The sequence below is a fragment of the Phodopus roborovskii genome, unplaced genomic scaffold (assembly GCF_943737965.1).
Source record: "Phodopus roborovskii unplaced genomic scaffold, PHOROB, whole genome shotgun sequence".
NCBI lineage: Eukaryota > Metazoa > Chordata > Mammalia > Rodentia > Cricetidae > Phodopus > Phodopus roborovskii.
In genome coordinates this window covers 34,301,925-34,374,013 of record NW_026126433.1, presented here as the reverse complement: position 1 = coordinate 34,374,013, position 72,089 = coordinate 34,301,925, and the positions used below count along the sequence as shown (strand labels likewise).

Here is a 72,089-nt window from a genome sequence, read left to right as displayed (position 1 = left end):
GAGGGCAGGGCTAGTATTTACCGCTCAGTCTTCACCAACTCTTCCAAAGAAATGATGTGTTTTCCAGACTTCCCCTTTCCTGATGATTTTCCCAACTTTATGCATAACAGCAAGCTCCAAGAATACATCACTTCATTTGCCAAAGAAAAAAACCTTGTAAAATACATACGATTTGAGGTAAGATGCTGTCAGCAAAGCAGTGTCAGTCATAGCAATGAGAACTCCATGGCTGTTGCTCAATTCCCAAACCCCACCCCCAACCCAGGATCTCTTTCTTTTCTTTTTTAATGAGCCCAAAATTTTATTTATTCATTTCTTGCACTTGAAGTACTCTTCGATAATATCCTTGGCCTGAGATTCTTTGCCATAGTCCTTAACCACTACACAACTGCAGCCAATCACTTTCTGTGGCTTCCCCTCTCGATCTCTTTTACAGAGGCCTACCCAGTCCCCTAGTATCTTGTCATCAACCTTAATTAGGTTGATCTGGTGTTCATCACAAACTTGACATACATGGGCTAATCACAATTGGATCAAGCACACAGAGATGGGCTTGGCGCTGGTCTAAGGCTTTGGCAGCTTCGCATATGGCACGTGCTAGCCCATCGTGGATGAGAGCGGTCTTCAGTACCTCTTGAAGTGCAGTATTGATGTCCATTACACCTCCAGCAGCCATGCCTTCCTCAGCCATGGCAATGGTTTACGGGTGAGGCCGAGTCCTGTACACACCGGAGCCTCTGCCTCCGCTCAACCCGGCAGCGGCAAGGGGAAAAGCCAGGATCTCTTTCTTTAACCAATATTTTTAACAGTTTGGTTTCCCTAATTGTAGATTTGTGAGCACTATTTTCCTCATGAATCTGTCAGAAATATGCAAAACATTATTATATACACTTCTTACATCAAAATGGCAACAACTGAAAATCAGTGACAAAAAAATAAATAAATGCAAGATATCAATAGGTTTTAAACTCCCTTTTCAAATAAGCCATGTGACAAAAAGAAATAAATGGAAAAACAAAAACAATTTAGAACTGGGTATTAGTTAGACCTTTTGTGCAAGGCATATAATGCCATACTTTGTATGCAATAAACAATTAATTTTTTTTTTTAGAAACAAGGCAAAGAAGAACACACACACAATATTGACACATACATATACAATCTAATGTTTCCACTTCTTCTAAGGGACTTTTGAATTCCTTAGGATGTACCTTACTAATTAAATGATTTTATTAAGACCAATATACTATTAGCATATTAAAGAAGGCTTTCTCTCTGCATTCCTTAGACATTTGTAACCAGTATAAATAAATGTCCCGATTTCTCAGTTACTGGCAAATGGGAAGTTACCACTGAAAAGAATGGTAAAAAAGAAACAGCTGTCTTTGATGCTGTAATGATTTGTTCTGGGCATCATGTATATCCCCATCTACCCAAAGACTCCTTTCCAGGTAAGGCTGAAGTGGAGGAAGTTGTCTACATATCTGTCAAGAAAAAAACATATTAGTGATGTCTATTTTAGTGTGCTTTCTAACATAAGTAATGGGACATTGCACAAGAAAGAGATTTGGCTCATAACTACAGGCACTGGCAAGTGTAAGCAGCATGGTGCTAGCAACAAGCCCCACCCCCTGCAGCTAAGGATTAGGAAGTGAGAAGTGCAGCTAGGGAGATTAAACGGCCAGGCTTGCTCTTGTTAGAACAAAAAGTTACTACTGTCATGTAGCTAAACTTGTTCCACCATCCTTTCCAAGGGTGAAGTCCTCAATGACCAGCTTACTTCCCAGTTGTCACTACTACACTGGGGACCAAGCTGGCAGCACATGTTTGGGGATACACTTAAGTCATCCCCAAACTGCAGCAATGTTCTTTTTAACTAAACTACAAACAGGACTATTAAAATGTATTTCTGTTGCATGTAATATATTAGGATTATTAAATTTTCTTACTATGTGACCACTAAAGTTGTTTTATTTTAATAGGAATCAAATTGGTTCATACGTTTCTCCCTTTTCACTCAGGACTGGACCGTTTTAAAGGCAAATGCTTCCACAGCAGGGACTATAAAGAGCCAGAGATGTGGAAGGGAAAACGAATCCTGGTGATTGGCTTGGGGAACTCAGGCTGTGACATTGCTGCAGAACTCAGCCACATAGCTCAACAGGTACCATATCCCACGCACACCACAGACAATCTTTGTCATTATCCTTGGAAAACTGCCATGGAATGGGATGGCATGAGAAAACCAAGTGATATTTCATATACCTCAGCTTCCTAGGAAACATGTGGGATTTGAAACAGCTATATAAGTGTCACTAGTGATGTTTCCCACCCAAGAAGCTTCTTGAGACATTTGGTACCTCCTGTGGATTTGATCAATCCCTCTATAATTAGAGTCGACTCAAAGCTATGACTGAAACTTTTAGATAAGTTGTTCAATACTTCTGGATTTCTGGTCTCCTCATCAATAAAACATATAAAAACTGAACCAGTGTAGAAATGAGATTGTTACAGAGTTAAAACCTGATTCAGTTAATGTTGACAGAGAGCTGCATATTCACTCATCCATGCATGCATTCATTCTGTAGTTATTTCTTGTTCCAGGCACTGGCATAAGTATTGGAAAAAGAATGTCGAATAAAACAAACATAACCGTCACTCTTGAACTCCACTATAATAATTAAGTAAATGTGTACATTATCATTGTGGAAAATGCTAGCAAAGAAAGCAAAGCACATTGTTTGATGAATAAGGGTGACCTACTTCACACATGGAGGGAAAGACCCCTGGAGATGACAACATGCAAGCAGAGAACCAGAAGTTGAGAAAGGCATTGCATCAGAAAATGTCTCCAGGCAGAAGGCCTTGAAATAAGAAACTTGGTATCTCAAAAACTGATGAAAGGCCTCTTGGCTGCATCTCAGTGGGTTTGGAAAAGAAGGATGCAAATGAAAATTGAAAGAAAGATAGACAGAGAATGATGAAGAGCCTTTTAAAATGTGACTTTTAACAGATGTCATCTTCTCACTTGGTAGTTTTTTTCCAGAAGCTCAAAGGCAGGAATCTTATTTCCTGATGTTTTGCCTGATGTCATATACCCCCAATATAGGTCTCTGATAGGGCCCCTGCACATCCCCAGCATATTTCTAGTTTTACTTCATGATAGTACAGTCAAGATATATGAAGATCATGTCAGGACAAATGGCATTAAAAAAAATCTATTCCTATTCCTATGCCTCTGTACCACACACTGGGGGCATGGAAAGACACTGGGGACATGGAAAGAAATTAACCACTTGACCTTCCTTCTCAAAAGTTCATAAAAATCTAGCCCCCACCCCACACACAGTCTTAATAGCTAATCAGAATGCATGACAACAGTATAAGAGTTAGGGCTGGAATGAAGGGTAAAAAGATGATTCTGTCACTAAATGTCTAAAAGACTGTAGAATCTGAGGCACCACAGAGGAGATGGTACTGAACTGTATTAGAAACTAACAGAAGAGGAAGGACAGGGCACTTCCTAATCACATGATATATGAAGTACTATGAGCCATATGGCACAGGTTGTTGTGCTGAATTGACCCTCATGCAACTCTGAAGTGTTAGATGCTATTTCTTTCTGGTTTAGAAGAAGTGAAACAAGACTAATGAAGCTAAAGTAGTCTTCCCTGTGTCACACCATTTAGAGGTCGAAGGGCCACGATTTATGCCTGTGGTGTCCTGATCACAAATTGCTTGCCTTATTTTATGCCAGTGTCTATTTTGGGGACAAGGGTTGCTTCTTTGTAGATGTCAGTAGTTGTTTAAGCACTGAGAGAAATATGACTGGAATTCACATTGATGGTCTCCTGTGCCAAGGAAGACATGATTGAAATAAGTTGGTTCCTGTCAGCAGTGACAGGATAGCAGAATTTTAGAAGTAGAAAAGAGCTGAGGAAGCTTGACCGAAAGTGCTCTTGGAGTCAGTGTCTCCCAGGAAGGACAGCTAGCTTCATTTCGCCTTATGCTCAAGCTTTGATGGGTCTGTGAACCAAACTGAAATAAGGGTCGGAGCCAACATGGGCCAATCAGTGAATTCTGAAAACCCAGAGAGGAAATAAGACCTGAGTGAAACCCATTTCTTTAGTCAACACAACTCTTTAGGAGGACTGACAGCTGAGGGATTCCTACTTCCTCCTGGCAAAAGAAAACAACAACAAAACAAGCAAACAAAAACCCAAGAAAAAGAGTGACATGCCCATCTCTATAGGGAGATGTAGAAGGAATCTTACAATATGTACTACACTTATGACATTTAGCATTTGTGTTTTGAAGGTCGTCATCAGCTCCAGAAGTGGATCTTGGGTGATGAGCCGGGTCTGGAATGATGGCTACCCCTGGGACATGATGGTGATCACTCGATTTCAAACTTTCCTCAAGAACAACTTACCCACAGCCATCTCTGATTGGTGGTACATGAGGCAGATGAATGCAAGATTCAAGCACGAAAACTATGGCTTGATCCCTTTAAATGGGTAATGTGGACTAAAGCATGATGTGCCAGCCAACATTTATTTCAGTGTCAACAGCCCTTGATGTGTGTTGTAACCTCAAAACAATCAAAAAGTATTCATGAAGTAATCATATCTCAGGTATCAAAGGATAAAGGACTGCAAATATTGGGTACTATTTCCACACATCCTTCTTACCAGATTTGTACTTCTAGAAAGTTAGGTAATGCCGAAGCAATTAGTTCCCATAGTAACAGGAATAAAAATGTTTTAAGCACTTCGTGTATTACCAGAGTCTCACCTATTCTCTTTGGGGCTCTGGCATATATTAAGACACGTACCCTCACAACTATGAAGAGGGCTCTGTTTGTTCTGCTTCTCAGAGAACAAAACTGAAATACAATAGAATTAATGTTATCAAACTCCCATATCCAGGAAGTAGAAGCAACCTTCAGTATAAACCCACACTTATTGATTCCAGGGCCTTTATTCTTTATCCACTTACTCTGTGACCTCACACTTAATGACAAAGTGGAGGCTAACAAAATAACTTTCCTCTGTTATACTCTTTTCTCAACCCCTTCAAAGAATGATGTCACTGAACCAGTTCTACATGAGTCTAGCATTCCCATTTCCTCCTTAATTTTTTTCTACAACTCCCTCAAGCCCACTACATAAGAAATAACTTCAATTTTCAATACAAATCTCAAACGTCTTACAAATTCATTAATTCAACAAATAGAAATGAAGTTTTTACTGTGTTGGGTCTCAAGTTAAGTGTTTGTGGATACATCAGGATACATTAGGCAGATTCCTGTCCTAATAGCATACGCCTTTAGTAGCCATAAACATGCTTGGTAGAAAGCTGTATGACTAAGTGTTTTATGGAGAATACAGTGTGTGGGGGGGGGGTGGAAAATGCCTTAAAGATAGTTTTCAATGGGGCTCTTGAATTAGATTCAAACTCTAAGTTAAATTTTATGACTTTTCTTGAAGGGTGAATGTAGATGCAGAAGGCATGAAGACTGAGGGCTGAGTTCTGCAACCAGGTGGGGAAGAAACAGCAACAAGGAACTCTGAGAGACAGTAGTCATGTTAGGAAAGGAAATAAGGAAATATGATGATCTTTGAAGACTGTTTCAGGAGGGATGACACAATCAACTAAGTCAAGAGTTACTAATAAGTTCAGGAAAATAATTGAGCATGGGCCACTAGGTCCATCAGATTTATTCTGACAGCCTTGGCAAATGTTGTCTCAATGAGGCTGAGGTGCTTAGTGGCTGATGGCAATGAGTTTAATGCAAGTGGCAGATAAGAAGTGCAGTTGAGTCTAGCACTTTCCTAGCCAGTTTCTTCTCCTGTCTTGGCCATACATAACAAAGCCTTTCCGTTCCGTGCCATTCAAGTTCATTGTCAACTTCAGAATAATATGTATGCACAGAGATTTTACTCATCAAAACTAAGGGTCTCTTTTTTAGCTCCCCAGGGACCAGTGCTTCAAACTGCCCTTCCTTCTCTTTACCTTATCTAAGTTCCCAGGAGCACCTCCTTTGACCTGAGCATTTCACCACATTATGAAAACCCAGGTGTAGCCTTCTCATGTTTTCCTTTTACCCTAAGTCTCTCTTACCGTGGCCAGTTTGAAAAATGGAAATAGAAGTTAAGACTGTTAGTGCTTCATCTGTGCTACGGACTACAGAATTCCTCGTGTTACACAGATCTCTCTGTGACATCTGATTGATGCCGTTGTCATTCCAGAAGAGAAGAGTGAGCCATGGGGAATTTAAGAGGACTGAACCTTCTTAATGTCACGGAAAATAGGAAGCCGTGGAAGGCTTCAGATACCAGGGACCTTACTTTAGAACTTTTCTTCACCTAGGCTTTGCTAGTACTCCTCTCACCTCCTACATGGCCTCATACCACTTTTATTCTCCTCGTGCATTAGTGACATTCTACAGCTTAGGGAAAACTCTTTGATGGTTTTCTCCCTTCCTCACAGAGACTAGCAGGACATGTTATTTTTCCAATGACCAGTCTCTTCCATCCATACAGAACCCTCAGGAAAGAGCCCGTGTTCAATGACGAGCTCCCAGCCCGCATCCTGTGTGGTACTGTGTCCATCAAGCCTAATGTGAAGGAGTTCACAGAGACATCTGCTGTATTTGAAGATGGGACTGTGTTTGAGGCCATTGACTGTGTCATCTTCGCAACAGGCTACAGTTATGCCTACCCCTTCCTGGATGACTCCATCATCAAAAGCAGAAATAATGAAGTCACCTTGTACAAAGGCATCTTCCCTCCTCAACTGGAGAAACCAACCATGGCAGTGATTGGCCTTGTCCAGTCCCTAGGTGCTGCCATCCCCACAACTGACCTTCAGGCACGCTGGGCTGCACAAGTAATAAAGGGTAAGTTGGCCAAAAATCCTTCAATGGATGCTAATGAGAGTATATTATAAAATCCAAGCAATAAGCATAATTAAAAGAATCTGTAACTCTATTTCCACTGATGGTGTACTCTATAAACAATTTGAAATACATGTTGCTAGGTTATCATATGCAATAGTATGATGTTATTAGGAGATTTTTGTTACTTATGATTCTTGGCAGCTGACAATTACTTGAGATCATTCAGTAGACAAGAACTCCAAGAGTTCTTGGTCCTAATGTTATTAAATTGGATTACTTGACAGGGTTATAGGGAAAGTTAGTTCCAGGCTAATCTCCAGCCAGCCTCAGATATCTACAGCCAGGGAGAGCACACACACTGGAAAGGCAGCAGGTCTTCTGACTGTTTTCCTCTCTGCAGTGTGTTAATTAAGGACAAGCAGTGGTTGATTAGAGGCAGGAAGTACAAGATGTGAGGGAGGTTTAATCTCTAAGATACAAAAGTACATATTACTCATATTTTCAAAAGGAAAAGGAAACAATAGACTTGATTAGGGTAAGGCAAGGAAGGCAGCCAGCATCCTCTGGTAGCAGAGCTGAGATCAGAGTCACAGTAATGTGAAGGGGTATAGCTGTGGGTAGCCACAGATCATAAGAATAAGTAGAGCTATTATTAAAACAAAATAGATGTCTAAATATATTGAGCAAAGCGTAGTTGAACCTTAAGTTATAAAACTTCTCCATGACTAAGTTTAGCAAAGTGGGCCACAGCTACTTCTTCTAGTACTGCCTTGACTTGTCAAAGCTTAGAGAGGGTCTACATGCCACTGTACACCCTGTGCCACCAGGCTGCCACCCATATCAGTGTGTTCCTACTCGGCAGTGACCTCTCTGAATCTCCTTCACCTCTACCTTCTCAGGAAGAGACTGGAGGTGACCTCAGGGGACACAGTGGCTCCAGCAAAGTAGCAGCAGCCACTCAGCCCTCAGATTCCACCTCAAGAGGACTGAACTTACAGGAAGGCCACTAGCTCTCTGTGAGGACAAGAGTTGTAACTTTGGCTCTTTGGAAAGAAAATAAGGGGAAAAGTAAAACAAAAGGGAGAATTGGGGAGATGGCTCAGGTGACATGGGTGCTTGATGCCAGGATTGAAAAACCTGGGCTCCATTCTGGGACCCACATGGTAGATGGATAAAGCTGACATCCACAAGTTGTCCTCTGACTACCACCACACACCCATACACCCACACCCACACCCACACACACACCAGGGTACAGGGGCATGTATACATACACAGACAGAAAATAAATAAATAAATTGCAACAATAATCTTGAAAGAGGAAAGCAAAATGGACAATTGACAGGAAATTGATGAAAAAGGCAAATGTAGTGAGGTAGTCCTTCTGTAGCACTGACCACGCCCATTGGGGGTGGAGCGATGGGCGGAGGTGACCTGAGGAAGGAGGTCCGAGTCACGCCAGGAAGGGGTTTTGCCCCCAGGCGGCAGGCAAATGCTTAGATTTACAAGAAATGGGCTATTGAGCAAACAACTTAGTTTGGGAGAATTAGAGCAACAGATAAGGGCTGGGGATTGAGTTCAGGGATGAGCACAAAGCCCTAGTTTGGTTCCCAGCATCTAGAAAAGAAAAATCAGAACCGCAGGGCAGAGAGGCCAACTACAAACAACCTGATGGTGGAAGTGAGCAGACTTCTGAACACATGTCCAACCTCCCTGTCTCTGCACCTGTACCTGGACAAGACAGAGTCCAAGAACTATAATGAGGCCATATTGACAAAAACTTTCTGATGGCACTGTAAGGATTGCAAAAATGGAAAGTTAACAAATCACTGCAAAGGGTGAGCAATCATTTTTTGAGATAATTTCTAATCTCATTTAAAAGTGATTCCAAAATTGCCAAAGAAATTATCCTAAAATGTATTGGTCTATGTGTCAGAGACACATAATTACTTATATGAGCCTAAAATCCTGAGGTGGCTTCAGATTGCATCTTGTCACCTGGCACTCCCCATATCCTGGGTGAACATGGCTAGTCCATACCTCAACCATATTTAACAACTCTTGTTTCTACACCAAAAGGTCAGGATGTTATTAAGTTCTCTACTTGATCTGCTGAAATCTCCTTCTCTAGCAAAGAAAGGCTGAATTCCCTAGGGAGAATTTTTTTTCTTTGAGTCTTGGGGGGAAAAAAATCAGACCAGAGAGACGGCTCTACCTGTAAGTACTTATCGTGAAAGCATGGCAACCTGAGTTCAGAACCCCAACACCTATGTAAAAATTTCAGGTATGCATGCCTATAACCCTGTACTGGGGACAGTGGACAGATACAGGAGGGGTCCTGTGACTTGTTAGCCAGCTTGTGTAGCCAATTGGTGAGATCCATGTCCAAAGGCAGACCATATCTCAAAAAGTAAGGTAGAGAGCTGAAAAGAAGGGCACTTGAGGTTGGCCTTACTGATCATGCTGTCTTTGTCTTTCTCTATCTCTGTATGTCTCTCTTCTCTCTGTGTCTCTGGCTCTATCTCTATATCTTACACACAACACACACATACACACATGTGCAAAAAGGCACACACACATACTCCATACACACACACAAAGCCCTGAGAAATAATTGCAATTTACCTGCACTAGACTATAATTTGTAGGAAATATCTTTTAAAATATGAAAGTTTAGAATATAACCTTCAATAAATAATAAACAACTGGTATCTTTAAGAACCAAGATACAATGATACTTATATAATAGATTTTTGTTATTGTGACAAGTGTTCAAAAAAGAGTAGGAATCATTAATCAGTCTGAAAACAATTGCCAATTAATTATTCATTTGCTCAAGATTTTGTTTTGCTAGACAGTAAAAAGTCAAAATAAAAGCAGAGTCAGGAAAATGCCTCAGTGGTAAAAGTGCTTCCATCAAAAGCCTGATGAGTTGGATTTGATTCCTAGAACTTAGAAGAGGAAGTGGCTCCTGCAAATTGTTCTGTTATCTCCACACCTGTGCCATGGCATGAATACATAGGCAAATACACACAAATAATTAACACTTTTAAAACGGAAAATGTGTGCTTCATAATTCACTCAAAGTGAAAAGCACTGGGGTACTCCTGTGCAGGATTCATCTACCGACATTTTGCCCTTCCTTCTTTTTCAGGAACTTGCATTTTGCCTTCTGTAAAAGACATGATGGATGATATTGATGAGAAAATGGGGAAAAAACTCAAATGGTAAGAGTTTTATGTTGTAGATTACATTGTAGATCTATTATAATATAGATCTAGGATTTGCATAGAAAATATCAGGATTTTTCTGTGTTTGAAATTGATTTTGTCTTGAATGATTCTCTATGAAGTTAGCAGGGTAAAAACTATGAACCATGTTCTTCCATCCAAGAATCATTCCTGGAGAACTTCTCATCTGCCATTGCATTTGGGTCCTACTAAGGGCAAGGTACAGAATGACAGTAAGACTAAGGATACTCAATGTGTTGTTCCCTTTATCCCTGTCTTCTGAGTGCATCCTAGAAAGTACACATACATGCAGAAGTGATGAACTCAAAGTAACTGGTGAAACATGTCAAAGCAGGACTCTGTTCTTTAGCCCAGAAATCTTCCACAAGGTAGATGATACTTCAAGTAGATGTTTTAAATGAAAATGACTCAACAACATGAGAATTAACCTAAAAAACTGGGCTCCATCCCTGGTCTGTCACTAATTAGCTCAGGGGCTGTGAATGAATAACTTCACTTGAGCAAGAGACAATGACCCATTTGCTGAAAGGGACACAAATGTTCCAATGCTCTGTAGTGTTAGGGGATTTATTTCCAAACGAAATATAAAATATTTCCCTATATAACACAAAAGAATAAGGACTGTCCCTGATAGGAAGATGTAAGTTGATTTCTTCTTCTTGCTTCTGCAAAGCCTGGGTATCACATGAGTCTCTCCTTTCTATCTTTAGGTTTGGCAACAGTGAGACTATCCAGACAGATTATGTTGTTTACATGGATGAACTGGCCTCCTTTATTGGAGCAAAGCCCAATATCCTACATCTGTTTCTCAAGGATCCCAGATTGGCCTTGGAAGTGTTCTTTGGCCCCTGCAGCCCCTACCAGTTCCGCTTGGAAGGCCCAGGGAAATGGTCAGGAGCCAGGAATGCCATCCTAACCCAATGGGACCGGTCACTGAAGCCTCTGAAGACACGCGTCGTTGGCATTCAGAAGTCTTGCTTATACTTCCGTTTGCTCAAGCTCCTTAGTCTTCCTATTCTGCTCATTGCTCTCTTTCTTTGTGTTGATCTGATCGCGATTCCCTCTATAATTTCTGGTAGTCACTGACAATAACCATGCAGAAACTTTGCTATTGAAAAACTAAGATTTCATGCCTCTCCCTTTCCTGTTCAAGATCAATTGGTAGGATAGGGAGGCATATTAATTAGTAAGAAGGACAGTGTTTGCTCTGGCCTTATAAACAAGTCCAGTTCAGAATCATGTCTTCAGGGGCATAAGTCTATTCTCTTTAAGTTCCACTACACTTCATAATGAGAACTGTCTTTGTTAAACTTGAATCATTTTCTGAAACAGTTGGAAGCGGTTCCTTTTCCCTTTTAAAGAAAGCTTGAAAGATGTACTTCAAATACAAACAGTGAATAAAATCCATCATGCAGAATATGATCTTCTCAGGATGACTCTCTAATTATTTGTGAGGCTGGGGGAGAACTCAGCTATTACATTCCAGTTTTATTTTATTCCTAATGTTCCAGACAATATCTCTTGCTCCCTAGCTAAAAACACAGTATAGAAATCTGACCCACATTAGAGGTTAGCTCAAATTAGCTCATTTCACTAATAGGGAAATTAGTAAAACAAGGAAAAAAACTCTCCAATATAGAACAAATAAATAATCACAACAATAAGCAATATATGCCTTTGAGTTGCGACAAAAGGTGTTTTTAAACACGGGATTTCTTAGTGCTGTGACTTGAATATGGTAAGTATTCCCTTGGGGGCCCCCAAGGTGTAGTGCTGAGAGGTGATGGAAACTTCCAGAGGTGGAGTCCAGCAGGAGATCCTTGAGTCATTCCGGGGAGCAGGCCCTTGATGTCTTTATAAGCCATTGATTTCTTCTCTCTGATCTTGGCTTGGTATGCAGTTACATTAGCTAGTCCTCTCGTGTGCTCCCACTGTTCTGTTTACCACAGTGTGACACAAACAGGCACTCAGCCTACACCAGTGTCTCAACTGTGACCTGCCTCAGTCCTTTCATCACAGCAACAAAAATCTGAGACAACTTTTATTTGGGAATAATGAAGCGAAGATCAGGAAATGACTGTCATTCGAAGGGCATCTCATACACACAGATTCCCAAGGGAAAGCCTTCAAAACTCAGAAAGATGAGGAATTCAACAGAATGCTCCAAAAATCACTGACAAATAACAGAAGAAATAAAAATGTATCTTGAAAGAAACAAAACAAAAAATATGCAAATACAGCAATAACAGTCTTATGATAAATCTATGATCAGAGGAAAGATATGATTAAAAAATTTAAAGCTAAGAATGGTGACTCGTGCCTATAAATCTAGCCGGGGCGGGGTGGGGGGGCGAGGGGGACTGAGTCAGGAGAATTGCACATTTGACCCTGACTCAGAAACAACAAGAATCAATGTCACACCTAATGGAGCTAGGAAAAAGATTAAACTTAAGATGGTCAGAGCAGAAATGAGTGAGACTCAACCAGAAAAATCAACAAAGACTTGGGTTTTTGTTTTGTTTTTAAGATAAATTAGGTTAGGTCTAGCTATTCAGCTAGACAAACCAGGATGAAAGAGATAGTAAGGAAATAATATATTAAAATAAGATCAGAACCAAAAGAAAATATTAAAGGTAATGGCATGTGTTGAAGAGATTGCTACAAATAATTACATATCAGCACATGGGATAATCTGGAAGAAATGGATAAATACCACAGAAACATACTTCCTTCCATGACTAAATTGTGAAGAAATTGACAAAAAAGACAAAACAAAACAAAACAAAACAACAACCAAAACCCACAAATAACAAGTATGGAACTTAAGCCAGTGATGAAAGAAAGTCCAGGACCAAATGGCCTGCCTCACTGCTGAATTCATTTGAGATATCAATGCCAATTTTTCTCTGACTGTTTTAGAAACATCAAAAGAAATGTTTCCAAACTCACTCATTTTACAGGGATAGAGGTACACTAGTAATAAAGCCAAACAAGCCGTTGCCAAAAAAAAAAAAAAAAAAAAAAAAAAAAAAAAGGCCAATATCATTGATCAACACAGATGCAAAATTCTTCAACAAAATATTAAGTATTAGCAAAGTGAATTCAAGAACACATTAGGCATCTAGGGATAGTGGTGCATTCCTGCATACCTTTCATCTCAACACTTTGGAGGTGGGAACTAGATTACTGTGACTTCAAGGCCACCCTAGATTACATTAGCAAGACCCTGGTTTTGTTCTTGTCGTTGTTGTTTAAAGAATAGAATCATGGTGCAAAAGACATGTCTCAGCAGTTAAAAGCAATAACTGCTCTTGCAGAGGACCTGGGTTCAATTTCCAGAAACTACATGGTAGCTCACAACAGCCTGTCACTCCAGTTCCAAGGAATCTAATGCCTTCTTCTGGCCTCCACATATATGTGGTACATATACATACACACAGGCAAAACACTCATGATAGATAGATAGATAGATAGATAGATAGATAGATAGATAGATAGATGGTAAATATATAGGTGTTTTGAAAAGAGTAGAATTTATGGACCAGTGAGATGGCTCAATGGGTAATGATGCTTGCCACCAAGGCTTTTGGCCAGAGTTTGTGCCTTATAATGTGCCCTATAATATAACTCCTCCAAGCCATCCCCTGACCTATGCATGCGTTCCACAGCACAGGTGTACATGTATACACACAAAACAGATGCAAAACTAAAAACTTTAACTAAAAATATGTTTTACCCCTATGATGTAGGGAATGTTCAACATATGTAAATCAGAAACTAAGATACATCACATTGATGGATGGGAGTACAAAAATCATGCAGTCATGTCAGATATAAAAATACATTTAACAAGTTCAACTTTTTTCTCAATAAAACCTCAGTATGTTAGGTAGGGGAGGAAACACCTCAACACAACAAAGACCACAGATGACAAGCCACAACTAACATGCTCAATGGTGAGACACAAGTCTTTCATCACAGGTCAGGGGCAAAGATGTCTACCCTCAGTTCTTTTCAGCATACCAGTAGATGTCATCGCTAGAACCACTAGACAAGGAAGTGGAAAAGAATGCTAACACAATAGGAAGACAAGCAATTGTCTCTATTTGTGGAGCACAGGATTTGAGGACACATAGAAAACCCTGAAGGCTCCACCAAAACCCAGCAAGAAGTGATAAAAACAGTAAAGTTTAAGAATACAAAATAACATGGAAAAAAAAATCAGTAATAGCTCTTTATGCTAAAAAAAAAAAAAGGGGTTCATAAAAGAAATCAGGGCTTTGGGGTATCAAACTGAGAAACATTGGCAAAGAAAATGAAACCATTAAAGTTATGAGACAACCTGAAGAATGGGAAAAAAAACTGCAATCCATCCATCCAATAGAGAGCTAATATTCAAAGTATAATGGCAAGAAAGAAAATGACCTGTTTAAAGATGGGGAGGGCTCTTACATAGACATTTCTCAAGATGAGACATCTAAATGGCCAATACGCATGCCACATAAATTAAAAATGAAAAAAAATCTCAGGATCACAAATCATAAAGGAAAAATGCATAAAAATCATGTCACCTCACACCTCACACTTTAAAAAGAGGGAAAACAACATTTTGGAGAAGATGTAGTGAAATGGGAGCGGCTGTCCACTGATGGGCAAAATAAGAGATTAAATTCAAAGTGCTTCGCCACAAAAGATGCATAAATACAGTGATGTGTCCATCAGTTTGATCATGCTACATTACATATGTATGTCAAGCCACCTCCACTGTGACCCATAAATGCAGACAATTATGATTCATAGGTCGCAAGAGAAAGAAGGAGCAAGAGAAGGAGGGAGGAAGAAATAAAACAATTCAATTAATGCAACAACCAGAATTACCCACCTGGAAACAGGGAAGGAATTGGAGGCAGACTCTACAAAAGGAAAGAGAAGCTGAAAGACAAATGTCCAAATGGGGTAGCAGAGGATGCTGGATAGCACCCACAGCTGTGTGAACAGATCCTAGGGCTCCAGCTGTGCTAAGCCAGAGTCTTAGTACAAATATGCCTGATCCTAAGCACAGCTGCTTAAAGGGAACAGTGTAACTTCTGACCTTTCATATGTGTATCATGCTTGTGCTCCAAGAAGTACTGTGACTCTATTAGTACTCACACTTTATGCTTAAAAGTAATTATCATCTATATGAAAAAAATCCATCTGCTGTTCTTTAATATTTTCAAATACACCATTTATTTCTCCCTAATTTTGTCTATCGCAAAGTGTCTTTAACAACAAAATGTTGGAGGTAGCTCAAGCATCTAAAAAAGAGAAATTAAAAATATCCTCTGTATCTCACACAGCTCCAGAGTACCACCCTCTGTCCTCTGGGTGATTTGTGGTTTTGCCACTGTTGTGTCCTAGGTCAGAAGGAGACCCCTGGGGACCACAGCATGTACTTTAAAAATGATAACAGTACTTTTAATTGATGCATGAAAACATTGGTGAAGCCTTTTTTGAACTGGCCTTGTGCTAGGTGAGAGACACTTTCTGCACTTCTCTGGCTGTCCACCAGTGGTCTGAACATTCAGCTCCCTTGGGTTAGCACAATAGTAATAGAGGAAATTCTAACCACCCCTTCTTACTCTGAGCTACCCCATAATAGTCAAGATGCCTGCTGTATACTGTTGTACCAGCTGAATTCAAAACTCCTTTCCACAGACTGAGTTACCAGGTTACTATTAATGAGGCCCTAAACATAAAAGGCTATGCAGAAAGGTAAGTTGATCTTGGACATTGAGAGGGATTAAGCTGTGATATTACTTCCCCCATGAAAATGTACAGCCTCCTATTGGTTATGTAATCGTGTGGGTATTTGGTAGGTTTAAGCTTCAGTTCTGTATTGAATCTGTGACACAGGTGTGCAGAGAGTCCAAATGGTCCCTCACACTTGGAAGTTACTATTTCCCTTTCAGTTTCTGTAATCTTTGGAATCGTTTGCTGTTACTGCATATCCAGGCACATTCATATCTCCTCTGCTTTCACACTAATATTAACCAAGGATCTATAATTTATTGCCACTAAGAATTCCTTATAAGGGTTGAAATACCTCTTTCCCTAGAGAGAAAACATTTCAACAGCTCATATTAATGACTGATGCTCTAATTCTTGAGGCCATGAAACTTTTTTTGTGGGTTCCAAGGCTAATACCACATACAGAGGGTTAGCTTAATCCATAGCTGTTATCTAAGGGAAAGACATGCTAGTGGAACTTAAAGATGTAAGTGTCTATGTCACAGCATTCTAGCCAGAAACACCTTGAAGGAAAGACAGCTCCTGAATGTAAAAAAACAAACCAAAACAAAAACACTGCTAAGAACCAAGCATGGTCCCAGAGAACCAGAGTCCCTCTGAAATGGCCTGAGCATTAGGATAGGACTCAAACTCAAGTAGAAGTTAAGTCAGAGAGAATCAGTACTATTGTAAGAATGGAGTCCTCGAAGAAATATGCTGAGTTGCACTAGACCAGAGCTTTACCAGAAGGGAATTCATCAGGAATAAATGTGAGCTTGGGAAGCCAGTAAGAGCCAGCAGGCATGGAGAAGCAATCAGCCTGATACCAAATGAAAGAAAGACAAAGGGGAGAAAAACATTATAGACTGCCAAGCAATTGAAGATGGATTTGACAAGGTCATAGAAGGAACTCTCAATCTAAAACTACACATTAGAGAGTCCTGGGGTACAAGGTATATATTTGCTTAGTACCCCTGACAAACCCAGCCATTGTCTGGCAGCACATAGAACAAAGGTGACCTCAGTTTAGGAGGCTTCAGGGAGCTTTGGTCCTTGGCTCATTACACTTAGTAGCTGTATGTTCTCAAGGTCACGAATGGGTCAATCCAGTGTGATCTATCAAATTCTTAGTAAGGGTAGAGATGCAAGGTTAGAATCAGATACCAAATTACCAAAGGAGGAGGCCTTCTGTGCCCCGCCTCTGGTAGGTACACATATCCCACTTCTGTGTGCACCAGATCAGTATTTAGGGGAAGCAAAACAAAAGGATTGCAATTCCTCTGAGTGAAAGAATGACCAGTGATTGTAGCCATCTGTTCTCAAGCTTGTGTAAACTATGAGAGGCCCTGAACTAAAAATGACAGGTCCAGGTGTTCCCCCAACCTCTTCTTCCTCAGTCTTCATCCCATTCAGCATCCAATACATAGACAATAGTTGGTGATTTAATATGCTTAATCCTCAGCCTCTGTTCTGCTGTACATAGCTCTCCTATGCCAATTCCTAACTCCAAAATTATTATCATATTTTCCAGCCTAAAGTTTTAGTAAAATTAACCTTAAAGAAGTCATGGTTTCTGCTTTGAATTCATATTGTGCTCCTGTTCTAGTACTAGAGGACTTGAGAGTTAATTAGGTAGAAATTATTCCTGCACTAAGGTTATATACTGTTGGAGGAAAGTAGTTGATATGCAAAAATAAATTAATAGAGAAGAAAATACCATGTCAACACCACAGAATTTAAAAAGGAAGAAAAAACGGAGTATATATTAAATCTAGCTATCACTATTCAGATCCCCAGCCATAGACAGTCTATAGAGGGCACCAGGTCCTTGTACTCACAGACAAACACTGAAGGAACCAGGAATAAATATCTGTTTTCCACCCAGAAATCTGGGAGTGGATGTTGTTAATAACTTAGTAATCTTAGCTGTCTGTAGAACCTGACCTCACCCAAATCCCCAAGAATGTTTATCCCAGACCTCCCCTCCCTGGACAAGTACCTTTAGCTCTCAGTCAATAGAACCCATCCTTAGGAGGAATGTCGCATGTACTTTATAGCCTAGGGACCTCTAAACTATCTCAGGCAGAGACCACACCAGATCCTAAACCGTTAAGCTGTAGAACCCATCTTCATGATCACATGTACTTTGAGTTGAGTTTTGATGTAATTATGTCTCTTTGTATACCAGGGATATTATACCAGGAAGCTTTTGTTTAAAAAACAAAATTGTACTGTATATGCTTAAAATAAACCGCCTGGTGTCAGACTCTAGAAGCTTGAGCCAGCACTAAAAATCTTAGCTGAACCAAGTTTTCCTTTTTGCCTCTTGAGTTTCATTTTCCCACTGGGGATTCTTGTAGGCACCCCAACACCTGGAGTCTCTCCCACATTTACCTCTCTGAAGTGAACCTTTAGCTACATCACTCCTGGTTAAAGTTATTCTCTGCTATGCCTTTCTCTGCTTAAATCTTATAGGAGGTACCACCCAATATGGCTTAACCTGTTTTTCCAGTCTCTCTTGTAACTGTGTTACAGATCAACAATATGGTTTACAGATTGGTTCATGAATAAATCCATCTCTGTGTGTATCTTTATGATTGTCTGCCTGTCTAGAATCCAGGCATCTTTCAAACCTGCTTTATGGCTACATTATTTCCTCCCAGGCCAGACTTTGTGCTTCCTGTGTTCCTCGGGAACAAGTTAAGCTCTGTCTCTGATTATGACTCTCCCTCCTGTTGAGCAGGTTGAGGAAGATCTCAAAGAGAACCACAGTCCCCTTATAACCACTGTCCCAGGTGGGATTACCACAGTGTCATCAGACGCTCACTAGGAGAAGCTCAAATTGGTTTACCCAGAGATTCAAGGGTCTCAGCACTATTGACTGCTTGACAGAGCTTAGTATTTTCAGTTACCTTGTAATGCCAAAGCATGGAGAAGTTAAGATGTATTTTGACTTTCAGCAAACTTGGTCATGAAACTACAGGAAATAAGAAATTCTTAAATCTGGACCATGGTTTCTGTAGTCTAAAAGCCTGGTAAGAAAGTGATCGTCTTTTCTTGAGTGAGTACTTCACAGTCAAGAACAGATGGTGACCCTACATGAATCTCTGTTTCTGAGTTTACAAGGCTCAAGGAACTCAGCACTGGTTACAAAATGAAGGACTTGACCAATCATGTCTCCACATATCACACACTGTGTCTATTTGCTTGCACTATTTCTAGCACCTACTTCAGAATTGTGATCCTGTCAGAAGAGAGAATTTCATTATAAGAATAGCATATGGAAAAGTGTTGACAGAGCATCAGAGAACCTCAGTAGTAAAGACAGGCCAGAATATCATAGAGGTGTGAATTGTGCTTCCACAGAACAATTGAGACCAAATGGAGCAGGTTGAGATGGGAGCTTGACTACCAGAAACTATACAGAAGAGCCAGGAGTGGTAGCACATGCTCATAATCCCAGCTCTGAAGAGGCAAAACAAGGCAGACTCTGAGGCTCCTGAGATTTGCTAGCTGGCCAGCCTGAACAACTTAGGGAGTTCCAGACCATTAGGAGATCTATCTGGGACAGCAGCTGACAAACAATATCCAAGGTTCTCTGGCCTACATATGCACATATGTGAGCACATGATGTGTGTACATTCACAGAGAGAGAGAGAGAGAGAGAGAGATTGAGAGAGAAGAAGGAGGAGGAGGAGGAGAAGCAGAAGGAGAAGAAGAAGAAGAAGAAGAAGAAGAAGAAGAAGAAGAAGAAGAAGAAGAAGAAGAAGAAGAAGAAGAAGAAGAAGGAAGAGAGAGAAACTGAGACACTCACAAAGAAACAGATTGGAAATATTAAAATGAAAGGTCCTTAGGGGGAACTTGCAGAGCTGGAGCCTCAATTCTGAGAAGTGTGCCAGGTGGTTTGTGTTGGTGTCTCTGAGGCAACTTGATGAGACTGGTTCTATGGGTTAGGGGGAACAACTGAAACCATAACCAAATCTACCTAAAGCATCAACAAGGTAGTTAGGATGATGGCATTTATTGCAGAAATGCTCATAGAAACTAGAAGGAGAAAGTTCCTTCCTTCACAGCTTTGAGACAACCCCCCCCCAGACAAGGAGTCAGCTGGCAAATAAAAATAAGCATTACTGCTTTGTTTCTTAAAGCATAGAATAAAATAACAGACTTGAAGTTGAAAGACAATATCTAAACCTGCAAGCATTCTCTAAACCCATCTCAAATGCTACCACCTCCACAAAGGCTATTTTACCTTCATATATTTATTTTTGTGTGGTGGACATGGCGTATACATGCTACAGAACACTTGTGGATGTCAGAGAATAATTTTCAGGACTCGGCTCTCTCAGTGGATACTAGGAAACCAACTTGGGTCAGAAAACTAGATGGTATAAACTACTGATAAATGCAGACACAAAATCGTCAGTAAAATGCTAGCAAACTACCCTATCCACAACAGAAAGGGCAGTAGTCCAAATTAGATGCCAACCAACAGATGAATGGATTTTTAAAAATCTCTAAATCATAACAACCCACAAAAACACAAATATAACCAAGGCAATTTTAAGATTACACTGAAGCTGGGCATTGTTAGTGCACACCTTTAATCCCAGGCAGAGGCGAAGGAGGATTTCTGTGAGTTCAAGGCCAGCCTAATCTACAGATTGAGTTCCAGGACAGGCTCCAACCTGTCTCAAAATTAAAAAAAAAAAAAGAAAGAAAGAAAAGAAAAAGAAAAAAAGAAAAGACTACACTAAAGGCATACATAGATACCAGAAATTAGCCCATACCTGTACAGTAAATTAACCTTTGACATAAGTACCATAGACACTTAGCACATGGGTAAAGGATAACATCTTCAACAAATGGTGTTGGAAAAGCTGAATAGCCATATGCCAAAAAAGAAAGAAAGAAATTGACACTTTACCACATAGGATATGCCAAAAGTATATGCAAACTGCATCAATGACTTGAGCACCAGACACGATATTACTTTTAAAAATAGAGGAAATACTTCTTGATATTGTTCTTGGCAGTGATATTTTATTTAATATATTTTTAATTAAAATCATTACATCATTTTCCTTTTCCCTTTCTTCCCTCCAACTCTTTCCATCCAGGTCTTCTCCCTCCAATCCTCCCATGTTCCCCCATCTCCCTCTCAAATTGAAGGTCTATTTATCATTATTATTGTTACACACACACACACATACACACACACACACACACACAAATATACAAATACAACCTGCTGAGTCCATTTCTGTTGTTTGTATGTACATGATTTCAAGGCTAGCCAGTTTGTACTGAGTAACCAATTAGGGGCATTGTCCCTAGAAGAGATGAATTTTCCCTCTATCAGCAGTCATTAGTTGCCTGTAGTTCTTAGTCTAGGGGTGAGATATCATGAGATTTTCCCCATTTCATGATAGCATGTCTACTGATATTACCAATGTCCAGGTCTTGTTTAGGTAAACTGGTAGTAATTTTTGTAACAAGGGACACAAAAGCAAAAGGACACTGGTGTAATGTTACAACAAAAGCTTTCATATAGCAAAGGTAATAATTAACAGAGTAGAGACACAGTCCACAGAATGGGAGAAAATATTTGCAACATACATGCAAGGACAATGCAATATAGTAATATCATGGAGGGAAGCTGAACAACCCGGTAGCAAACCATCAACCAATCTAATTCAAACCCAGCTAAAGAAATCTGAAACAAATTAAAAAAAACAAACCAAAAAAACATATGTACCTGAGTCATAGAACATGGAGATGCTCAGCTGGTACTCAACTAAAAGCTTCCTCTTAACTAGCTAGCTTTCATTGTGTGGGAAGGTCCTATGCAAACTATCAGAGAAAAGTAATCATCAATCCCATGCTAAGTTGCCTTCTAAATATTTCTGTTTATACCCAAGACCTGTGCTGCTCTTAGCTTTGCTCAGGGAAGGTTCTTTGTTTCTTCTTATTTGCTTGTTTGTAGTGGATAGCAGTCAATGGAAAGATGTATAACTGGTCAGTTGGAGAGCTAAGAATAAGAAACTGAATGGTCAACTCTAAACAGGACATCTGTATTAACCCCCAACTAATACCACCACTAGCAGCATCGTCAAAACCACCACCACCGCCGCTGCCACTGCTACCACCACCACCAAATCTCCAAAAGTGCCACACAGAAGAGACAGAATGTTAGGGACAGACAATAGGGAGGAGTGAGTCCTCTGAATTGCTGTCTTGAGAACATTACATAGCTGTCATAATCATAAACTCACATCATCTGTGGTTACTGTTAGTATTCAGGCATCAGGTATTGGCCTGGGGTTCTGACGAATACACCCTCAGCTGCAGCCACTAAGAATATCACCTGTGCATATTCACTATGTTCTCTATGCTCCCTTTTAAAAGGGCCTTGGCCACCTCCCACCTCTCTCTCTCTCTCTCTCTTTCTCTCTCTCTCTCTCTGTCTCTCTCTCTCTCTCTGTCTCTCTCTCTCACACACACACACTCTCTCTCTCTCTCTCACACACACACACACACACACACACACACTGTGCGTGTATTCCTTTCTCTCTCTCTTTGCTTCTCTTCCTGTCTGTCTCTCTCCCCTTCTATCTGACTCTCTTTTCTCTTCTACTATCCTGTTCCCAGAAGCCAATCTCCCCTTCTCCTCTATCCTTTTCCCATTCCCTTTCCCCTAATAAAAGAAAAACTCTCCAAGTGACCTCTGTCATATGGTGTCTTTCTCTTGTGCACTGCTTTTTAAAATTTTAGCAGTTACCCCCTATAAGAACTGCACAAGAGCTTTCAGGTAAACCCATCATAGATGGGGTAAAGATAATCTGTAGGCCCCATCCCTTCTATGATAATGTTATGGGAAGTGGATAGTTGCTAGGGGAGAGGAGAACATTCTTGAGGGCATGAGAGCTAACAGATGGTCCTACTCTCTTACACATTTTGACATAAGCAATTGAACTTAGTAGGTTATAAAAAAAAGGCATGAAGTTGTGAAGGAGCATTATGGGAGCATGTGGGTACACTGCATGGGAATTGGGGATAGACATGATCATAAGTCATTGTATACATGTATGAATTCTCAAGAATAAAAAAATAAGTATTTAATATCACTAATCATCAGGAAAATACAAATCAAATCCAATTGTGATATTGCTTTATATCTGTTACAATTGCTGTTTCCAAAGTAAATCACAACTCTTGGAAATCATGTGGAAGGAAAAAAAGAAATCCTGATATATTGTCCAGTGAAATGCAAAACTGTTATAGAAGCAGAATGAATATTCCTCAAAAAAAATTAAAAATCTACCATGTCACTAGTATATACCCAAAGGAATTTAAAAAATTATACTGAAGAGATATCAGCATTTTTTTGTCATTGCTGCTTTATTCTCAACAGCCAATATATACAACCAGGCTAAATATTCATCAATGAATGCATAAAGAAAATACAGTGTGACTCTGTAACAGGATACAGTCAATTGCATTACACAGAGGAATCTGAAGCACAGTATTGTCTGTGAAATCAGCCAAGAACAGATAGACTAATAACCCTAATCTTTGTTGTATGTGGAAGCTGAAGAAGAGATCCCAAGCAAAGCAGAGAGCAGAAAGGTGGACACCAGGAGCTTGGGAGTTGAAAAGAGGAGATACAGGAAAAGGTTCAGTTACATGGCAGGAGTGTGTCGTGAAGATCCAGTGTCCAGCATCCTAACTACCATTAAAATAAATATTGAGTGCTTAGAATTTGCTAAGACTGGAGATGTTAAATGTTCTCAGCTACAGAAAAACAAAGGTCACCATGTGATAAATATGTTGGTTAGCCTGCCCATTGCCATTTCACATTGTATATGGTAGCTAAAGTTTGTGTTGTATACTTTAAAACATGCATTTTTATTTATGAATTATATCTCAATAAGATACATTTTATAACATGACATAATATCCCAAAAAACAAAAGTCTTAATTTTTGCACCCATCTATATAGAAACAATAAAATCCCCTTTACAGAAAAACTAAAGAAAACATTTCAAAACCTATAAAGTTAAGTATCTATTGAGCCTTTATTGAATATTCAACTCTCTACTGTGTGCCAAGAACAGAGAGAGAGAGAGAGAGAGAGAGAGAGAGAGAGAGCAGACATGTTGGTGTCTGACATGAAATGGGAAATCTGCCCAACAGGATAATAATCTACACTTATGAGGCAATTCGGGAAACCTTCTGATAATATACAGCTGTTAGGTGGGCATAGCATTTGATCTACGCAAATTTAGGGACAAAACATGTAAATGCTAAGAAACTTTCTATTGGAGAGTGAATTTTGTATAGATTAAATAATTCTCCCAAAAGGCACTGTAGAAATCTCTGAAAGGAGGGAGCATAATCCCTTGTGGGGAGAGGAGAAAGAATGTGGTTGAGTAGCAGGCAATAACCGGATATCATGGTAGACAGGTAAGTGCCAAGAACTAGAGAGATCAGGAAGCAAGGAAGATTGTGCATGCCCTAATCTCTAGGGAGGAACACCATGAAATTTATTATTTAGGAAAATTAATTTCCTGAAGCCATTAGAGCTTCCAAATAATGCGTAGGTCCTGAGGACTGAGAGCAGAAATTTACTGCCAAAGGCAAAGGAGTTCCATAGAAAGAACAGAGTTGAGCCAAAGTTCATCTGACAGAAGGTAGAAGAAAGGAAAGGGGATTCTACTGTTCTGTCCTTCACCTTCTGATGGAACTGTTTGGTCCAGGACCCCCTCCCACCTAGCTGAAGGGGTCACTAAAAGGTCAAGGGTTAGATGTTCTAATTAAAGGAAACTTGCAGGAAAGATAAGGCTAAATTGTCTTCCCTGCCTCTTTGCTGTGTCCCAGCTCAAACAGAGCTAGTTAGGAATAGCCCCAGCAAAGAAGGGTCTGTGCACTGCAAAGCTAGTGGGCCAGGATAAGGAAAGTAAAGCCCAGAGATATGAAGTCACAATAAATCAAGGTCTCTGGGTACGGTTCTGAGTACCCCAATGTTCCCTTAGATCCTTTTTAAGTACAAATATAAGAATTACATAATGTAAAATTATCTGGAGACTTTCCCCAAACTCTCACAAATTCTACAATAACCAGCTTGTCTGGCAAATGTCAGTTCTTTCCACACTTCAATTCCCTTGACTCCCTAAAGAATGTCCTAATTCCCTGGCCAGAGAAGCCAGTCAACAGGCTAGTGAACAGTTTATCCACACAGCCTTGCTCTGTATGACAGTCACACTGCAAGTCACCTATGGAGCTTGACAATGGGAGATGTGAAATTTCCAGAAAACCGGAGACCCACCAGGTAGTTTCTGTGATCTCATCTCCCATAAGAACTCCTAATCACCTCTCCAGAGGAATCATGGAGGTTTCACAGTTTCCCAACATCCTAATAAAAAAACAAAAAGGGGGATCTCTTTCATTTCAAAGTGCCCTAAAATCCCTAGATTCCAAACAGCCTCTTAAAAAATGCACTTTCTAAATCTCTGCCACTTGCTTAGCTGGCTCTAGGCAGAAGAAATAAGAAGTCAAGCAGGATGGAGTCTTTGAGATGAAAATGAACTCTCTAAGTGTTGAGGTGGGGCAAGTTAAACAATGATTGAGAACACTGTGAAACAGATCAGTAAAGTTAGCACTGAGGTGAAAACACAGCCTGGTGGAAATGAAACTGTGCAGGGAAAGTAATTACTTCCCCTCTGGACTCCCTCCTGAATCATAAAGACTGTAGTAATGGGGAGGAGGTAGCAGAGAAGGGTTGGGGAGTGGACTCCTGACTTCACAGTCTGCTCTCTTTCCAATGGCCAGTTGCACAAATGAGCTATCTGTAAGAATTAGATCAGCAACTCAAATGAAGAAGTTTGAGCTTTCCTTCCCTCCTCCCACCCCACCCCACCCTGCCACTGTTGGCAAAACAAACTCTTTCCTTATGGCTCAGGTGCTTAGCTTTTGTTTACATTCTCTGTGATTTCAAAGCAAGAACAAATATAGTAATTATTGGTCATTTAATCTCCCAGGGGTTTCACTTTACAGTTTGGTAACCATATTAGTCACTACTGCATTTTTTAGAGCCAAAGGCCAGGACCCCCATTCATGTCCCTCCTCCATTCCTTTCTTTCTTGTTCCCTCATGACCTCCTGGTCCTTCTCTTATTCCTACTGCACTCAATCCTTCTCTTCCAGGTTTTAACAGAGCTTTATCTACACCATGACAAATACAAAGAAAAAGGAATTTTTGCTTTAAGAAAAATAACACCGCCCACTTTCTCAATTTTTACATTAAAAGCCATTCTCTTCTACATTTGGAGAACTGTTGGTTCTCTGAGGAAAGGAAAGAAAGTGGTTAGTTTAGAGGTAAAAGCCCTTAAAACCAGGCAATTGATATTTGATTTGATGAAATGTGTTTGTCTGAGGAGGAACATTTCTAGTTCTGAACCTTGTATTTAACTCTGAACTGGTAGAAATATAAGTTTTGAATTTCAAGCTACTGAAGCATCATTTGAAATTCTGAGCATTAATTTGGTGATCTTTATGGTGCTGGCTATTGTTGGTAGTCATTGACTTGGTCATTTCTTAGAGAATGGAGAAACAAGAAGCATGTTTAGTGTCTTATACTAGAATTATATGTAATGAACACATTGTTAATGTTCTCCTGTGCCTTCTTGTGTTAAGGTAAGGATCTTGACACATAAACCTTGGTCAATAATTTCAACTGAAAACCCCTACTCATCAAAGAACATTATTCTGAAGACTTTCTCCACACCATCTATCATGGGCAAGAGAGTAGCCATTGTTGGAGCTGGTGTCAGTGGCTTGGCTGCAGTACGGTGCTGTCTGGAGGAAGGGATGGAGCCCATCTGCTTTGAAAGGAGCAATGATGTTGGAGGCTTATGGAAATTCTCGGTAAGTGGTCCAGCTCTAGGACACGAGAGGTAGAAAGGTGGTTTCCATTGCAAATCACATCTGATCAGTTCTCATTCAGACCTGAAAGCCATGCCACTAAAGTCCCAGGTCTGGAAAGTTAAATTTTACTTCTCCTCTCCCACCAATATTTGTTCCATCAAAACTACTTCACACCAGCAGGGCTCAACTTAGCTGAACCTTAAAGGATGTCCTCAAAGAAAGCAGATCATTTTATGATGTACTTCTAGTCTTTAGCTCACCAACAACACCATGTTCTGTCTGGTGGAGTCCAACTCTCCAAGTGATAGAGTAGTAATGTCTGTAACCAGGTAAAAATAATACACAGCCACCTTGTTGTATACTTGCAATGATTCTGTCATTTTTTCCTTTTAAATCTCAGCAAAACAGTTTGAAAAATCTTGACTAGAATCAAGTTCTGAGTTCTATTTCCAACTCAGGTTTTATAGGCAGATCTTAAGGAAGGTGACTACCATACTCTCGAGCTCAGGTACTCATCTGTCAGAGATTGAAAATTAGGTTACCTCTAATGTGCTTTGCAATTCCAACTATGATCTTATGACTAACTGCCTCCCTAAGCAGTTATAAATTATTATAAATGTTGATTGTGAGTGTGGTTATTTGATTGCCTGTCAATTCTAAATCTGAAGAGAAAAATTAAGATCTTTGCCATCTAGTCTTAAAAACAATATGGCCATAAAATGTTCTATATAAATATAGCATTTAAGTTTCAAAGCCAGATCTGGGAGCACTCCTTGATTTTCTGTCTTGAATTTTCCAGTCAATCGTGACTGCATGTAAGTGACACATATTTTTTGGCTCAAAGAGAGTGTATCCATGACACTCATCATGTAACCATCTTTCTCTGATTCCAAGTCAATTCTTGCCCACCTGCAAAAAAACAACTATTTCCTCTGATAGAGAACTTAATACTAATTTTGAATTCATGATGTATTCATTTCATGAGACTTTTCTGTAGTTTTTGTTCCTGTTAAATGCAAAATATTATGAGATATATAGTCATAGATTTTTGTTTTCTAATCTGGAAATAAGATTTTTTAGAGAATTCCATTTTCTTTATATCTGTCCAGAGAAGTGTCACAAGCTTAGCATAACATGATTGTCTACAATCTCATCAGCCATAGCTAGAAGCTACACCAGCTTTGGATGTGCCTGTTTTGTGCTATCAAGTAGGATGAGAAACATGACATAATCATTTTTCTACATGTGAGGCATCCAGTCTGCTGATGAAGGGAGTCAAAACTTAAGTTCACAACACTTTGATATCAAATAAACAAGAACTTATTTGAGAGCAATATCTTTCATGGGGTAATGATGGAAACAATCTGTCCATGAGGTATATAATGGAACCAGTCTGGAAAACAGAATATATTCTAAGAGTCATTGTAGCTATCAGATTATTAAAACAGTGAAACTCAAGAATTTGGGTTTTCTCCAGAATCTCAAGCTGAGAGAAGAAAAGCCTGGGCTATTCAGGAAATAAGCTCTTCTGTAGAGGAAAGAGCTTTACAGCCTTACAGAGATAATGGGTCAACAGTGGGTGGAACCAGGTCTTCACCTGAACTGCTTAAATAGCTGTGTGGCTGATCCTCTGTTTAAACATTAGTCTTATTTTAAGACTCTGAAGATGAACTGGAGTGGTGGGATAACTGGACCTTCCCTTTTTCTGATTTTTTACTATTAACTGGCTGGTCTAATTGGCTTGTTGAGGGTAAGTGAACATACCTGGTTTCTTGGGCCACATACTATGACCCAAAGTTCAGTAACAGTGAAGCAAAATAACAAAGCCAAGTTTTTATACAGCTAATTCCCCTTTTTAAATTTTATCATGTTTGATTCTAGATAGGTACTCCAGATCTTATGAGGAGACTATGAATAATAATTCAAAGACAAAAATACAATCTATAAAATAAGTGTTGCAGATAAAAAGTTGTTGACAAGTACCCTTCAATTACTGTCAACTCAGTGAATAAAATGCTACTGAAATTGTCATAAGTCAGAAGAGATTTCCTCCAAGGTAGCTAAATCTTAGTGAATGTTGTCAAAGGAAATAGATCACTACACAATGCAGTTCCAGAGTGTCATTCCCTTCGTGTTCTGTGTGCAGTGCCTACTGTCATGTGGGTATACTGGCAATGTGCCAATGCCAACATCATAAGAAAAATCAGCAACCCACGAAATGTCAGCAGCATCCAAGAAGAAATCTATGAATTAGCCATTATCATCACCCCAGGAAGTTAATGTAAGGAAGCAAAAGGTGATAGTTTACTAAGATACAAAGTCAGACTCTGGTTGTCCACAAGATAGAATGTCTCTTTTCTATCAAGTTATGCATATAAGCAAAATTCTACTCAGGGTCCCAGTGGCAGGGATGTGAATACATTCAAATGCTTGAAACTTTAGCCTCCTCTGCTCATCCCCAAGCCTTCTTTCTTTGCTAATAAAAGTTGCTTTGTACCATGTGCACTCAGACAGGAATTTTTCAAAAAAATGTGTTACATAAGCTTTCATCTTGCAAGCCCCTGCTGTGCAAAAGGTGTGCTGGAAGACAGAAACCTGATCATTCTGAACTTTTCACTGTGTGCTTTTTCTAAGAAATGGAAACCAAATGGGCTTTAAAGAATGGCAGATTAAATGTGAATGAGTTTTAAGTTTCATACATTCATGTAGGACATCACGTCCTCAAAAGACTTGGTTTTACAGTAAGAAATTTCTCCCATGTATGTACAAACCAGGCTTGACCCTGCTGAACTTTGGTGCATTTGGGATAATATGGCTGTAACTGGTGTGCTGAAGATGAAAATATTCTAAGGAGACACATATTCCCCATTCAGACTGTGAAAAAAATGGACACCCCATAATGGAAATGTCTCCCAGAAATCATGCTGGGAGAAGGAAAATGCTGGAAACCATTGTCTCTCTGGAAAGAGATTTGATGGCACTGACTGCATCTAACTTTGCTAGCCCACCTTGCATGATGAAACAGAAGCAAAGACAATGATGGGTCAATAGATTCCACTTTGTCCTGTACCACTTAGATGTACATAAACTTTAATTTTACTTCAGGACTTGGACTAGAGGAGGTCATCTGATCTCATTGTCCTTCTTACTATTAGTCTCATTGACTATTAGTAATTTCTGTTTTTTCCTGCTCATTTTGCTGTTTCAATTGGCTTCTGGAGAACAGGTTGCTGAACTTGCCTTTTTGAGGTACAAATTATAAACCCAAGTTTGGCAACATGATCATACACAGCAATTGCATTTTTCTCAGCAAACAAGCAGTAGATTTGCATCATTTCGGTTGATTAAAAAGGAAAACTATAGAATCAGAATAATCTGAATTTTATTTTTTACACTTTCTTATTCACATATTTACTCAATGGATACAACCTAAGTGCATACAGTACTGTGTTAGGCAAAGTAGCTTCAAGTAATAAGTACACGAGGAAGCCAGTGTTTTATAATTTTCCTTTATTTTTAAGAATTTCATATCTACCTCCCATTCCCCTTCCAGCCCCCCATATGCCTTCCCAACTTTATGCTTTTTAAGTAATACACTAAGTCATTAATGCTGCCCATAGGTTCAGTGGTGTGGGGCCAGTCACTGAAATATGAGGAAAACTACCAGTGGCCACAGAAATAAAAATAACTATGATATACACAAATATGTTGTTAGGACAATAAAGACAACAGAAGTTTGGTGGGCACAGGGATGGCTGACAGTTGATGAGGTAGAAAAAGAAAGCAAGTTGAGGGAAACAGCTCCAAAACTGGAACTGGAAAGTTTATTTAAACCATCAGAAATTCAACAGATATGCAGAGATGAAATATGAGAGGCAGTAAAGACAGACTGATAAAAGCTCACAAAGAACACTCTGGAATTCACCTCTGGCCTTGTCCTCAAGACACTTGTGACCTAGAACAGAAGAGGGGAGACGTTGAAGCTCTAGACAGGAAGACAATGCACCCATGCTTGCTGGTCTCTAGTCCCAGGACACAGTCTCTCAGCCTAAATCCAGAGTTGATGCTTAATTCCCTCCTGACTGATTCAGACCACCTTGCATATTGAAATAATGAAAAGTCATGCTTTTTGATGCAACTTTCTGTCGGTGTGCATCTCTCTTATTTGAAGAACAGCCTCTAAAGAAAATTCTAAGTTACCTTCCCATGTTAGGATTGTCTAGAACCAATTCAGGAAAACACATGGACTTATTCAACCTGAAAATACTTCCAGGCCATATCATCTCTTTTTTCAGAGCAGTTTTACACTTTTAACCAATCCCTGGTCCACAACAAGACCTCCTCCTTTCAGTGGGCAGCTGAGAAATCTCCTCCCCTCCTTGCCTCACAACTGTGAGTGAACAGCAATTAACTCAGACCTCAGAACCTGCCAGGCAGGAGCTTTCACCTTTTTCTGACCTCCATAAACATTTGCAAGCAAGTCTTTAAAAAAAAAAAAAAAATCTGGGCCTAGAAATTTATGAGAAATGTAGCAACCATGGATAGAGAAAGAGTATTTTCTCAACTTGAGGAGAGACACTGAGGCCTCAGGCTGAACCCTTCCCTCCCAAAGACACAGACCTGTCTATCTTGTCTCCCAGAAGCTAGCCAGGGTGATTAAGAGATGGGCATCTTAAATCAAGCAACAACGTGACATTGTACGCCTCCCCTCTGTTACATAAGAATTCCTTCAGGCCTTGGGGACATAGAGACTGCCAGCTTTGAGATATGTTTTCAAGGCAGCACCCTGTGTACACTTTATTCTGTCCACACAAGAGAGAGGAAATGTTTATTTTCAATTTAGCTTCCGACTGCTTCTCAACAAGAAGCTACTTTTCAATTACACAGTGGCTTTAAAATGGAATGCCAAGAAGTGACCCATGTTCTACATCCTGTGGTTTCTTGTGGATTTTTGTTTATTGGAAGAGCGAATTCCCATAGCTGATGAGTTAAAGGCTGCTCAGGCCCAGAATTCATTTACAGCAGAGTTTCACACAGTATGGTCTTAGTATCAGCCATACCAGTATCCCCTGCCACTTCTTAGAAGTACAAATTCTCAGGCCGTACATTGGAGGCAGGGAATCCAAAAATTTTGGAAGAGAAGGCCAGGAATCTGCAGTTGGGAGGGGTGGGGGTTCTTGTGATTCTGATTGCATCCAAGTGGATAAACCATTTGCACACTAGGTCTTGTGGCTGGTATCAGTGTCCATGTAACAACCACATTTAAGAGAAAAGCCTCACACTCCTTTGGACGAATGTATTCTTGTTCTTTTCAAGGTGAGAATGCTATCAGAACTAGTGATAACACAGTAAAAAAAATAAGAAAAATGCTGAGAGACTATAAAAGGACTAACATGAAGTTACTTAGGGAAAAGAAGGAAGGAAAGTTAATGTGAGAGGAGATCAGCTCTGTACAGTTCCATGTAAAGGGCCTTCTATTCTATATCTGAAAAAAAACTTTTTCATACATTTTACTGAAAATAATTTTTAATCCAATACATTCTGATTAAGTTTTCCTTTCTCCCAACTCCTCCCACATCTCTTACACCTCCCCATCTACCCAACTCTACATCCTTCCTTTGTCTCTCTTTAGAATGCAAACGGGAACAAATAAAACCAGACTAAAAAGAAGAAAAACACACACACATAAACACAAACAAAACCCATTAAATCAGAATCAGAAAACATAATATAGAAGCAGAAGATCAGTAAGGGGAAAAAAAACAAAGCCAAACACAGCAACATAGGACAAAAATCACTGGATTTTGTTGTTGTTGTTGTTGTTGTTGTGTGTGTGTGAGCAGTCTACTTCTGGGTGTGTGTAAAATCTGCCCTTAAGTGTGGTTAATATAGCCAGTGAGACTCAACTGGAGAAAATCAGTAAATGTTATTATTAAAAGGGGTTTTGCTCCTACTAGGTTGCCTCTTCCAGCCTTTGTTTGAAAAGCCATGCTCAGTTTTACTATAACTTGATAGTTGTGTTTGGTTGATATCCCCAGGAAGTTTGCTCTCCTCTGAAGAGAAAGGAGGAGTGGATCTGGGAGAGGCGGGGGGGGGGGGGGAGAGCAGAAACTGCAATGTAATATATGAGAGAAAAAAAAAGACAGCTAAAAAGAGAGGGTGTTGATTAACCAATAATTGAATGATCTCAGAAAGGAGACCCATTTTTGGCTTTACAGTTTTGTTATTTTTTCCTAGGGCCACGCAGAGGAAGGAAGAGCCAGCATTTACCAGTCAGTTTTCACCAACTCTTCCAAAGAAATGATGTGTTTTCCAGACTTCCCCTATCCTGATGATTTCCCAAACTACATGCACCACAGCAAGCTCCAGGAATACATAAAGTCATTTGCTCAGAAGAAGGGCCTTTTAAGATACATACAGTTTGAGGTAGGACCTTGTACCCAGTACCACTTGTATTATATAAATGAATCCGAGAAGATGAAGGACACAGCATCCAACAGCATGTGTCTTGATGCCTCACCAGTCAGTAGTTCTGTTAGACTACAGAGCATTTATGAACTTCCCCCACCCACTTCTTCCCAGAAACTTTTTAAATACATTTTTAAAATGCTGGATACAGATTATTATCATAGCAAAGTTCCTTACTTCACTCTCTTATGCTTGAAAAATGACCCAAAATTCTGTAGTGCATATTTAAACTCCTGTGGGTTCAATATCAATGAGTTATGCATTGTCCAATCAAATGTGGCATTTATTAGAAATTATGACATTATGAAAGAGTAACAACTTAAAGGAGAGCTTTCATTTACCCACTTTGTCCTTAATATTTCTCCTTAATGAGTCTTAGAAGTGTTATGAAATAGAGTCATTGTTTCTGTAACTGGCAGCAGTGTTTTATAGTCGTTTGAAATCCCTGTCTTAATTAATTAGCGTTAAATGAAAAGTGCACACATATAGTGGAGGAAACACTGACAAAATTATGACTTGAGGCTATATTTACATAATTGTTTTCCCTGGCATAGTTCCAAATATATAGCTCCAATTTCCAGCTATCATATTTTCAAATTTCTTAAATGATAAAAAGAAAGGTTTATTGAGAAGTAAAGAAACAGCTGCCAGCATCTGGAGAGACTCAAACAGGAGTTGCCCTCAAATGTTCTTTTATTACATTTATCTACTCATTGCATCCATTCATCTATTTGTGGAATTCCAAATGTCAAAAATTGCCTTGATTTATAGCAGTAATATCTATAAACATTAGTCATGCTCCTAATACATGCTTACATCATGCTGTTGTTATATAGAAAGAGAGAGAAGAAAGGGGAGGGACAGAGGAAAAGAGGGAGGGATGGGGAAAGAAAGATGAAGAAAGAAAATACTGAAAGAAATAAAGAAACAACATTATAGAAAAAACATAAAAGTAATTCTTTATTCTCATTTTCTTTCAGACCCTGGTTTCCAGTATAAAGAAATGTTCTAGCTTCTTGGCCACTGGCCAATGGGTGGTTGTTACTGAAAAGGATGGGAAACAAGACTCTCTGCTCTTTGATGCTGTAATGATTTGTTCCGGGCATCATGTGTACCCCAATATGCCAACTGACTCTTTTCCTGGTAATCTTGAAAAAAAAAAAATAATAATAATAATGGGATTTTTAGGTAAATATGTAGGGTTGAAGCATATTTTTCCACAATAATTGTGTTTAAATTACCAGAAAAACACAAAGAAAAAATATTTATGTGTGATGATATGAAAAATATAATAATTTGTTCCCTAAGCTCTGAAGTTCAAAGACTGTATAAATTAGAGATAGACAGATATGAGTTCTTAAGTCACGGATGATAATGCAAATTTAAGTCCTAACATACATGCGGTCTTTGAACACTCATACCCCAAAACTTGAGGTGCTGCCAGATAATTACAGTAAGATTCTTGTTTTATCTTAATTTACAATTTACAAGGGTTTTTTGTTTTGTTTTGCTTCTTTACTATACACTTTATAGTGCACTGTGGAGAGAAATTAGGGCAGGACCTCAAGACAGGAACCTAGAGGCAGGAACTGAAACAGAGATCATGGAGAAATACTGTTTATGGGCTTGTTCCTCATGACTCACTTAACTTGCATTTTTACACAGTCCAAAACCACCTGCCTTGAGGTATCACTGCCCACTATAGGCTGGATCCTCCAATATCATACATTAATCAAGAAAATGCTCCAAAAACTTACTTATAGGCCAATCTGATGGAAGTATTTTCTGAATAGAGGTTCACTCTTCCCCCAATGATCCAGCTTGTATTAAGTTGACAAAAATACTAGCCAGTACAGATGCTGTCCAAAAATTAAAAAGATCAAAGAAACATACTCAAAAATCTTCCTGCCCTCTAATCCCATTTTTCTTTCTCCCTCCCTCCTTTCTCCCTCCCTTCTCACTTCCTTCTATTCTCTCCCTCCTTCCCTTCCTCCCTCCCTTTGTGCCAGTACTTCATCATTTAACACATATAGCATGTACCACCCAGGGATAATATAGCTGTTAAATTGTTAAAAACAGATTAAACATTTAGCATATGCAATAGCCCTTAGACAGTATTTAATATATTTATTATTATTATTATTATTTAAATGGAAATAATAATATCTCAAAAATTTTAAGATTCCCCAAAAGTAATCATTTAGGAGTTTACTAGCAAAGCTCACCAAATGGGTAAGTGCACTTCAACTATGGGATTCTTCTTTTAAGTGTGGAATCTAAGTCTTCAAATTTTTGAAAATCAACTTAGGCCTAGAGCACTTTCAAGGCAAGTGCCTGCACAGCCGGGATTACAAAAGCCCAGGAGATTTCCAGGGAAAGAGAATCCTTGTGATTGGCCTGGGGAACTCAGCATCTGACATCGCTGTTGAACTCAGTCGTCTGGCTACACAGGTATGTGACATAGAGGGTTTTAGGAAACTAAACTTGGTTGGAAATATGCCACAAAGTCAGCACTAAAAGCTGGAGAAGGGATTTCCATGCATATCATCTGTTTTATGAGACCTTCCAATAATGAGGATTTGAGTCAACCATTCTTCCAGAGAGGGAAGACAGTCTTCCTTGATATGAAGAAGTTGTTCTGATAAAAATGGAGGCAAATGTGTGTGTGTGTGTGTGTGTGTGTGTGTGTGTGTGTCTATGTAAATATTTATATTTTTTGTTCTAATTTTATATTGTAAGAACTTTCAAATCAGTTGGTTCTTAGTCACGCTCTGTCTTTATTTAACATTTCTTACTACCTACCATGTGAAAGACACTGTTTCCCAGTCTAAAGATCTGAAGCATCACATTATCTGGCTCTTATCATTTATTCATTCACTCATTCAAAAGCAAGCATTTAAAAAATATGGAGCAATATTATGTGTCAGAACTATGTTAAATTAAGCTTTAAAATATGGGTTAGACTAGATTGTGACTTTAAGGAACAATCAGTGGGTGGAGAAGGGGTGATAGGTATGTAAACCATCTCCAAAGGAAGTGTTGAGTCTCCTCATGGAATTAGGTGTGACATCAAGAAAGACAACCTAACTTAACCTGGACAAAGTCATGGAAGACTTCCAGGGGATTCAAGTTATTCTGACTAGTAGACCCTGGAGAATTTCAGTGTATTTTCAAGAAAGCTGATACTAAATAAGTTAATTTCTAAATGAATGGAAAGAAAGCTTTGTTGTTATTGTTGTTTTAACTAAGACTCCCCCTAAGTTATTAGAAAGACAGTGAATATACCAGCAGTTGACCTGGCAGGCTGAGACAGCTTCCATAGCTTGGGATGAACAGATGCTCTTTGTGCATGTACCAGGAAGACTAGAAAAGGGGAGGGACAGACAACAGCATTAACTCTGTGGCATCTCCTCAATCTAATTTCAGCTACCTATTTCCCCAACTCTTCTACTATCCACAGCTGCTAGGGCTCTCAATTTACTGGTCTCTACTAGCCATCTTAGTCTATGAGCCACAAAAAAATTAAGCCAAGCACAGGTGACTATAGAGGCTTCTTATGCCAGGTGTTGTGGTTACAATTCTTTGAACAGCTTTACATCAGTCCTTCAGGGTGGTGAGGGAGGACTCTTGTCTCCCTCTAGCTGCAAAGGTAGGGTGTTCATTTAGACTCACCTCTTAGGAAATGTTCCTAACTGGATATTGAAGGAGACATACCGATACCCTCCAGGGAACTGTGTTGTGTTTACTTATGTGTCACAGAAGTATGTTGAAATCTGTACTGTCTCTCCCAACCAGGTCATTATCAGCACTAGAAGTGGTTCCTGGGTCATGAGTCGGGTTTGGAATGATGGGTATCCTTGGGATATGGTATATGTTACCCGCTTTGCAGCCTTCCTCCGGAATGTCCTTCCTTCATTTGTCTCTGATTGGCTATATGTCAAGAAGATGAACACATGGTTTAAGCACGAGAACTATGGCCTGATGCCTTTAAATGGGTATGACAAATAGTACATATTTTATCGTTCAATCTAGGAGAGTACTGGCTCAGATTACTTATTTATAACTGGGTCTTACTTTCATTATCCCACTAAGTCTAATGGAATTAAATTAAGAATTTCTCAGATGACACAGTTTAAACCAAAGACCATGTGCAGGTCTCAACTTATAAATTAGTTGAGAAATGTGTGTGGATATGCAAAGCGAAGGTAGGTGAGGTAAACTGATCACCCTGATAAGCAGAATTCATTTAGCTACAATCCATTGCATCGAATTTAAGGGTTGAACAATCCCAAATTGGATTTTTTTAGAATATCCATGTTTATAGGTAAATGAGGATACCAATAACAATATCTACTTCTAAAGATAGTAATATTTAGAAGGATATATATACATTTGAATTTACTTTGTAAATTATAAGAATTTACAAATATGGATCCTTTTAGTCTCAGATTATCTAATAAGCTTTTGAGAAACATCTACCAGTGTACTATAAATCTATGTGTCTCAGAGAATAGAAGACTCACAGCAGGAGTGGACATTCTCTTCCACATTTTGAAAGGCACGAAATGTATAAAGCAGTGGAGCTTGATAGCATTGGTGTGACCTATAAAATTAGTAAGATTCATTTATTTACTCCTTTTGCAGACAGGCACTTGATTTGCACTAATTAGGGAAGCATTGTGAAGAGAAAAATCAGTATATTCATAAGATAAAAGGATATTTAGAGGGCAAGAAATGTTTCATAGTGAGTTTTTCCCTTTTGGCCTATGCTAGCCAAAATTTTCATTTGTTTAGAGAAACATGCTAAGGAAAAGTGAGGAGAACTGTAAGTCAGAATGCCAAATACCACACTTAAGAGCCAATGCCTCCTTCTGAGGCTCTTATCCTACCCAGATTTAAGGACTGCTCTGACTCTCAAGAAAAAGTTATGTTGTTGGATTAATACTTAGAATTTTGTTTAGCATAATAAAAATTTCAATTTTTGATCTAATTAAAATGTTTTATCTTACAAGAGTAACTACAAGTTATATTAGGGTTTTACCATTTAGACAAAAAAAAAAAAGTTTTGAAAATTCTCAGAACTAGGCTGAAAGGTGGCCAGTGACACTAAATTGTAGTTGACACCTTTTCATTCCTCTGTGAGAGGAGAACAAGGAGACAAAACAGGTACGCTGTGATCTACTTGTTAGCTACCTAATAAGGCAAAGGGAGGGGGACATAGTTACAGAGAGGAATACATAAATAAATACCAAGATTCACAGTGTTTCTATGTATGTGGGATACTTAGAGAAAATTCCAGAATCTCTGAAGGAAAGTTAAGTCAACATGAAATATGTTTCACAAAAAATTTCATTGACATAATTTTGGCAAAGTACAGTATTTTTTGTGAACACAAAGAAGTTGATGGAAAAAGACCAAATATGGTGGTAAGATAGCCCATCATCAAAAATCTGATTTTGCCATGCAAGGCCTTTGAGCTATAGTAGTGGCTAATATGTAATGTTATTGTCTGTGTTGAGTACTGTTTTAGTAGTTAGTCATTCAGTGATAATATCCCTATGAGGGCAATTTTGTCATTGTCTCAGTTATACACATAGAGAAACAAATACAGAGCAATGACTAGGAATAAACCTGCGATATCCCACTTTAAAATATTTATTATTAACCAATTTATTGTATCTAGAATTCTTCTATTTGGTGAGTCTCCAAAAGAGGATAAATACAAATAACATAATTTTGTTCCAAAGGGCAAGAACATTTCAGACATAAATTCTTAAAAATGTTCATAAATGGGAAAGGAATTCCCACAAGAGCAGAGCCTCTAGTGGCCCTCCGTTGGTGCATAATAGTTCAAATATGGTTGCAATGGTATGGTTGTTGCAGTAATTTCATAGAAATGCCTGTTACAGTCATGGTGCTTGTCTCTCACATCTGCACAGTCCCCTAAGGAAAGAACCTGTTTTCAATGACGAGCTCCCAGCCCGCATCCTGTGTGGCTCAGTGACCATTAAGCCTAGTGTGATGAAGTTCACAGAGACCTCCGCTGTATTTGAAGATGGGACTGTGTTCGAAGCCATTGACTGTGTCATCTTCGCAACAGGCTATGCTTATGCCTATCCCTTCCTGGATGACTCCATCATCAAAAGTAGAAACAATGAGGTCACCTTGTACAAAGGCATCTTCCCTCCTCAATTGGAGAAACCAACAATGGCAGTGATTGGCCTTGTCCAGTCCCTTGGTGCTACCATCCCCACAGCTGACCTTCAGGCACGCTGGGCTGCTAAAGTGTTTGCAAGTATGTGGGTCATTTTATTTTTCATTCACTAAGGCAATAATTGCCTACTATAAGCTGATGACTGTGCTAGGAATTCAATGGGAACGAGACAGACACGCAACATGACTTCACAGATGGAGATGGAATGAGGAGGGGATGTTACCACAAGAAAAGTTTCAGGGTGTTCTGATGAGGAGAATTTGTCCAGGATTTATGTATTCCATCTAAAACAACATGAATCGAGCCATACATATGAGGAATTTCACTGAATGTATGAGAGAGTAAGAAAAGCATAGAGGGGACTTTATTAGCTGCATCAAAGAATTTGACCTTCTAACAGTGAAGTTGGGAGGAGTTTGCACAGTTTTATATAAGATAAATGCAATATCAAGATAACTGCAGTGTTAGGGCACTGAAGGGGTTCTGGGGCCAGGGGTGATGGGCATGCCAGAAGCCTGTCATTACCTTTGTATCAACATTGTGTCCCTCTTACAATGTTGAAAGTCTTCTTCCCTTCTCTTTCTCTACTGCAGACTACATAGTCTCAAGGGGCTACAAGAACTCTTATGTGGGGACATATTTATTACATGGGGAGAGGCAGTGACTTAAATATACTTATTTAATGGCTACAATACAATTGATCATCATGATTATGAAATGTGTCTGATTCAATTGGCTAAAAATATTAAGCAACATAAATATAACTCTCCTAGCATACTAACATACTACTTAGAATGAGGAAAATATTAAAGCCACAGAATGAGTTTAACCTTTGTAAACAAAAAATTACTGTGGATACATATGCTTCTATTTCAAATATACAATGAAGAATGGTTATTTAAAAGTATTGTCTTGACATCTTGAATAAAGGCACTATCCTATACAATACTTCCATTGTTTTATTCTCAAAAGCCCAACAGTGTTCCCAGAGCCAGAATTTGACAAGAAGGTTGAATATAGTTCATAAACCTAGAAAACTTACATTAATCAGAGGGCATTGTTTATTCATTTGACAAATATTCATAGAAATCTGCCCTTAACACTTACTTAGGTCACAATTTCAAATCAAATAGACTAAAATTTGATCCCTCTCCTTGCAGTGAAATGCATGGCAAATAATAGCCATAGGGTGCTATCAAGCAGACTATGTTGCTCACAGCGTCTAGGTGGTGTTCATGCACCACAAATGTCATAGTCACCTTCTTCTGTTGTTATACAGGTAATTGTTACATTGCTACAGTCATAAGTGATGAAATTTGAGAAAAAAAAAAGGTTTTTCTGCCATCCCTTTTAAACATCCAGATGAATGCTGACATTGGAATCCTGTGCCTCCTCTTATTATCTACTTGACTTACTGTGGACTTTAGCATCAGCTATTGTTCCAGATTATTACTTAAGGGAAATTTTAATAGGAGGATATAGGCAAGATGTATGAACACAATTGCCCCACTACATGGGATGAGGTACTGCAGAGGTATGCTGAGGACCAGGCTCTTCATGATGTTACATAAACATTAAGAAGGTTGGGTAACTTCAAGCTACAGACATCTCTGCTCTGATCATTACACACGAGCTGGCTTTTCCATCCCCACAAAGGCATTTACCTCCCAGATCTCTGTATTTGTGAACTTTGATTTGGCTAATGACACCAAAGAAAGCCCTTCCTAAGACAAAACTTTTTTATTAAATAAAACCACTTTATTATAATGAACTCACAATAAAAACATCACACGGCTGAATTAATGTAGCCATTAAAACACTTTTTATGGATTTGTTTAATAAATAATGAATCCTATCCTGATCTTTATGAAAGACTAATGTCATTGTCTTTTTTTGATGTCTCTCTCTACCCATACTTTTTCCAGACGCATGTACCCTGCCAGCTACAAATGAAATGATGGATGACATAGATGAGAAAATGGGCAAGAAACTGAAGTGGTAAGCAATTACACTTGCTAAGCAAATGAGTTCTAATTTTTTCCTTATGCATAGAAAACATCAATAAGGTCTTTAATGTTGCCAACATTAACAGTTGTTTATTTTTTTTTTTAATTCTGGCTATAACTGATCCACATTAGGTGGGAAAAACACTCTCTGCCCCTATAAACTTAGAAAAGAGTGATTTTGCTTTCCAGAGAACATTTGAAATCTAGAGACAACTGAAGTCATCAAGTAGAGTTGGCAGCCAGAAGTTTCCTATAAGTAAGACACCTGGGTGCTAGAGCCATCCTGTGCCACAAAAGAGCAGTTCAGAAAACATGGAATCATCTGGCTCAAAATATCCATAGTGATGAGGCTGAGAATTATCTCCATATCTTTTCCCCAAGGCACCTTCTCTTAAAGAAAACTTAGCTGGCTGGAAATTGAGCAATAGAATCTAATTTGCTCTTGATAAATTCAAACAAAAATTTATATTTAGTTCAACTACCTTAGTATATTCCAGGAGAGAAAGTATTCATCTCCAAGTTCAATACACACTTTCAAGTAGAAAGAACTTTATGTGGCTAGGTCAAAATGTTAATTATTCCATAAAAGGAAATTCCTTTTAAATTATCTACCATAATCTGTTTCAAGTATAATTAAATACCAAATCGCTGTTGGAGAAGTAAACAATTATGTAGGAAGTTTGTTTCCTCTTTCCAGACTCCAACAAACCATTCAGTGAATGTCCCAGGGTAAACATCAAATCAAGGGTATAGAGGAGGAAAGAAATGGAACCCTCAGTCCCCACTTAACCTCACCCAAATCAAAGGGTATGTCTCAGAAGTGAGCCCTTCTAATGCTAATACTTCCTTTAGAAGGGAATACAAGTAAAAAGAAGGAAAAAATGTTCAACTATCAGTGGCAATCTGTTCTTTAAGTCACTCGAGGCCACACTCCAACTAAAAGGATGACAATGATCTATGTTACTGCACTCCAGCAGCATTGAAAATATGCAAAATTTAAACTTCAAATAAACCTGCATAAGACTCTAACATTGGCAGACTGGATGTGATGTGCAAGAGACATAAATTACAGGATTAATGCTCCATTTGCAACTGTGAAGATCATTTGATTTTTCTGTCTTCAGGTTTGGCCAGAGCCACACTCTGCAGACAGATTACATCTCATACATGGATGAGTTGAGCTCCTTCATAGGGGCCAAGCCTAACATACCCTGGCTCTTCTTGACTGATCCCCGGCTGGCCCTCGAGGTCTTCTTTGGCCCCTGTAGTCCATACCAGTTTCGACTGATGGGACCGGGAAAGTGGGATGGAGCCAGAAATGCCATCTTGACCCAATGGAAGAGGACAGTGAAGCCAACCAGGACAAGGGCAGTCGGTGAAGCACAGAGACCCAGTCACCTGTATGACTTTCTAAGAATGCTTTTCTTCCCAGTGATCCTTCTGGCTGTTTTGCTCACGTTTTATTAATAGTAAAATCTTTCCAGTGCCAGAGTCTAGCCCACAGTTGTAATCACAGAGTACAATAAACACATGGAGGCACACACAATCACCAAAGGCCCCTCCTTTCCTTCCGGCAGATGTGAAATGAATCCTGGATCATTTAACTCAAAAGATAAATAAAACAGAAAATAGCCAGCCTATCTGTTTCTGATGAAAATCTTTTCCTTAATAAGCTTTTCACATGTTGAATTGAAGTTTGGGATGTTTGAGATAAGGAAGGAAATAGAAGGGAAGTTGAAAAGACCAAATTTAATGAGCTTTGTAAAGAGTGTGTTATCTTATGTATTGCAGCATAACAACCAACATTAACTGAAGTATTTAACAATAAATGGCTATAGGGAGATGGGGTTGTACCACTACAACATCTTAAATAAAACGAGCAAATTGAAAATTGTTAGGAGGAGATCTGAATGTGTAGCTCAGTGACAAGAGAGAGTGCCTGACCGGCATACACAAGACCCTGTATTCAATCCCCAGGAAAAGAGAAGACAGGAAAATATTCCCACTATGAAGTTCAAAACCAAGATGGCCTCAGTCACGAATTCTATCAAATATTTGAGAATCAGTGGTACAAATTCTGTAAAAATTTATTAGAAAATACAAGAAAATATTAGTCTCTGATTATTTTATGAGCCTGTCCTCATTCTGAAACAAAACAACAAAAAATCTAGACCAATATCCCTCGTATGCATATACACATGCAAACATTCTTCATAAATGCAAAATATAACTCAACAGTATATTAAATAAACAGCATATCATCAAGCATGACATTCCAGGAACAGAACGCTGGCTTCATGGTTAACATAATTCATCTTACTAATAAACTAGGCTAAAAACGGGAATACCATTTGAGCTAAATTAAAATATCTTAGAAGCAATACAAAATGCAAAAACTCCATTAAAATTATAAGTTGGACTCCATCAGGATTAAGAATAGTTCCGATATTCCCCTTGGGGAAGGGAATAGTAAATATATACATATCTTTGGCAACTATTCTAATTTTACATATAATAAAATGAATGATGAATATCCCAAACTATCAACTTGGAGATATAGAACACAGAAGAAAAAAAAATGAATTTCAGAAAAAAAAATCCATAACAGTCTATCCCAGTAAACAGGGGGTATAAGTAGCTTTACATTACTTGGTCCTGGGTTATAGCAAACATAATCATGGCCTTTTTCATTTTTACCAACCAAAGAAATAAAACCAAAGGATTACTGAGGAGTAGCCAAGGGCCAGGAAATATGTTGACCAAAGAGACATTTTATTTTCAGCATTTGGGAGCTTAGGCTGATCAATATGAAATATGTATTTGGGTGCATTTTTGTATGATCAAATCTGATGTAATTACTATACCAAACAAAGTCATTAATGGTAAAAAAAAAAAAAAAAAAAAAAAAACAATTCCTTTACCAGTACATTATTATGGACCTCAGTCTTACAGGTAAAACTCTCTGCTCTGTGTCTGCTGACACAAAAGAAACCACAACTTTAATGTCACACTTTGCTACAAACTAGCACAGACTAAGACACTAAATATTAAATAAAATAATATATTCATCACTGGTACCATAGAAATTAGGTTCTCATTCTCTTCTCTCTGTTATTTTTTTGTCCTGCTGTGACTGAATCATTTGCAAAGATTTCTTCATTTCTCTATCTGAAGACATGTTTCTAACTATCACCATTATCCTGACCTACTTCACAATGAGGAAATCAAAGCTCTCAGGCAGCCCAAGGATTAAAGGTAAAGCTAATCCTTTTACACTTTGATCCAGTGTTCTTTCCAAAAGCAATTTGACTGCCACTTCCTCTAAACAGCTCATTCCAACACTGACAACCAAGAGAACATTAGCATAACCCCCCCATGTATGAGTGGGTAGCACTCTTCATAAATATGTATAAATGCATTGTGTCTGTTTTATCAATAAATGCACATGTAATACTTACATATGTATATTATACACACAAATATAGTGCATAGAGTGTACCTGTGCATGTATAGATACATTATACATACACTATTAATATAAATAAATATAAATACCTGCTCAACTAGGAGAAAAGCTAAAGTTCTTATCATCTATGTGTCAAAATGCATAAATGCAAAAACACAAGTGAACAATTGACATTACCCATCTAACTTAAAAAACTTAAAGTGCCCCAGATACACGTCATCATGTAAAATTTTATTTTCAGTAAAATAGAGAAGTAACAAAATAACTTCACATTTTCCCACTTGTATAGTTGTACATATATATGTACAAAACATATATATGCACATTTATATGATTATATGCCAATTATATAATTACATAACAATTATATAAGTGTTAGATATACACAGGAAGCCGATTGTCATCAGTGGTTTTCTCTGAAGATTGGATTAGGACTGGGAAGAGGTGGGGCAGATAGACACTGACACTTTTTTTTTTTGTTTACCTTTTCGTGGTTGGAAATTTTTCTATGAAAATATGTGAGTTGTGCTTTTTTTAAGATTTATTTTATTTTCAATTATGTGTATCCATGTGTAGAAATGTGCACATGAGTTCAGGTGCCTGCAGAGGCCAGAGGCTTCCAATTCTCTGGAACTGGAGTTACAGGCTGTTGTGAGACACCTGATTTGGGTGCTGGAAATCAAACTGGGATCCTCCTCAATAGCAGTGTAATCTCTCAACCACAGAGCCATAGCCCCAGTCCATTGTGTTAGGTTAGTTAAGAATTAACTTTGAAAGTCAAGTCATCCATTGTGTGTGTGTGTGTGTGTGTGTGTGTGTGTGTGTGTGTGTGTGTGTGTGTGTGTGTGTGTGCTTGATTGCTCTTCAAGAAGAGATGAGAAACAGAAACTTATGTCATGAACAAAATCCAGCCTCAACTGAATACTGTTTTCTTCATTTCTGAATGTCCTGTAATGTGACAAACCAACCACAACCCTGTGTTTTGATGAGGAAGAAGTTTAACATGATCTTTTTTCTTCTTCTTCTTCTTCTTCTTCTTCTTCTTCTTCTTCTTCTTTTTTTTTTTTGGTCTTTTTTTGTTTTGTTTTGTTTTTAATCTATATTATATAACAGTAGTTATTGTGATATGCTGGAGAAAGCTATGATTAGTGAATTATGTACTGACTGGAATGCACTTTATCAAAACACACAATAGTATATAAACAAAATGTCAAACCAAGCCTGTGGGTAACCAATAAATCCTCAGCACTCACCCTGTGAATAAATATCTGGGGCCAGAGATACCCAGAATTATAAGGAAAAAAGATGCTTTACCCTCATAAGGAACAAAAGCTAAAATAATGAAATTATGTAGGCTCCTAGTAACTTGTGTGACCAATTCTTCAAGATAAATCACCAGACAAATGCTAAGATGGAGAGCAAGATGGCACAGGTTTCATTAGCACCAGCCACCTCCTCTCTTCCCCACTGCTACAGGTATGAACAGAGTGTGTGCCTCTTCAAAGCACGTAAAAGCCTTCTCATTACCTTCTGATAGGAAAACAGCTAAAGAAAGGTAGAGGTAAGAAGAAACTCTACATGAATTTCTAGCCAGTTTTACATAAATATTAACCCATCTTAGGTCTCACTAAATGTCGATGGAGAAGTCATGGCATCATGCAGACAGAGAGCTAGAGTTTGGGGCCAACTTAGGTATCTAAAAGCAAAGATCTCAGACAAGTATTTGCTCTGACTGCCTCTTGTGCTCATTTCCCTCGCCCTTCATCCTCCCCGGGCAAGCCCTAGAAAACACAACTCTTCTTTCCCAAGGAAAGTCATAAAAGCCAAATTCTTTCCCCCAAATCAGCCATAAAATTTGAAAATATTTCTCAACCTTCATCCCACTTGTCCAAGATTTGATCATAAGGAACTGTCTGATCTTATCTTGTCTGAGAGAAGCTCAGAAAGGATCCAATCCAAGGTCAAGAGGGGAGGAACTGGTGCACAGACACCAAAAAGAGTCTAAACAGTCACTGCTGGGTTCTCCCTCCATTGTCTGCTGTTCTCAGAACTTATCCTTTCATCTAACCATAGTTCCCTATGACTGTCCATTCTTCATCAAATCCATGAAAGTGCAGAGTTTACATCCATTCCTTAGGGCTTGATCTCAGAACAATCAAGCCATACAAAACTGTGATCATATGAATTTATATACCTTCACTTCTAATTGCCTCTTGTAATAGGAATATAAGCAATAACCCTTTAGAAAAGACATGAAAGAAATGATTCCTTTTTCTGGTCCTACATTAGTTATGGCTTCTGTTTTTAAATTTGTGGGGGGGGAACCCAATAAATACAATGAACATTTATCTACTTCCAAAAAAAAAAAAAAAACTGCAATCAGTTACTATGGCAACACATAATCTACAAAGGAATTACAACTAAATGAGGATCTCTTTGCTATGAATGTATGCTTCAAGATCACTGTCACGTTTGCAAGTGCTCATACTGCATTTGTTTCAAGGGAAATCATTTTCAAATGTTTCCCTACTTTACCCTCATGGTTTGAAACTGGAAGAACCATGACCACCATTTCTGTGCACTGCTTGCTTTTCTTGCTCAATGCTATTATTATCAGATGCATGCTTTTTATTGCATAAAACTGCATTTTACTTTTTTCCATCATGTGAAACTTTTATTGATAGAAATACATTACAAGAATCTTAACTGCTCTTCACTGATGAGTATTTCGATTATTTACGGTTTATTTTTTGTATCTAATATTGCTACTACTGCCATAAACTGCTTCATGCTTGTCATGCTGTTTACTTGTGCACCAGAGTTTCTTCTAGTGCCCATGTCTGGTTTCCTATTCCACCAGTCCTCTTTTCCTCCCTTCCATCTACCTGGACTTAGCTCTCACCACCTTCCTTGTCTTTATGGTAATAGAGTATTTTACTAGATGCCTCATGTAGTGGTGTACTCTTCTGAAAGACTAGAAAAGTTCAAGTATTTAACACTAGATTAAGGGTGGGGGAAAGCTCATCAGTCCCCCAATTTTATAGTTCTTGTTTATTTTATAGGACTTTATTTTTCCTTCCTTTTCCCCTGCACTTCCAGATTGCTCTTTTTCTGTTTTCTGTTCCTCCCCTAGAGTTACACATGGCAACGAGTCTTATTAAACATCACCTCCTTTTAAATCACTTTCCATTTTGTGTTGTAGCAATTCTTCCCAAGTTCTAAATATTATTGAAATTCCTTTGCAGAGGTTTGTGCTCTAACCTGACTAGATGCTTTTGTAATTTCATAATATATGGTAAATTTAATTCAGCTAGAAGCTGTTCAACTAGCCCCCTAATAGCTCATTGACCTCCATCTTCTTCCTCAATAATTTTTTTTTCTTAATTTATCTCTATGGCATTGCAACTAGCATTGGGGAGAGATAGTAAGTGAAACCACAATGTGTGATTTAATGGTTTTTCTATTTTACTCATAGTTTTTCCTACAATTTTGGCATTCTCTATCCTCAATCTATACTAGGATTTTTATTTTTGTTGGGTTTCTTGTGAGACTTTTGTTGTTGTTTGTTGAGAAAGCATATTTTCACTCTGGTGAATCTCAAATATTTCCTGGAAAGAGCCTAGTGAGGTCTTAGCTGATTTTCCATAACTAACACAAACCATTCATTAGTAGTTAACAAATGAACAATTGTTAGCACCTGCTAGAAACTCACAACGTGCTGAGTTTCTCTAGCAGAGAAAGCTGCATTTATTGGCACATGCTGGGAACATCCAGACAGTCTGAAAATGTGTCCTGGAGTTTTGGAAAATCACAGTAGCAGTCACAGCTACAACATCAAGGAAATTATAAATTACATCACTTGTTAGGAATCATGATTGCTGCTGGCTGAAGTTAATCTGTCTTGTGAGAAAGGAATTGGGTGCAGCCTCAGAATCTGAGCAGTTTGGAGGAAAAGATTTCTCGGCAGCAGAAGATAACAATATTTCAATGGTCAGCTTGCATAATGAGGGAGTGTCTCCAACCAAGCCTAAAGTTTGGATGAAGAGGAAACTGAAATCTGGTTAACAATGGCCTCTCATCTCAGCCTTAGGTGGCCTAAGTCAATGCTACTTCTTTTTATTTTATTTTTTTTCCTCTTGACAACACTAAACAAGTAAATTGAGACTGTTACAAACACCTTTTGTAGTCTTAAAAAAAAAGAAAGAAAGAAAAACCAAATATATCTTACACTTCAGTCCTTAAGGACACTTTTAAAATTGTAGTAGGAGACAATCTACTTCTATAGTAAAGAATCAAAAATTGTATTACTCCAATTTGGCATAAAAGTACAAAATTGAACATATAATACAAACACAATATAAGTAGTAAGACTTACAAGCAAAATGTAAACATATTAATATTTCAATTAATAAAATATTAAATTGAATTTTCAAAAAATTTTAGCTGTGGAACACATTGTAATGGATAAATCTGGGGAAAATGTTGAAGTTTTATATGGAAATTGGGTCTAGAAAGATGTTAATATACGATGCCTAAGAGAATGAGTAGATCATTCTGAGGGCTTTGAATTTTTTCTGTTAATTAGGAATAATTCTAGAGATAAACCTACTATTACCAATATGTCTGCTGTGTCTGCTGAGAAGAGCCGGGGATTATAATAAAAAAAAACAAAATAATCCAGCCTAGTTCTTCCACTAACTCTCATTAAATTATTATCTTAATTGCTGCTTACAGAATACACAAATCACCACACCTGCTACTTCTGAGTTGGAGGAAGTGTTGAAAAGCATATCCTAAGAACTTACACAGCTAGAATTTAGAGCCCTTTTGTATGAATTTCAACATTTTACCTAATTCATCTATACATGGGTTTTATCACTCAAAAACTAAAAAGATTTGCCCTTTCGTGGGATTGTGAGAACAACCAAACAAGTTACTGTAGGCCAAATTTAGACAATCTCTGGTAAACTGAAAATACTTCTTAAAGAATAGATAGGTATTATCAAACCTTGTTTGCCTCCACTGGTAAAGTTACTTCCCCTTTCTGTTCCAAGATTCTTCTACCTGTTCTAGGCCATAGCTTCTTCTCTGGTTCGTTAATACAACCCCACAAAAATTCTGGTTTTCAAGATTTAATCTACAGGTACTCAAAGTCTTTTTAGGTAATATACCAACTACACAAACAAAACAAAAGTGAAAAATACACAAATTGTATTTGATCAAAAGTAAAACTTTTGTGCTTCAAAGAAATCTATGAAGTTAAAAGGTGAGTTAGTATCACACATTTTATAAGGGATTCATCTAGGATACAGAAAAAGAGGCTCACAGGTCAATATTAAGAATAAATGGGGAGAAGGGGTGCTGGAGAGATGGCTCAGAGGTTAAGAGCACTGGTTGTTCTTCCAGAAGTCCTGAATTCAACTCCCAGCAACCACATGGTGGCTCACAACCAGGCATACAATGGAGGTGGAACACTGTATACATAATAAATAAATCTTAAAAAAAAAAGACTAAATTGGCAATCATCAGAGTGAACATTTCTCCCAAAATGATATGTAAGTAACCATGTTCATTCAAATATTGTCAACATTATTAGCTATAAGAAAACTTAGATCAAATCACATTGAGATTTTTGCTTCATATCCACTAGGGTAATTATAACCAAAAATGAATAATAAATAACAAGTATTAGAAAGTATATAGAGAAATTGGAATCCTCATGCATTACTGGCAAGGATGTAAATTGATGTGGCTGTTGTGGAAACATTCTAGAAGCAACTCAAATGACAACCACAAAGTTACAACATGACCCAGCAATTCACCTCCAAGATATATATTCAAGAAAAATAAAAATATACAACCATAAAAAATTTCACACAAGTACATATAGCAACATCGTTCATTATAGACAAGTTATGGAAACTTCACCAAAATCTATCAATTACTGAATGAATAAATAAAAAGATAGTATCCATACAATAAAATACTATTCACCAACAACACAAAAAAACAAACCAAACAGAGTGAAGTCTTAATACATGTTATAACATGGATGAACCTTGTAAGTGGAAAAAAGCCAGCACCAACAAGCATGAATTGTATGGGCCAATTATATGAAATGTTCAAAATAGGCCAATCTAGCCAGGTGTAGTGATGCACACCTTGAATCTCCAGTACTAGTGGGTCAGATGCAAATGGACCTCTGTGACTCAAAACTAACCTATTCTGGTAAAGTCCAGTCCAGCCAGGGCTACAAAATGAGACCTTTTCTCAAAAAAAAAAAATCTACAAAATTAGAAAGTAAATTAGCAGTGTCTAGAGCTGGGATAGAAAACTCACTGGTTGGTGGGAAATGAGAACTGACTGAATGGACACAGGAGTTCTTTGTGAGGGGAGGGGTATAAAATTGTTCTAAAATTGGTTGGGTGATGATTCCGAAACATTGAATTAGCAAAACCACTGAGTTTTACACATAAAACTGGAGGGATATGGGGTATCTTAAATTGTATCTCAATAAAAACTGCTTTCTAAACCTGGGCTCTGAGCGCTTCCCTGATTCAGGGCTGTCACAGATGCGCTAGTCAGTGCTGTGGGAGAAACACTTCTGCAGACTTCTCGTGCCACTCTTATGAAGTGTCAAAGGGAAGTAAACAGCTTGCTCAGGTCTTCTTCCTGATCCTGCAGCTCCAGAGGGATTATTTCTTTCAAGTGCTGCCCCAGAAAATACAGGGCACACATGAAGTCATGAGCCTACAAGCATCATACGGCAAAAACGGGTGAGGATGAGCTAGCTCATCTACAGAAAAACTAGTTTGATTTGTGTGGTTCACCCAAGGTCTAAAATGATTTAATGAGAGAACCTGTCCTCCCAGTTCTTTGCTCCTTAGCAAAGGGGAACTGTGTTTGAATATTTTGGTTAAATAAATAACAGGTAGTCAAAAACAAAGGATAAAAAACAGCTGACTGATAAATATATTCTCCTGACAGGAATTCTCAGTGAATGGTTTGTGGACTCTCCCAAGAATGCTGTAAGGGTCATTCCAGGACACCTTGAATGTGTGGATCTGTGAAAAAGACCTTCCAACCACCACAATATCCAGGGCATTTTCCAATCAATAGCCTTCCAGCATCTTTGTTTTAGAGCATTGACTGATAACAGCAAGATTTCTGATCTCAGCTCTACACTTAGCCACATAAATACCACACACACCTGCATGCCCTGTGATCGGTGAACAATTCATCAGCTGATCTGCTTGAGTATGCACCGTAATAAAAATTTCTCCTCTTACAGAACACCCCTCTATATTTATACATTATTGTTAACTAGAAGGTTCTCCCTTAGACCAGAGTAAAGTCAGTTTTTCTGTAGCATTCACATTTAGGGCCCTAGGTAGACTTTCACCTTACCTAAAACTCCATCAATCAGCCTTCTTGACTAGGGAATTTCAAATATAGCCTCTCTTGACTAAACACAACACTTCTTGGGAGTTCCTAATATGACAATGTTTTAAGAAACTTACTGCCTCATGGCTCTTCTTAAACTCCCTAGTGATATGGAATACATTTCCAGTTCTATAAAGCAGAGGTGGGTGGTAAAGCCTAGAGACCTGGGCTAGTAAAATGAATTAATGTATGGAAAAATATTTTTACAATTCAGAACACTTTATAACTATAAAAAACTGTTAAAATAAATATGTCTACTTCCTGTGAGGCAGCTTTACCAAAGGTATTAGAAAGTTACAACTAAAAATGGGGGAGGGCACACTGGGAGTCACCAGGAAGCATGTTAGAAATAATCTGGTTCGATTGCATAGCTGTTAAAAAAAATTTGCCTGTGTATTAACAAGATCTCCAAGCGCTTCTTGTGTACATTAAACTTGGAGAATGCCTTAGCCTCAAAAAATCCAATGTGCTCACTCAGCAATCCCAGTATCAAACATCTATCAAGAGAAAATAATTAGTTGATTATGGAAGAGATGACAACAGAAACTTAAAACAGTTATAGGTTTACTAATCAAAACTTGCCCAGGGGTTCACTGATTCACTCTGGGTATACCTGCAGTCTCCCAGGGAGCTTGTTGGTACAAGGCACACCTTTGTACCATTTGCCAGCCAGGACTACCTCTGAAAGATGACACTATTGCCAAGAAGATGCCAGTGCTTTGGCTGTAAATAAAGGTATCATTTTAGCTGGGCATAAAATGGCTTTAGCACCCCCCCTCCCCAATGACTTATACCTAGCTCAGGAACCACACTGTCAGCCTCTGTCTAATCCCAAGGCAGTTAAATTTTTGCTAGCATATCTAGGTGTTTCTCTTAAAGTATGGTCAGGTACAATTATTAGCCAAAGACTTCTAAAATATACTCAATGAAAGGAGGATGGCAAATACACAACCGAGGGACCATCCTCTTCATTATTAGTTATAGGCCATTAGCAAAATCTGTGATCTGACTGCCCTTTTCTTTGTAGCTGAGAAATGTGTCAGTTCCTTTCTATCTAGTCGCTGATCGCCCCCTTTGTGGGTCATACAGTCACTCAACTTAATGAAGAGGAGCCTGTCATCTGTTATCCTGATTAAATTTAGGTTGGGACATTTTAGAGAAAATGATGTTCCCTGAACTCTTAACATTATAAAACTGCCCTTCACCTTGACACTACACAGCTCCCTCTGTGCTTTATTGTTCCCCAATGGCTCTCTTCCCATCCACAGCTCATTTCATCTTTAAAAATTATCATTCTGGTCCCTCCTCTAGCATGGGAACACACATGCATACAATGTATAGGTGGGATAACTTTCAAAAATGTTGATGGTGGTTGTAGGTATGTCTGGATAGTAACAGTAGGGACAGTTTTAACTTCTTTTTCCTTATTTACTCTTTTCAATTTGTCAATGCACATTTCCTACGCTGACTACAAAAATAAACTTTAGACTGTCTGTATGCTTTAACCATTAAACTTTAGACCATCTTGACCTTTGCAAGTGGTCCTCTTGCTTAATCTCAGTACTAATAATGTCCTTGGAGAGTCAACTGGCACAGTGCTCAGGAAGAAGAAAGCTCCTCCCACTTCTCCCAGCCTCTTCCATCTCTTAAAAGCTCACATCTCTCTGCACACCACCCACAGAGGAAACTCTTCTGCCAAAGGGACAGTGCTGAAAAGCACAAATGAAGGTAAGGATGGCACCCGGGCAGAGAGGCTAAGAAGGAAGTGCTCAGAACTCCAGAGAATACAACTGGCTTTGGTTCACAACCCCAGGACTGTTTTTGTTGAGTAACTTGGCTTGCTTAAGCGGATTACTTTTTAATATTAAGCCAAGACATGGTAAGCAAGTTTACAATGAAGGTCATATGACCAGACAAGTTTCTCCTAAGGGGAGGGAGAGATGAAGATTTGATTAGTGAGGCATTTTATTTAATCAGTGCTGCTTATTAAGTTACCACCACTAGTGTGACCTGACCACACCGGAGGAGGATTTGCTTACCTTTGTCTTGGTTAAGCAGTAATGTCTGATTGACTCATTGACAGAAGACAATGGCAAAAAAGGTTGCGGTGATTGGAGCAGGTGTCAGTGGCCTGATCTCTCTGAAGTGCTGTGTGGATGAGGGTCTGGAGCCCACTTGCTTTGAAAGGACTGAAGACATCGGAGGACTGTGGAGATTCAAAGTAAGTGTGACTTTTCTATCTCAGACCAGGGAACACTACAATTTCAAGCTGGCTAATGTGCCTTTGCAAGATTTCTTAAGCAGCTTTGATCCAATTTTGTTTTTATTTATTTATGTAGCTAACCAGGAACTGAACTCAAGTTGGCCTCTCTCCCAGGTCAATGCTGTGCCAACCCATGTGATTAACTCAGAGCCTTAAGGAATCCTTTAAAATCTAGCTAATTTCAAAACAGCCCATATATTTGTCATTTTTTGGATAAACTAAGTAGATGGCACACTAATATTAGAAAGTATTTTATAAAATAGAAATAGAGTTATTTTTAAGACATTACTTCTGTCCTAATCATTGAGCCAAATGTTTCTTCAGAGAACGGGTCCTTATCACTTCTGACTTTGTTTTTCTCTGGAAATAAATCACATTTGTTTACTGAGCTTTTCTGGTCATATTCTAGTATAACTGCTGTGGACCTCTTTGTTAGACATTTTCTATTAATTAAAGTCATTCTATTTATCCAACCTAATTTTTCATATTACTAGCTGTCATTCAAATTTTTATTGACAGATTCACAGACAACTAAATAGGCTTATGGCTTGTGAATGTAAGTATTTGCATTCATTCCTGAGAGGGGTAGCACAGGTCTAGTGTTCCACCGCTCAAGAGGGTGAAGCAGGAGGATTGGAAATTTGAGATTAGCTTGGGCTACATGACAAAACTCTGCCTCAATCAGAAAATATACTCATTACCAGACATATAGAATCAGAATCTCCTGAAGAAAGGCATTCAAGTCTCACATGAATCCTACAATAATGAGAAAGCTTGGCAAAGGGTGGAGAGGTGCTTAATGAAAATATATTCATACTCACTCATCCAACTGTGCAATCACAGAGTTAATGATGGAGAAGTTATCTTTATATGATATGAGTGGCTTTACAGAGAGCAATTATGCCTGTATCTTAATAATCACCGGTTGCTAATATTACAACTTTTCCTGAGAAAGTAACATAATATATTCCTGTCTTAATTGATAATTTCTTCACTGTGGGTTCAAACACAGGCTATTCATTTGTATCTAAGTAGGTTTAAATTGTAACTAATTTAACTTTTATTTAGTGTGTGTGTGTGTGTGTGTGTGTGTGTGTGTGCACGTGTGCATGTGTTCGTGCATGATATGTGAGCTTGGATGCCTCAGTGTCACGTGTGTGTGGAGGCCAGAGGACAACTTTGTAGAACTGGTTCTCTCCTTGCCCCCTCCCATGGGTTGCAGGAATTGAATTCACATCATTGGATTTGTACAGTAGGACTTTGACCCAGAGAGCCATTTCGATGGCCCCATAACAGATTTAATGTGTAAGACTTAATATCTCGGTACAAAGTGCTCCTTATTTGTCACTAATTTGTAATCCAAAAAGGTAAAAGCTCCTTTCAGTGGCCTGTCAACAATATGATTTAATGAATTCCCAGAAGGTGGTTCCTATAGCATTTCCACAACCCCAGTATATCACATTTTAAAATCAGATATAGTTTCTTATGTATTTTGGACAAAATAGATTAAAATATGAACTAATTAATGCTTGTTGGATAACATTAAAAACATAATTTCCTAGCGCCCATAATAATGACACATGACAAGCCTCTCTCAAGACTATATCCAATGGAGAATGATAAATAAGTTTCTCTTCTCAAAGACTTCCTTCCTGCTGAGAGAAACACTAAACAAATTTCACAGGCTGCCACTGAGGCCCCATGGCATCTTGGGTACTGGGACCCCATGAGCATCTTAGGTAAAGAATTCTGGGGGCTCCCGTGTTCATCCCCAGGGAAGCCTCTCCTCAAAACTATATCATCCTAAACTAGTGCAAATTGATTCCCACATTGACACTGAATCCTCTGAGATCACTTGACACATCTAGTGCTAATTTAAAAACAAAACCAAAAACTTTAAATCTGTGTGCCTTGCCTGGCTTCGGTGATACTGAATTCTTCCAGGAGGTTCTCCAGCACCCCCTGGTGTCATCTTTGGGATACAGGCAGGTAATAATTAAATACTTTTTTTTAGCACTTCTTCCAGCAAAGAAGCACTTGGCATGCGTTATTTTTCTTCATACATTTAAGGGTTAGATCTCCCGATTTTCCTCACTAGTGGCTGAATAGGAAACTAAACTTTGGCATGATCAGACTATTTATATTTTTGCATAAATATCACTTTAAGTCACAGTCATCCTGGCCAACAAGGGGTGGGGTTTACCACTTTTGAAGATGCGCTATCTGTTTCTGTCTAGCCTTCCCTCCCTCTGTCTTCACTCTTACAGCTCCAAAGCCCAGGTGCATTTGAATTCAATACAGTAATAAGATCCACAAAGACAAAATTTTTCTTGTATTGTTTACTTCCTGACCCCAACTCCCCACTTAGTCCAGGCCAAATAAGCATTATTAAGTCAGCATTCATCATTGTCCATTTGCAACTATGAAAAGCATGCCAATTTTACCTATCTAAACACAGACTTCTACATCACCCAACTAAATAAATGAGGAAGCACCTATAAAGAATTTGGCAGCCAGGCATTGTGGCACATGTCTTTACTCCCAGCACTCGTGAGGCAGAGGCATGCAGATATCTGCGAGTTAGAGGACAGCCTTGTGTACAAAGTGAGTTCCAGGACAGCCAGGGCTACACAGATACCCTGTCCCAAAGGGAAAAATAAGGCCTTAGACACACTAGATAAATGTTCTACTACCCCCAACCATACACTGCTTTTGTCAAGAAACTGTTTCTACCAATCAAATCTACAATAAAGATCATCACTTCCTCCTTAGAAAAAAGATTTGTGATACCATCACTATTGGTGATAATCTATAAAGTGAAACTTCCAAAGAATATTTCAGTCTAGCCCTAAAAATTTGTGTTAAGAATCAGAAATTAGAATGAATCTTTTCCATCCTTAGGCCCTCTTTTAAAAATGTACCTGACAGAGAGTCCAATCATGCTTCTAGGCAAAGTTTTGATTCTTGAAAAGTCCTAATGTTTTGGCTACCATGGAACAGTCTTGGTTCAGATAGGTGTAGTATTTTTCTGCCTTGATGAGGTTCACCCTGGTGGTCTGTAGCAATAGTGAGAGAGACAAACATTGACTTATCATGTATTTGGAGCTAAGCATTGTGCTAAGTACCTTGCCTAATCTCTGTAAACCTCAGAATAACTGCTTTATGTTTGGGCTATGAATGAAGTCCATTTGACAGAGGAATGTGAAGAAACTGAATTGTGTAACTTGTGCATGTTTTCAGAAGCATGAATAGAGGCAGGAGGGACTAGCCCCACTGGGACATTCATAGAACCCTTGCTGTTTACTCAGCACTACTCAAAATTAGGTAGTGTTGAGAGGGGGAAAACACATTTCTTAATGGAGTATTTCCTATTTTAAGATTCTAGTTGGATAGAAAACCCAGTATTCTGCCTTGCCAAGGACATTATATTCAATTGTGCCCAAACAACCAGGAAAAAAAATGTTTATGCATCAATATAACTGTAGTGTTGCACAGTTTGAAGCTAGTGTTTGAAAATAAAATCCAATATTCAAGTCATCATATCCCTGTGCGAAAGTCAGAAAACACTTCAGTTTACTGAAATGCATTTTTGTGTTCTATACATATATATAGTCACAATAACAGAATCATGAACTCTGTCTGGAGACTCAGCATTGTCCAAAGGCTATTTGCCTTTGCCCAGGCCACCTGCAACTGGAACATTTATTATCCAAGTTTAGATTATAGTCCAGGAAAAATTAGCACACTACTAATGGGTAAGTCTGAGCATAGCCATGAGAGAATAAACAAATTGTGAATGATGGATGAATGATAAAAGAGGGAAGAAGAAGGTATTGTAAGGGAGAAAAATGTTGATAAGCAAATCTATATTTAGCAACAATTCTAAGTATTTCTTTTAAACAACCTGCTCTAAGAGTGAGTAATATGTTGTTGACAAGCCTGATATTAAGACACAGCGAAGCCCACTACAAAGAGTATTTTCTGCTTAGACTGTGAACAGTAAATCACATGAGCTTGCTCTTTTTAACTCTCCAAGACCATGTACAACCTCTTGCAGAATACCCATGTGTAACAGCGAGCTACTACACCAGTTCTTTTATACCACTGGAGTAGCTGATATCCAAATTAGCCTTCAGCACCACAGGGGGCTTTGATAGAATCAATGCTGAGGTTCAAGGGCATTCTTCATACTACGGAGCACTCCTTAGATATAAGGAGTCTCACAGATGAGAGGAACAGATTGGTCCAGACTTCTCTCTTTAAAGAGAAAGAGATGTGTTGACACCCACACCTAACTATGAAGACTAAGTTCATCTTCTTCTAGCCCTGGTTACCTCTTTCATATTTTTTTGTTTTGTTCTGTTTTGTTTCTTTATGTATGTATTTTTGAGATGGAGTCATGCTATCTACCTGTGGCTGGCTTAATGTTCATTATGTAGCTCATGCCCATCTCACATGACTATTTTTGATGGTATCAAGAACTAAGGAACTGAAAAACATGGCAGGCAAAGGACTAATTTTCTATTTTAAAAAAAAAATGTAAGAAAGATACATATGTACTTGATTTAAAAAGCTGGTCAGATTACAAGTGATTATTTTTCTTTTTAAACTTCTCTACAGAAGACACTATGGTGCCATACAAGTAAAATTAAGTAACTACTTTCAGTTGATGAATTTCTAAAATCTTTACTATCTTTACAGCCACTCTAATGAATAGTCAAATGGCAATTACTCTTTCTCTGGATTATAGCTTAGTCTTTGTATGCACAGAAGCATCCACTGAAGAGCTCTTAGTCACCATTATTTAAATTTTCTAATAAACACCTCTCTGATCATAGGGTTATTCAGTCTCTGATCACCAGTCTTGGCTATTTATTTACATAAATTTACATGAAGGACATTTCGTAAAGCATGACTTTAGAAGACAATATTAACTGAATCATAACGTGCATTAAGGGATTTTTAGCAAGGCACAATTGTGAACGTTAAAAATCAGGTTTGAGATCTGGTTGGTGTCTTAGTTTGCTTTCTATTTCTATGATAAAACACTGATTGAAACCAACTTGGGGGAGGTTCATTTAAGCCTATAGATTATAGTCTCCATCATCAAGGGGAGCCAGGCAGGAACTCAAGGCAGGATACTGGGGTCAGGAAACAAAGCAGAGACCATAGAGAGATGCTGTTGACTGCTTAGCTTGCTCCCTTATACAGATCAGGCCCTCCTATCCAGATCTGACACCATCCACAGTGGACTATCCCACCCTAACCCACCCACCCCCCCATACATCAATCAGCAGTCAAGAAAAGGCCCTACAGATATACCCAAGAGTCCATCCTCAGTTGAGATTCTATCTCTCCAGGTATGTCTGAATGTGTATCAAGTTGACAAAAACTATGATATTTGGTGACAGTGCTATCCCCTTTATCACTTAAGGAAGACTGACTTGAATTAAGCACAAAATAGAGAACTATGCAATCAAATCAAGATGTAAAGCTCCCTACTCCAAAAACCACTCATTTTATTTTAAATTCTGTATCCAGTGTCCCGGGAATTGTTAGTCCTTAAAGGGCAGATGGTAAATAAAGCCTCCCTAGGGGAATTTAAGAAGGCAACTGGTTCACAAAGTTTGGCCTTAAGTAAGTAGGAAGATAGAATACTAAATTAAATATTCTAATATTCTACAATATGCCTTAGATAGACAGACAGACAGACAGACAAGACAAGACAAGACAAACTTGTCTCTACTGAAAACCTCACCAGGGTCAACAGCACACCCATTGAGCAGCACTAGTTGGCAACAAGCAGGTTCACCACACTGACTGATGGGGCACATATGCTATCCCTATGCACCCAGACATTTTGGTCCTGATACAGCAGGGAAAGAGAGTCACATCACTCACCCAGGGGTTAGAGTCTGGAAGAAGACTTTTAACACCAGTAAGACTACTATTAAAGCCATTGCCAGTGATTATTTCACTTGCTCTTATAGGACAACGTGGAAGATGGCCGAGCAAGCATCTATCACTCTGTCATCACCAACACCAGCAAAGAAATGTCCTGCTTCAGTGACTTCCCAATGCCTGAAGATTTCCCCAATTTCCTGCACAACTCTAAACTCCTGGAATATTTCAGGATTTTTGCCAAGAAGTTTGATCTCCTAAAATATATTCAGTTTCAGGTACCATGTGTGATGGGAAGTGGATTTCTCTGCCTTAGCTCAATTCACACTGAAATAGAAAACTGACTCAAACAATGAAAGAAATTAAAATAAACTATCACACTTTTGTTTGGTCTGTTAAAAGGTAAAAGAATGGCATTACATCCCATTGATCTTGATCTTTTTGATGGTACACATGAATGGGGGGGGAGGGCTTGAGGAACCACCCATTAAAATTGAAAGTTTAAATGATGATAAAAATAATGTTAAACTATATTTAAACCATTGCTACCATTGACTTCTCCTAGCCTCATACCTCTTGAAAGGATATATGAAATAGCCTCAAACTGTTCTTTTTTAAAAATCCTTCATAGAAATGTGTTAAACACACTTTCTACTTTCCATTTATCTCGGGTGCACGTGTGTGTGTAATCTGCTGCAAAAGAGAGATGAGCAGATCATTTTGAGTTATATTTGAAATTACCATTTTCTGTACTTTCTACAAAGAGGAACAGCCAAGAAACAAGCTACCATTAAGCATGGAGCATTGTTAAATTTGAAATTACATTTCTGGATAAATAACTTTAATGGAGCTCATTTTCAATACATTTCACTTTCTTAGCAACTTCATCTTTGTAAGCGTCAGGCTTGTGTTATATTAACATAACAGCTGATCTTCATGGAAATCTGTATTTGTAAATCCTGTTAAGATGTCTAGTTTTACCTCTCCTATGGTTCCCTCTCCAATTCCTGGTAGAGCCATCCTGTGAATGATATCTTCTAAGGATATCCTCTGTTTGCCTGCCAAAGAATAAGAAGCACCCACTTGGCAAAGTTTGCCTTCAGAGGCCGGCAGTGGACTCAAGAAAATTAAATGGGTTACATATTACACTCACCCCATCCTTACTTCCAGGGCCCTGCCAGAGTAATTAATAAGTCCTTCTCTATGTTTGTTAAAGACAACCGTCATTAGTGTGAGAAAACGTCCAGATTTTGCATCTTCTGGGCAATGGGAAGTTTCTACTCAGAGCAATGGCAAGGAGCAACGTGCTGTCTTTGACGCAGTTATGGTTTGCAGCGGCCATCACATCCAACCTCACCTGCCACTGAAGTCGTTTCCAGGTGAGGCTACAGGGCTTCTCAGCCTATAGAAGTGGGCTTCCAAGAATCTTGCACGGAGTTTAGATGGACAGGCAGGATCTGCTGCTAGGAATGGGAATGATAGTAAGATTGGATGGTGAAGTGGGAATGATACAATGGGAAAGTTGGAAAATGCCAACACCATCTTTGTTTCTGTTGCTTTCTCTGGGTCTCTGTACATAGCTGGGCTAACTTCCTCCAACATCATTACATTTTCCCAGAAACTCAAAGAATTCTCACAAAAATTCATTCTCTGGAAAAGGACCTTTTAGCCATATGCCTACCCAGATTGCCATGTCCTGCCAAACCCATGTATCTTTGGAGCCTTTTCTACCAGCCATGGTTTGCTAGAGAGAATTCCTAGAAATACACATTCAGGCAGGACAGAGATGAAGGAGGAATACAGGAGTAGGTCCCTGAAGTCAGCTGTCCTGTTGCTCCAGCTTTCTCTCTGAGGTTACTTCCTAATTATGAACCATCCCCTAGACAAGGAGTCACAAAGAAGACTTCCTTCCCAGAATCCTTGGGGAAAGTATCAATCACAGTGGGTTAGAAGCAGGCTTCATATGAGAGTTACCCACGCTAAAAGCAAAGAACACATTAATAAGGCCATCTACTACTGGGAAGTAGAAAAGGGGTTCATTGGAAGGAGACAAAGAGGAACATAAATGGTTAGCAATCAAATGATTATTGAGTCACTTAATGAGCAATTTCTGTAAGCCCGGGCTTAGTCTTTTGGTTATTTGCTTTTGCAAAAGGATAAATACTATTTTAATTATTGTACAATTACATTAACACTATTTCAAAATAGTTCTTAAATGTATGTATGATGTGAAATTAGAGTGTCATAGACTGTCCAAAACAAAATAGCTAGTGAGAAGCCAGCACCAGGCCAACCAGCACCAGGCAATTCTCTAACAGCAAAGCCATTTATTGACTACTAGTGAACACACATACTCCAGCCTCGCACATGAACCTAATATTTCTTATGGAATTTTTACTTAGAGTTTGGTAATTGACTATTGTAACTCCTATCAAAGAAGATGTGAGAAATCGAAAAGGGAAAATGGACCATGCTGTTTTATTGAAATTAACTTGTCATAGTTGCTTCCTTGGAAGTTCACAGTTCCCCCTTCTTCCTCCTGAAGGTATCGAGAGGTTCAAAGGGCAGTATTTCCATAGTCGCCAGTACAAGCACCCAGATGGGTTTGAGGGGAAACGCATCCTGGTTGTTGGAATAGGCAACTCGGCCTCAGACATTGCCTCTGAACTCAGTAAGAAGGCCTCACAGGTGTGATGCTTTTACTTATCTTGTTTTGTATGGAAGGGGTGGGAGACACAACTGGAGATCCCAGCTGTACAGCAAAGGTCCATTGCTTGCTGGGTGACTGTGTTGTGAAAGCAAAGGAACTCTGGAAGCCACGAAACCAGTCTAGCTCCCACTGCTGCTAACTAGATATGTATCCTAGAGACAGTTGCTCCACTTCTCTAAGCTGTCTTTTTTTTTTTTTTAATGGGATGTTTCAACTAGATATTTCTGATTCAGAAGGCCTAGTTTTTATGCAAGTGGCCTTGGTAATGCCTCCTTTAAGGTGAATCTACCAAACAATGAGAGTTTGTGCTTATACTTCACAGTACATCTATAACATCATTTAACCTGTACAATAATGTCCTAATACAGATGCTATACTGCCCCATTCTAAAAAATATCTTTAAAAGGAAACTGGAGCATAGAGCAATCCAAATAACACACCAAGGCTCATAGGTAGTGAGTGGGGCTGTCTCAAACCTAAAGAGTCTAGACCTAGAGTCCAGGATCTAGACATCTTGAGTAAACTGGATGCCTTGCAAATGAGTCTTGCTTATTTATTGAAGACAATCTTAACAGAACTAATAAAATGAGACAAAAAAAAATTGGGAAGCTGAAATGATGCATTTGAACCATGGGAAAACAGCAGTAAACAGGGGGAATGCGTTTTTGATGAGATTTTTAAATGTATATTTTGAAAACAAGAGAAATTTTAATGTTCAGGGCAAAGAGCACATACAACAACAGCAATAAATGAAAAAAAGGCCATCTAATTGAAAGGGAATGGAATCACAGTACGCATAGGAAGAATGGGAGGAACAAAAGAGGGGAAAGGGAAGGGAGAATGATATAGCTATAACCTCAAAACATAAAAATAATTTTATAAAGATGTGTAGTTGGAGAGGAATAGAGCCCCAGCATACCAGCAGAAAGAGGTTTTAGCTTTCAAAACACATAATTTTCTTTTAGGTCTGGAAAGAGGTGATTGCTCTTTATTCCAGAGATAGTGGATCCCTACATGCATGCCTGAAGCCATTACACAGTAGGCACACGTTTGCAAGGCCTATGGTTATTCACCAGGTCTCCTCAGGGAGGTACAGTGAAAGGACAGAGATGTTGTTTCTTAGAGAGCAGCAGGGCACATCTGGACACAGGAGAGACTGGTCAACTAATCCTGGAAATTCATCCAAAGGTTTCCTCACATCTCCAGGACATTATCAGGGTGTTGGTGCATTCCTCTATCAGTGCACGTTACTGAATAGCCCTCATCAGGACCTAGTTGACAAAGAGAAGTGAAGAGGCTAGGAGGACCTCATTTTGGGGTCAAATACTCTTCAAATGGAACCTGAGGGATGGAGAGATACCTTAGCAGATAAAGTGATTTCTTCACAAGCAGAGAACCTGGGCTTGAACCCCAGAACCAGAGAGGGAAATGTGGGAAAGGAAATGACTAAAATTCATTATTATATAAATGTATGAGATTATTAAATGATGAAAAAGAAAGAAGAGACAGAGGGAGGGAGGGAGGGAGAGAGAGGAGGGAGGAATGGTGGAAGGGGGAGGAGGGAGGGAAGAAAGGAATAAAGGAAGGAAGGGAGAAAGGGAGGGAGGAAGAGAGGAAGAGAGGAAGAAAGGAAGAAAGGAAGGAAGATAAGTTTCATGGTGCATACCTTCCAGTTCTAGAGATCCTATGAACAGGACAGCCAGCCTAATTGGTGTGCTCTAGGCCAATGAGATACCCTGTCTCTAACCAAGATGGATAATACTCAAGGTTGACCTCTGGCATCCTTATACATACACATAGATGCACATGCATGCAAGCATGCACACACACACACACACACATGCACACATACACACACCTTCACACATGAACACACATACACTGCACACAAGTTAATAAACTATATAGAACTCAGTCAAGTGTTACACAAAATCTTTCATATCACCTGTACAAGAGATTCCTCCCAAAAGGCCAAAGCCCATACTTCAGCTACATTCCTTTCTGTTCACCAGGTGTTTATCAGCACCAGGCATGGTGCCTGGGTCATGAGCCGAATCTCTGAAGATGGCTACCCTTGGGACATGGTGTTCCACACTAGATTCAGCTCCATGCTCCGAAATGTCCTACCACGAACAGTTGTCAAGTGGATGATGGAACAGCAAATGAATCGTTGGTTCAACCATGAAAATTATGGCCTGGTGCCTCAAAACAAGTAGTGTTATTTTTCTTTTGTGGTATGCTTATTAGGTTGTCTGATGTTGCCTCTCTTTGCAAAGATCCAATTTGCTAGCATGGTAGCTCAAGCAATGACCCAACAGTATGTGTAGTCGTATTGGTCCTGGGGTCTTAATTCCAAATTTGTACTCTGTGTCTTTATAATAATACTGAAAAGGATGGGTTGGAAGCTTGGAAGCTGCTCCAGACAGCAGGCTAGGACTAATTGTCTAACAGTTTGGAGAAGGCTGCTCAAGAAAACTGGGTTCTGCTCAGAGCACTGTGATAGGAAAAGCCAGCTATTCATCTGCTAAGTCAACTGTTGCTGTTCCTATCTGCTGAAGGCTGTTCCCATGAGAACACATCCTTTCTCCTGGCCAAAAGGCAAATATTTGCTGGTATCAAAGTCACACATCTTGGATACTGTAAGCACAAGTAAACATTGTAGATGTTTACCTTTCTTCACTTGGTAACAGTCTCCCTCCCCAGAGGAGGGGGGGAGATGTTTAGAGTCTTATAATAGATGCTGCATTATGCTGAATTAAGATTCCAGCACATATGGCATATATTGCTTTATTTTTAAAAGAGAAGAAAACTGTTTACAAACCAACAGCTCCAGAGATACAAGCAGACTTTTCTCCACCATCCATGCCACCACAAACAGAGTTTCTATGGATATGGGGGTCAGTAGATATCAGCAAATTTCATTTTACACATTGATTCTCATCATTGATCCACAGTAACTCTCAGTGCTAATGTAGTATGTTTTCCTTTATCACTGGGTAGAGATTAAATGAAACTACCAAGTAATAAGAAATGACAAAGGGATGTGTTTGCAAAGTCCTTTTGTGCACCAGGGATACATCCTGGCTCCACTGTCTGAGGTCTCTTAGACTGCTCAGTCCTTCTGGCTGAGACCCATATTCAGGGGGGCCCGAGTCAGTCCCATGCTGGCTTCCCAGCTATCAGTCTAGTGGCCGTTAGCTCCTCCTTGTTCAGGTAAGCTGTCTCTATGTGTTTCTGCTGCCTGGTCTTGTCCTCTCCATCTGCATCTGGGTTCTACTTCGACTCAGTGTTTATATATTTACATGACCCCAACTGGATGGCATTCCCCTACATATGGAATTGGGGTGGGGGGATGGGAGGGGAGGGTGGTTAGAGTGCATGTGAGAGGGCAGAAAGGGTAAAAGGGAGAGAAGAAGGGAGGGAGGAAGGGAGGGAGGGAGAGAGGGAGGGAGGGAGGGAGGGAGAGGGAACTGGGATGGACATGTAAAATAATAAATTAAATTTAAAAAAAAAGTGACAGAGGTACCAGAGGGCAACAATGACCAGCAAACTCAACGGTTAACAATAGGGCTGGCATCATATCTGAGCCCCTGGAGATACTTTTGTTATCTATTTGCCTGTCTTTGTTTATCAAAGGAAGAGACTGTCGATGTTAGAATGACAAAGCTTGGGGTGGGCAAAATAGTTGAGTTAGAATTTATGGGTATTTGGGAAACTCCTGTATTTTTTCAGAGAAACCCCTAAAACCGTCAAGTGGGTTGAAGATTCCTCAATCAAAGACCTCGCTGAGTGTATTCTTCCCTTTTTTGTGCCTCAGATACCTTATGAAAGAACCTGTGCTAAACGACGATCTCCCCAGTCGGGTGCTGTATGGAGCCATCAGAGTGAAAACGAGAGTGAAGGAGCTCACAGAGACTGCTGCGGTTTTTGATGATGGCACCGTGGAGGAAGACATTGATGTCATTGTCTTTGCCACTGGCTACACTTTCTCTTTCCCTTTCCTTGAAGAGTCCCTTGTGAAAGTGGAGGATAATAGGGTCTCGCTGTACAAATCCATGTTCCCCCCTCACCTGGAGAAGCCAACCCTTGCATGCATAGGTCTTATCCAGCCTCTAGGATCCATCTTCCCAACTGTGGAGCTTCAGGCGCGATGGGCAACAAGAGTTTTCAAAGGTGAGTGGGTTGCTCAACCTAGCAGAGTTTTCTACATTCTTTCCCTCATTTTAAAAACTGTTTATTGGACAGGAGGCAGATCTGTGGTAGAGACCAAAGGACAGACAGCTACCCTACGGGCAGGTGGTTCTCTGCTGCCACCTTGTGGGACCCGAAGATCAGATTGTCAGGCCTACACACTGGCATGGCTCTACCTGCTGAGCCATCTCGAGGGACAAAGTTTTAAATGTTTTTAAAGGGTTGTCTTTTCTCATTTGTACAGCACCTCACCTTCCTTGAAAGGCTATTTATTTTTCGTGCTTCTGGAGTTCAATTCTGTTCAACAAAAACCTCATTTACCACCGAGCCTGTGCTGGGATCTGGTCAGTCAGAAAGAAATGTAAACAAGTTGTTTTAATAACATGACAAGTGGTTTGGTGGCAGAGAAAGAACTTGGTGGGATGACACTAGGTCCAGGAAAGCTTCCTGAAGTCTGAGTTTATCAGGTACAGAGAAGGGTTTGCCTGAACAAAGGACACAGAGACAGGATGCCTGTAGAAAATGGTAAGCCCCACATTACCAATGTGTGAGATGGAATAGGATAGCAGGTTAATCTTAGAGAAGGGCAGATGGACACAAAAGCTTTTTACCCTGTGTTAAGGATATTGGATTATAAAATGTAAATGTACAGACAGCTGTGAGATTTTTTTTTTTGGTTCCCCCCCCCCCCTTGTTTTTGTTTTGCAGCAGAGGAGTGAGAAAGAATCTAATGTAATCAAGGTTATCCTCAAACTTGCTATGTAGCCAAGGCTAGCCTTGAACTCAAGATCTCTTACTTCTACGTTTCAAGTACTGCCAGGCCTGTAATTTCAGTTCCCTTGAGTCAGGAGGATGGATGAGAGTTTAAGGGCATCCTGGGCAACATAGCAAGTTCAATCTAGCTAGGACTTCTAGAAAGACTTTCTTGGAAGGAAAGGAGGGAGGGAACAGATATTTAAAACTCAGGGGTAGAGACTTGAAGATCACTGAGAAAGCGATAGTACTCACCTGTGCTAAAATACAATGCAGCCTGGGCCAGAGTCGAGAGACAAAATGGAAGTGAGAACATGCAGGCTAGAAATAGTCAGAGCCAAAGCCAACACAAGAAAGAGGATCCAGGATGGCTTACAGGACCTAGCACTGGAGGCTGGATAGAGAGCTGTGCCTGAGAATAGAGTCTAGTGAGTCTCAAGGGCAAATTCAGGTTCAGACTACTTAGGTCTGTGATGCTAAACGGCTGGCCATGTTTCCCCTCTGAACTACTCTCAGTATGGGGCCCCTCTCATTATCACCTGATTTCCTTCAACACCCTTTTACCTGGTCTCCCTAATTGTAAGTTCACCTCCCTAGAGCCTTCTTTCCTCAACCAAAGAGCTAGATGGATCTTTCCAATGGGTAAATCTAACCTTGTTGCCTCACACAGCAAAGTCTTCTACAGGGTCCTGTCAGTGTAAGGATAGAACCCACCCCACCTGACATAGTTTCTTAAGCATGCTTCCCCGCTTCAGCCCTTTCTTTCTCTGGCCTCTTCAGTTCCTAGTTAATGCCACTGGCTATGATCCACTAGGGAATTCTCACCTCTGGAGTTCAGAAGCACAGAGGTATGACATAAATAAATGGCCAACACTTAATTTTAGAAAACAACTATTATACAAATCAACAATATCAAATCAAACTCACTCTTCAAAGCAAGTTTGTTTTTGTTTTCTAGGCTTGTGTAGCTTGCCCTCAGAGACTACTATGAAGGTGGACATTGTTGAAAGGAATGAAAAAAGAATTGACCTGTAAGCACTTTCCTTATAATATATTGTCTACATAGAGTAGTGTGTCACAGATACCATGCTCTGACTGCCCATGAGAGATAGCTAGCTGTTAAAGATGTAGTCCTGGATCACAACCCAGTCCAAATGAGTCCATTATGTAAATGAGACTGGAAATTTGTAAGGTGATACCTTTTTCATATGATTCTTAGACATGCTGGTTTAATAACTCATACCTCAAAAAGGAAGGAAGAAAAGAAGGAAGAGAGGGAGGGAGGGAGGGAGGGAAGGAGGGAAGGAGGGAAAGAGGGAAAGGAAGAGAGACAGAAGAAGGGAGGGAGTGAGGAAGGAAGGAAGCCAATTCAAAATATCTTTCTTTAGGTCAATCTTATTTCTTTTTTCTATGATGCCCATGTGAGATTCCCTACCTGCTCAGGCCACCCACACTCAGGGAATGGGATGGGGCAGTGGTGGTGACAGTAACCAGAGGCACTCTCAAAACATATCTGGTTTGTCAGTTTTGTTGAAGTGGGATCAGGTTTTGAGTTTGATAGTAATCAATACTCACGCAACTCTGACTCGAGACCTTACAGAGATAAGGAGTTACAGCATTGCAAATTTTAACTCATCTAACATAGGTTGAGTATCTACCACATGCCAGCCAGACTACTGGGCACTTTAGCAGTTTAACAAGAAAAGTACATCCCTTCTCTGGAAGACACCTCCTCTCTGATACCTCAAGAGTATTTGTATCAATACTGAGTCAAACAATCTGACTTGGAGACTTACAGCAGCTTAATAAGTAATAAATAATAGTCACCATTTTAACATCATTAGATTTCTAGAATCTCCATGAATTTGTCTACTTTGTGGTCTATTCATTAATCTGAGATGTGAACCTCCTAAAGGAGCCACCCAGACATTCATTCAAAACTTATGCCTTCATGCATTCATTCCTTTATTCTTTAAACAGTTATTGAGTAACTCGTATTAAGATATAACTTGGGACCTTTTATGAATCTGCCCTTTTTATTTACTTCATTAAGGTTTGGAAAAAGCCAGAGCCAGATACTGCAGACCAATTATGTTGACTACCTGGATGAACTTGCCTTGGAGATAGGTGCGAAACCAGACCTCGTCTCTCTCTTTTTCAAAGATCCTAAACTGGCTGTGAAACTCTACTTTGGGCCCTGCAATTCCTACCAGTACCGCCTGGTTGGACCTGGGCAGTGGGAAGGAGCTAGGAATGCCATCCTCACCCAGAAGCAGAGAATTCTGAAGCCCTTAAAAACCCGCACTCTGCAGCCTTCATCCAACAACCCAGCATCCTTCCTGCTCAAAATCCTGGGGCTTTTGGCTGTTGTTCTAGCCTTCTTTTTCCAACTTCAATGGTTCTAATCTGTCAGCATAACACTTTTGTCCATCAGTGCCTCTCATTTATCAGTGTCTCTTTGAAAAAAAGACTAAAGAAATTACATTTATATTATAATTTTTACAATTCAGGAGAGCAAGTAGGAGAACTAATAGGGAGATTAGAAGAATTACAGCTAGATATAAAACTAAAATTAAGGTCATGGAATATCTTTATCATCATACTCTTTCCTCGAATTCATCAGTATCCAAACAGTATTATACAATAACACCAACACAGGTAGATAGTGCTTTCAGACACAGCAAGTTTTGATTTATATGAAAAAGCTAATTATGCAGAATAAGAAACAAGTCATAGCTGGGCATGTTGGCTCATGCCTTTAATCCTGGCACTTGGGAGGCAAAGACAGGCAGATCTCGATGAGCTTGGAGCAAGCATGGTCTATGTAACAAGTTCCTGGACAGCCAAGATTACAGAGAGACCCTGTCTCAAAAAAAAAAAAAAAAGCAAAACCAAGTCACATATGTTAGATTACTGAACAGTTTAAACTGTGGTAGATATTCAAATCCCATACACTGAACTCCATGCTGTCTCTATGCACACTCTGGTCTTAATGTACTCAGAAATACTGGTGGCCAAAAATAAAATAATAGACCAAAAGCAACTACTTTAAGTGTTTCACATTGCAAGTTAAGCAAACAGACACAGTTCCTGTATATTGACAGAAATACAAAGATTAAAAATAATATACCCTAGCTATAACATATAGGTCAATATGGGATCTCACAGATTAGACATTGTGTTATGTGTACATCATATATTACTTCATTTAATTCTCACAGCAATAATGATATAGGTAGAGCTATGCTACCTATTCTATAGAGGACACTGAGGGACAGACAGTCACGGAGCATGCCCTTAGCCACCCGTCTTGAAATGAAGCTCCTATTGGAGCTCAGTGTGATGAGCTCTGGAACTAAAAATGTCATAACCTCACATGCAATATGCTTATTTATTGAAACTTCCACACTTGATAAAGTCTTAGCAAAAGATTATTTTATTCACTGTAAGATTAGTTCTGTCCATTAGCATAAAGTTTTCTGACACTATTGTAGAAAATGGCACCTTTCTTGCAAATACAATCTGACTAATTTCATACAATATTAAGTCTACATTTCAGCTATATTAAAAAAAAATACTTGAGTTGGGTGCAATGGTAGAGACCTTTAACTCTAGTACTGAGGAGGCAGGTGGAGCTTGAGGCCAGACTGGTCTACATAGCAAATTCTAGGCCAGCCAGGGCTACCTAGAGATACCCTGTCTCAAAAGAAAAAGAAAATTTGAAGAGATTTAAATTTAAAATACCTACACAATAATACTGAAAATAACTATCACATTTTTGCAAAAATAAAAATTGAAGTAAAATATATTTCCCAAGCAGAAGAAAAA

General features: G+C 39.1%; 3 protein-coding genes and 1 pseudogene across 3 annotated transcripts in view; 3 read left to right on the top strand and 1 right to left on the bottom strand.

Moving 5' to 3' along the window:
- The window catches only part of LOC127223495 (dimethylaniline monooxygenase [N-oxide-forming] 3), a 21,195-nt gene extending 9,621 nt beyond the window's left edge, over positions 1-11,574 (top strand). The window contains exons 3-9 of the mRNA XM_051186119.1: positions 1-177; positions 1,289-1,451; positions 2,022-2,164; positions 4,318-4,517; positions 6,546-6,901; positions 10,056-10,128; positions 10,863-11,574. The exon at positions 1-177 is cut by the window's left edge and continues 12 nt beyond it. Of these exons, the coding sequence (XP_051042076.1) occupies positions 1-177; positions 1,289-1,451; positions 2,022-2,164; positions 4,318-4,517; positions 6,546-6,901; positions 10,056-10,128; positions 10,863-11,238 (1,488 nt within the window). The 3' untranslated portion in view covers positions 11,239-11,574. The remainder of the gene's footprint in view (positions 178-1,288; positions 1,452-2,021; positions 2,165-4,317; positions 4,518-6,545; positions 6,902-10,055; positions 10,129-10,862) is intronic.
- LOC127223496 (40S ribosomal protein S12-like) lies at positions 310-691 on the bottom strand (annotated as a pseudogene).
- A 15,050-nt stretch (positions 11,575-26,624) lies between the features above and the next one.
- LOC127223238 (putative dimethylaniline monooxygenase [N-oxide-forming] 6) lies at positions 26,625-43,123 on the top strand. Its single transcript, XM_051185728.1, has 8 exons — positions 26,625-26,846; positions 33,084-33,272; positions 34,295-34,457; positions 35,623-35,765; positions 37,110-37,309; positions 39,254-39,609; positions 41,454-41,526; positions 42,659-43,123. Exons 1-8 carry the CDS (start codon positions 26,715-26,717, stop codon positions 42,999-43,001), a joined length of 1,599 nt encoding a protein of 532 aa, XP_051041685.1. The 5' UTR covers positions 26,625-26,714; the 3' UTR covers positions 43,002-43,123.
- Positions 43,124-54,034: 10,911 nt separating this feature from the next.
- On the top strand, positions 54,035-70,996 carry Fmo2 (flavin containing dimethylaniline monoxygenase 2). Its single transcript, XM_051186118.1, has 9 exons — positions 54,035-54,171; positions 54,527-54,664; positions 60,697-60,885; positions 61,824-61,986; positions 63,153-63,295; positions 65,330-65,529; positions 67,135-67,490; positions 69,220-69,292; positions 70,315-70,996. Exons 1-9 carry the CDS (start codon positions 54,166-54,168, stop codon positions 70,664-70,666), a joined length of 1,620 nt encoding a protein of 539 aa, XP_051042075.1. The 5' UTR covers positions 54,035-54,165; the 3' UTR covers positions 70,667-70,996.
- The last annotated feature ends 1,093 nt before the right edge of the window (positions 70,997-72,089 follow it).

What these genes read in the sequence shown, in the direction of transcription:
- LOC127223238 (XM_051185728.1), top strand. Translation starts at nt 26,715, where the DNA reads ATGGGCAAGAGAGTAGCCATTGTTGGAGCTGGTGTCAGTGGCTTGGCT. An exon ending in TAAGATACATACAGTTTGAG is followed by an intron (nt 33,273 to 34,294) that starts GTAGGACCTTGT and finishes ATTTTCTTTCAG; the next exon opens with ACCCTGGTTTCCAGTATAAA. An exon ending in GCCAACTGACTCTTTTCCTG is followed by an intron (nt 34,458 to 35,622) that starts GTAATCTTGAAA and finishes AAATCAACTTAG; the next exon opens with GCCTAGAGCACTTTCAAGGC.
- Fmo2 (XM_051186118.1), top strand. An exon ending in TAAAATATATTCAGTTTCAG is followed by an intron (nt 60,886 to 61,823) that starts GTACCATGTGTG and finishes TGTTTGTTAAAG; the next exon opens with ACAACCGTCATTAGTGTGAG. An exon ending in AATGAAAAAAGAATTGACCT is followed by an intron (nt 69,293 to 70,314) that starts GTAAGCACTTTC and finishes TACTTCATTAAG; the next exon opens with GTTTGGAAAAAGCCAGAGCC.